The sequence below is a fragment of the Rhopalosiphum maidis genome, chromosome 3 (assembly GCF_003676215.2).
Source record: "Rhopalosiphum maidis isolate BTI-1 chromosome 3, ASM367621v3, whole genome shotgun sequence".
In the NCBI taxonomy this organism is placed as follows: Eukaryota; Metazoa; Arthropoda; class Insecta; order Hemiptera; family Aphididae; genus Rhopalosiphum; species Rhopalosiphum maidis.
This window is the reverse complement of record NC_040879.1, coordinates 54,941,396-55,004,771: the sequence shown is the minus strand read 5'-3', so window position 1 is coordinate 55,004,771 and position 63,376 is coordinate 54,941,396. Positions and strand designations below refer to the sequence as shown.

The 63,376-nt window shown below is 25.2% G+C and overlaps 6 protein-coding genes across 7 annotated transcripts in view; 3 read left to right on the top strand and 3 right to left on the bottom strand.

The window, feature by feature from the left end:
• Positions 1-9,532, top strand: part of LOC113555553 (AT-rich interactive domain-containing protein 4A-like) — a 15,945-nt gene extending 6,413 nt beyond the window's left edge. The window contains 10 exon segments of the mRNA XM_026959976.1: positions 286-515; positions 594-696; positions 1,193-1,369; positions 2,355-2,514; positions 3,833-5,268; positions 5,270-6,372; positions 7,263-7,393; positions 7,462-7,569; positions 7,672-7,746; positions 7,882-9,532. Of these exon segments, the coding sequence (XP_026815777.1) occupies positions 286-515; positions 594-696; positions 1,193-1,369; positions 2,355-2,514; positions 3,833-5,268; positions 5,270-6,372; positions 7,263-7,393; positions 7,462-7,569; positions 7,672-7,746; positions 7,882-8,093 (3,735 nt within the window). The 3' untranslated portion in view covers positions 8,094-9,532.
• Positions 9,533-14,015: 4,483 nt separating this feature from the next.
• LOC113556755 (E3 ubiquitin-protein ligase rnf8-B-like) lies at positions 14,016-17,750 on the bottom strand. Its single transcript, XM_026961884.2, has 5 exons — positions 17,180-17,750; positions 16,571-16,715; positions 16,255-16,495; positions 15,509-15,722; positions 14,016-15,435 (listed from the first exon to the last, which is right to left on the bottom strand). The coding sequence occupies exons 1-5, from the start codon at positions 17,304-17,306 to the stop codon at positions 15,143-15,145; spliced, it is 1,020 nt and encodes a 339-aa protein (XP_026817685.1). The 5' UTR covers positions 17,307-17,750; the 3' UTR covers positions 14,016-15,142.
• A 127-nt stretch (positions 17,751-17,877) lies between these two features.
• Positions 17,878-25,131, top strand: LOC113557070 (acidic fibroblast growth factor intracellular-binding protein). 2 transcript variants are annotated; one of them, XM_026962362.2, is made up of 9 exons: positions 17,878-18,030; positions 21,921-22,021; positions 22,109-22,307; positions 22,586-22,705; positions 22,806-22,913; positions 22,994-23,221; positions 23,289-23,417; positions 23,499-23,624; positions 24,707-25,131. In XM_026962362.2, the coding sequence occupies exons 2-9, from the start codon at positions 21,928-21,930 to the stop codon at positions 24,777-24,779; spliced, it is 1,077 nt and encodes a 358-aa protein (XP_026818163.1). In that variant the 5' UTR covers positions 17,878-18,030; positions 21,921-21,927; the 3' UTR covers positions 24,780-25,131. The 2 variants fall into 2 exon arrangements, with proteins under 2 accessions (XP_026818163.1, XP_026818162.1); XM_026962361.1 differs by lacking the exon at positions 17,878-18,030 and adding an exon at positions 20,387-20,405.
• An 869-nt stretch (positions 25,132-26,000) lies between these two features.
• On the bottom strand, positions 26,001-33,368 carry LOC113556869 (erbin-like). Its single transcript, XM_026962073.1, has 11 exons — positions 33,243-33,368; positions 33,007-33,172; positions 30,894-31,029; positions 30,537-30,826; positions 29,312-29,386; positions 27,993-28,118; positions 27,707-27,926; positions 27,332-27,619; positions 27,094-27,260; positions 26,353-26,472; positions 26,001-26,287 (listed from the first exon to the last, which is right to left on the bottom strand). Coding segments are annotated over exons 1-11 (1,701 nt in total). The 5' UTR covers positions 33,245-33,368; the 3' UTR covers positions 26,001-26,176.
• Positions 33,369-36,454: 3,086 nt separating this feature from the next.
• On the top strand, positions 36,455-37,719 carry LOC113558764. The gene has a single exon (XM_026964291.2). The coding sequence runs from the start codon at positions 36,699-36,701 to the stop codon at positions 37,431-37,433; it is 735 nt and encodes a 244-aa protein (XP_026820092.1). The 5' UTR covers positions 36,455-36,698; the 3' UTR covers positions 37,434-37,719.
• A 2,985-nt stretch (positions 37,720-40,704) lies between these two features.
• Positions 40,705-49,639, bottom strand: LOC113558727 (putative defense protein Hdd11). Its single transcript, XM_026964245.1, has 4 exons — positions 49,482-49,639; positions 47,355-47,740; positions 46,738-46,832; positions 40,705-41,008 (listed from the first exon to the last, which is right to left on the bottom strand). The coding sequence occupies exons 2-4, from the start codon at positions 47,730-47,732 to the stop codon at positions 40,909-40,911; spliced, it is 573 nt and encodes a 190-aa protein (XP_026820046.1). The 5' UTR covers positions 47,733-47,740; positions 49,482-49,639; the 3' UTR covers positions 40,705-40,908.
• Between the last annotated feature and the right edge of the window lie 13,737 nt (positions 49,640-63,376).

Here is a 63,376-nt window from a genome sequence, read left to right as displayed (position 1 = left end):
AGTTAACAATTTTAAATCATTTGAATTTATTTATTTATGATCACTGGCAATTATGTAGCATGTAAATAATAATTGGTGTGGCCATTAACGTCCATAAAAATAATGTATATTTTAATCCTGTTCGGATACTGGTGGTCCCATAATATTCAACATATTAAAATATTTAATTTTATTTTATTTTATTAGTTGCTAGATATTTTTGATATATTTTAGTATTGAGAATTAAAAATAGCTATTTATTATTTATGAAATGTGTTTTAAAAATGTTCCGTTTTATTATTTAAGCTCACGCGATCAAAAACCAAAGAAGATTTACCTACTAAATCAAGGAGAGTATCAGTATTAAGTGATCTTGCTGATAGTGCTTCTGTGGTACAACTTCCCCAGACCGGACTTCTTGCAGAAAATCAAATTAAAATTAAAAAAGAGGATGGATCTGAAAAGAAAAAGACTGTTAGAAAGAAAAAGGAAGATAAAGAGGAGAAAGCAACAAATGATATAATTCCAGCACCTGTGTATGTTTATAAACTATATAATATAAATCTGTGTAAACAATATTATTAAATATTGGTTTTATATATTTGTTGATTTAGTAATGTTGAAATTGTACCATTTGATAAAGACTCGCCTGTGATCGTTGGAGATAACTTAGTTGTGTATTATGGAGATAAACATGCAACAACGTATGATGCAAAAGTAAGTTATTAAAATATATAAAAAAAATATAGTTTAAATATGTTTGATTATAATAATACTGTGTTATGCATAAAATTACATAGGTAATTAAATTAATTAGCTGTTAATTGTTTGTTACTATTTGATAAATCAACGTATAATTTATGAATTAATAAGTTAGTGCTTTTATGTTTTAAACAATTATTACAGAATAGTACTTGAGTATATTATTTTATGGATTGAAATTGTTCTTATTGTAAAAAAAAATTATTCAAAAATAAATTTCTTATATAAATTTTAATAATCTTAAATTTATCTATTTTTGTTAAATTTATCATATTATGTCTCATGCTCATGCCAGCTTTAAACTTTAATATTAATTTTTTTTTATCCTTAGGTTAAATTTTATTATTCATTGTCCCACTATATAAATATTTTGATATGTAATATGTTAAAGTTTGTATTATTTAAAATAATCAAATGACATAATACTATACATACTACTATACATTTTTAGGTTATTAATGTGTGTGATATTGAAGGAGTAATGAAATATTACGTACATTATAAAGGATGGAATTCACGTTATGATGAATGGATAGATGTTATGCGTATTGCTTATAAAACTAAGGATCCGGAACCAGAACCTGGTGTTGATAATGATGCAGACTCTACAAAAAGTAGTCCTCCAGAAGTATGTATAATAGTAGTCAAAGATTCGATATAAAATGGTTGATGTAAAATAATTTTATTTTACTTAAATTTTTTTAGATTTTGTTTTTAAAATTTAAGAATTTTATTAGAATGGTTTTATTTTTAAAATAACAATTAAGTAACTATGAATAAAATGTTTAAATTCATAAACGTATGATTTATTATGTTTTTTTAGAATAATTATATTGAACAACAAAATGGTAGTTAAACTTATAAATTATTTTCCATTAAATAATTTAATGTAAATGATGTTTTATTTAAGTATCTATGCATTTTTCTTGTGCTTTTCTGAGTTATGTATACCATATTTAAATAATTTAAATCTATTAAGTCCAAATACAGAATTGATTAAAAATTCTGTATGAATTTTTTCATAGAATAATACTTTTTATTACAATCAATCAGCATTGTATTATAATTTATAATTAATCATTTATACAATGGATATTATTAAAAAATACTATACAATTTTTATTTATATAAATACAAATGATTGTCATTAAATGCATTTAAAAATATTATTTTATTGATGCATATTACTTATTACAAGACAATCCATATTCTTTGGTTAATTGTTTACCAAACAATTTGCCAATGTTATAATATTTTTGTATATATAAAATAGTATGCACAATTTGCACATATTGCTTATTTGTCAAGTATTCTAAATAATTTTCCAGAGTTTAATAATTAATGTTATTAATATTTCTTAATTTAGTATAATTATAAAAATTAAACCAAGTACGATGGTTTTTTTTTTTACAAAAAAAAATATAATGACTACTTTACTAATATATCTATATGAGTGACATACTAGCTTGAAATGTTAACTCAGTTTTTTGAGTTAACACTGGGCTAGTTCAAACTTGAATGTTTACACTTATTTATTGTTATATTATTTATATTAGTAAGAAAAATAGCATAAAACCTACCTACAATTAACAATATTAATATTTTTTTTTTAGCAAAAAAGTGTGGATCCAAAAAAGGTACCTTCAACAACAAGTAGAACTAGAAGATCAGTTACTCCACTCACATCGCATTCAAACATAAAAAAATCACCTTTTAGTAGTGCTCGACCTACTAGAACATGTACTTTAACAGATCGTCCATTATTTAATATTGGTAAGGAATATTTATAAGAACACATATAGTCCATCTCTTGAAAGAAAAGTAATATACATCTTGATGATCTAGATATTCATGTACATTTCTATACAGCTTCTCGCCTATATCCCACCTTATTCGGCCCTGTACCAGTTTGTAGTTTAGCACTATGTACCTAGTATAGATAAAGGTTATAGTTATTACCAGTTATTTTATATTTAGATCACATGAATAATATTTTTCTATTAAAAATGGTTTGATTTAGTAAATAAAATTTATGTTGTATTATTAAATGATAAAACTTTTATGAAAATTTAATTTTTCATTTCTGTGCAACCTTCTAATGACTAAAAATTGCATCTTGTTTTAATTTGTCCTTTGCTAATAGTTTCCAAGTTGATTTGATCTATATACATTTTGTTATGGTATTGTTGCTATATAATACCTCTTCTGAATTTAGTGATGCATTGCTATAATCTAAAATCTAATGAATTCGTAGCTACCATGATATACCCTAAATAGGTCAATTATCGCCAATTCTTTTTTTTTTATTAATATTCCTTAGACTATTCTCTCTGGTATCTTCTTAAATTTTCAGATGATGTAAATTAGGGATTATTGGTTTTATTGATGATAATTTATCGTTACAGCATAATGTTGATAAATATTTTTTAGTAAGATATATCTCTTGGATTGTTTCTTTACATTACTAAACATATATTCACAATTCACAGCTCCATCCCCGATGGACTAGCTCAATAAATGTTCATTTTTTTCATTTTAAGAAATCTAAATATATTCAGTAAAATTTTATTCATATTATTAATAATAATAAATTCGTAACCTAGTCATAACATTAACTAGAAGTCACACTCCTAAAACTTACCTAAACTTTTTATAATACCAAATTCCAGTCAACTGATATTAATCATAATAATAATTTTATTTATGGAAAATAATTTCCCATTTCAAAATAATAAATTGATAGTGTAAAGTGACAGCTTATGTGAACATAGTGAAAGAATTAATCTATTAATATTAAGTATTAAATTATGTTGAACATTTAAATTATCATATAAACAGAAAAGAAAAAAAACAAGAACGCAAGACCTTATATATTGAGTTATAGATTATATAGATTATGATAAAGTAATTTTAACTATAAATAATAAACTAAATATATAATGAAATAAAATAAAATAATTAATATTATTAACTGGATAAAGTTGTATACAAATTATATTTCTATGTGTGTGTGCGTACGTGTCATATTTAATAAGTAATGTAAATCAGTAATGTAATGTATAATATTTATACTTATTTAATTATTTTATAGATAATTCAGATTCAGAAGGAGAATATACAGTAAGTGTAGGAATATCCAAGCAATATAATAAGAAAAAAGCCATTAAATCTGAACCCGGTATTGTTATAAAAACAGAACCTTTAGACACGGAAAATCAGAAAAAAACTCCGTTATTAAAAACATATCCTAGTAAAGAAGTGCTTATGCAGCGAAGTGCACCTAGAAAACCAAAATCATGTGTGTTCAAAGTCCATAGTAATAAGTCTGAAGAAGTTGAGGTCTGTGAACAAGTCACTCTTAAACCACCGTTTGATTTTAATTTTGTAATGCCACCACCTGGTGATACTATAAAACCAAATGAAGATAATGAAAATGTACAAGTACAAAATGAAAATACAATTGAGGATAATATTAAAATTGAACCAAAAGTTGCTCCGAATCATTATTTATCACCCAAAGAAAAATCTGAGAGAAATGATTTAGAACATATATCTGAATCTTCATAAAGTGCAAATGAAGAAATCAAAATTAAAACTGAGCCATTGACCGTTCCAACAAAATCAGAAATTTCAAGCATAATCTATTATTCATCATCCTCTGAAGATGAAGAACAAATTCAATTAAAAAAAGTAACCGAAATCATCTCTTCCTCATTAGATGATAAATCTGATGAATCTAAAATATCTGGCACCGATTTTGATCTTAACAAAATAAGATCAGAAATGAAGGGACTCGTGCCAAATTCATCTAATAGTAATAATGATATAATTCAAAATAAAGAATCATTTATTTTGGATAAACAAATAGAAATTGAAGAACCTATTGATAAAACTAATGAATCAATTACAGATGACGTTTACGAATTCAAAGAATCTGAAACATGCAATTTTGCTACTATTTCTTCAGTCACTGAAGAAAAATTTTGTAGACCTATTAGACATGATTCACCAAAAATATTTAACTTAGAGAAACCAAGTGAACTACCAAAAGTTATTGAATCTACAGTACAAGAAGAAGTAGTTGAACAAAATCTGTGTACGATACCATTTGTGCCCAACAGCAATAGCGCGTATTCATTTGAAAATAATGTCGAGATAAAAGTTAATGAACATTTGAATGACATAAATGAAATTGAAAATCCAATTTCTAATAATCAACTTGACAATGAATCTAATGAGTCCCAAAATTTAATAATAAGTGATGTTACAGTAGATACTTCTTATGTAAAAGAAATCGAACATTCTCAGGATGAAACATGTCATGAAGTTAATGAACCCGATATCAAAGACGAAGTATTGGATCTATGCATGAAACCACCTGAATCACCGCCTAATAATATTTTTAGTATGCCAGAGCCAAATGAACTAAATGACATGATTGTTGAAGAAGAAGATGATGATGAAGATGACGATGAATCAAAGTTAGTGATAGCTGAAAATGATAAAATTGAAAACGATTATCAAATAGGATACTGATTTGGTAGTTGTTAGTGAAGATCATAATTCTTCTAATGGACAAATTAATGACAATATACAAGCACAATCCTTGCCACCACTGCCACCAAGTATACATCCTAATATTGAATTAGAGTTCAAAAATTCTTACCAAGTAAAAAGAGATATCACTATATCAAAAGATACAGATGATGAAAGTACTACATCCTGTAATGAAAGTATACAGAATGCTCTAATTCAAAGTTTCCAAAAATATTCTCATTTTGAAAACCATTCAAGTCAAAATCAACTTTATATGGATAATATTGATGACAATACAAAATCTGGCTTTGAATTTGATTCAAATTCAAAATCACCAACAATTGAAAATAAAGAAATCATTGAATCTGTAACTAAGGTTCCCATTAATGAACCTTTGGATAATGATAAGCATAAAAAATTTGATTTTGATGTCGAAAATGTTAAATATGAGAAAGAAAAAACTTCAGTGCTACCGGAATTGCAATGTAGAGAAGAAATAGTAGATGAAGATACCCTTAATAATACTTTAGAATACAATCGTAAAGTGGCAGAATATGACATTCATAAGCCTAGTACTAGTAAAGGGTTCTTTGATTCGATACATCAACCAAGTACTAGTAAAGATTGTTTCTATGAAACTGATAATAGTAGTGACACAAAAAATAATTTCTTTGAAGCTAAACAAGCAGTCAAAAGTGTTACTTTTGATACAAACGTCGCTAGCAAAAGTAATTTATTTGATCCTAATATTCCAAGTTGCAGTAGCAAAGATTTCTATGATCATAATATTCCAAGTACTAGCAAAAGCAGTTTTTATGAAAACTCTTTGCCTAGTACTAGTAAAAGTTTTTATAACCCAGAATCTGATGTAAATAGTGTACTATTTTGTGAAGAAACTATACCAGGCAGTCCAACTGGTACGTCGGAAGAACAATATGATCAAGAGGAAAGAAAAAAAGCTCTTCAAGCACTCTATGAAGAAAGAGAAGCTGCTTCAGCCATGTATGCTATGAATCAATCTTTTCGTAGACCAATGATTACTTTGATGGGTGCTACTGAAGAAGAAATGGAAGAATATACTAATATTCTTCAAAAGTAATTTTATTTCATTAATAAATAAAATATAAATAATTATTTATTAGATAAAATTAGATTTAATATTTATTAGTAAATAAAATATCATATAGTTTAAACAGGTCTGTCACAACCTCATATTATATTGGTTTCATATCATAAATGAACAAATAGTAGATTTGATAGTTCCAATTATGTGTTCCAAAATTTGGCTTTAATCTAACAATGAAAGTACAAAAATTATTTGTGTTCTGTCATTGATTTGTCTACCTATATTTATTAGTGATGAGCTTTTTTAAATATTAATAACTACATTTTCAACCTTCTAAAATAAAGCTCACCAAGTTTCACTGATGTATGACATTCAGTTATATTACAGACGTTAGATTTTTACCTTATTAATTTATCACAGACTGCCAATAAGCTTTATAATACAAATAGATAAATAAAATATTAAATAATTTATTTAATTCATTATTATATCATCAATTTTTTATTTAAATCATAGTGCATAATGATACTTGTTCAAAGTTATACACATGAATTAAAGTTTTCAATTGCTTCCAAATTTATAAAAAATTAAACTGTTCCAACACTTGTAGCACATAATCAAAACTATGGCTTTACATACTCGTAACTTCCTAAAAAATTAAAATATTTTAAAAAAACTAATGAAAACACAGTTTATGTTACTCTTCAAATTTAATAATAGGTCAATTCAGTTTAATGTTTAACCTAACACAAAATTGGAATGGCTCAATGAAAATGTTGGTACTATTTTTTAAGTAATTAATTATTTGAGACACATTCAAACAGTTAAAAAATATTAATAAATAATTTTTATTTCATATTTTATTAATTGTAATTAATTGTTATTTCATTAATAACATTTTATTTTTATTATAAATTAGTGATGGAGCAATACTAGATCAAAGACATTTACAGTTTTTGGCTGAGATTTCTAGTAGGAATCTTGGTATAAATATAAACGAACCTTCAGTCAGTGAACCACCTGAAATAGAACCAGAACCAGTAGTTGAGAGTAAGTAGTATAAAAAAGAGAGAGAGATTTTTAAAATTATATAATGTTATTGTTGAATGTACTCACAGAAATTGTAAAACCACTAGAAAAACCACAATCCAAGCGTAGAATTAGCAGTCATGAACAATCTTCAAAACGTAGTAAAACGTCTACTACTACTGCTCCTGTACCTTCAGGTAGTCTATTTTCAAAATATTCATTATAATTTATAGTTAAGTTTATTAAAACGTTTCTGTGTTAATTAACTAATATTTTTTTTTTAAAACAAATGTTTTTAGTAAGTCATATTGAAAAACTACCTGATCTAAAAACACAGATACCTTTAAAAGATGGTAAACCATTGGTTGTATTCAGTGAGTAGAATTACATTTTTCTATTTTATATAATTTATATTAATGAACAAACTTTGAATGATATTCATTAAATATATATATATATATATTAAATAATGATTTCATTACATTAACATTAAACTTAAAACATTTTAGCTCCAGATATGGATTCAGCTCAACGGCAAGCAGTTATTATAGCCAGAATGAACGATCTGCGAAAAGAATATGCTATGGTTAAAGCTCGTTTAACTGTGGTTGATCGAAGAAGGAAAAAAATTAAGAAACGAAAAAGGGAAATGGCTAAAGCTACTACCATTAATCAAAATAAACAGTCACAAGCAGCTGGTGGTGCTAGCACATCTAAATAAAATTTAGTTTAGTTATTCCACCTATTAGAATTTTAATATTGATATAAATGTTTACTATTTAATATATCATTGTAAATGTGATACTGAATAATATTACATACTTCATTATATTTATTTGTTTTTAAACCTTCCACAGAAGGATAACTTATTATTAGTTACTTATTTTTTACTTTATAAAATAAAAGTTTTTTATGATAACATATTAAATTTTAAATTTAAAGGTCCATTGCAACAACTAGATAACTGCACTTTTCAGAATTGTTCTGGGCAACCATAGTACAATTATTTTTCCAAGTTTCATGAATAATCGCTGAACATGTAATGAATCAATACTGAATTAATGGTTCTTCAAATATGATTTAGTGGCACATGGATTGGTGGTTACATTTTATTGAACCATTAAATTAATTAACTGTTGATAAGTTAACTAATTGTAATCACAACTCCTAAAATAACAATTTAATTTTTTGATAGTTGTATCAAAACAGAATATAACCAAGAGATGTTTAAATTTCTTTGCTCAAGGGAAAATATTTAAAAAAAAATTTATTCTGTATCACTGTATTTCTCCATGATATGCTTGATCTATGTATGATTTTCAATAATATGGTTACAACATCACAATATCTAACAGAAGTTGTCAAACAACAGCTCATGCGGTATGTAGACTAATTTTAACTCGCCCGCAGACAAAATGTGTATTTATTAATTATTTACTTTTGAGGGCGAATTAAATTATGAAGTTTTCATCAATTTTAACTGAAAGTTTTCATTTTGCTTTTATTTTAATAAATATGTATATATAATAGATAAATTTATATGTTAAATTTTGATGGACCTCGAAAACTTCCTGAGTTCCTAAATAGCCCTCCAAAAATGTCAATTGGTGATTCTTGATATGGAGTCCCTAATGCATGGAACATAATGTTATATGTCCTATGTATTCCATACAACATCATGCCAGACCTCCGTCATAATGTAAGCAAATTCATCAGCTATCTGTTCTATAGCCAATATATTTTGTCCATGAAATAGTCTCTTGAAAATATTGCAAATTATCTAATTGTTGCAATGGAGTCAATGGACCCTATTTTAATGTTACCTATTTAGTATTTAGTACTAAGTGGTTTGTGCATTAGCACTTAGCATTTAGTAAATACAATTTTTCGTTTTAATACATTTTTCAAGTACGATTTAAGTTCTTTTGCAGTCAAATGTGTTTTTTTTTACTATGCTTATAATTTGTGAGCGTGCAAAGGAAAATCGTGCCTTATGAAGATCTTATTCAGTGTCTAAATACTAAATAGTATTTAAACACTTCCTATTTTGTTATTAAGATTAAGTGTTTCTCTATTATTAAACTAATTAATTATTTTGTATTAAATAAGATGTTTGATTATACTCTAGTTGTAGTATAAATGTATATTTGTATGCCATTATACCCTAATTTATTTGAAAATCATTAAGTTTATTATACTTTATATTATGTTCCATAATTGTATATTTGCTGAACATAATGAAGTTATTTAAACTTTAATGTATTATTTTTATATCAATAGTTCTTAAAATGTTGTTTATGTAACTAATATAATAATTATACAATCATTGTTGAGGTTAATATTTTAAACCTATCCCAATTTTTAAGTTATGTGATTATCAGAATAAAATTAATGAATACTATTGAAATATCTATATGTAGATAAAATATGGAAAATTTTATATCATCATTTTTCCAAATAGGTATACAATTATTTTTTTCGATATTCGATATGCATAATTTTTTAAAGCAGTCAATGAACTTTTTATAAAAGCTAAATTTGTCTTGCTAGGTGATTTTAATCTCCCCTCTTTAAATTTGTCACTTTATTCGTTGCTATTAATATGTAATTCTCCAATTGATTCTAATTTTATTAGTATGTTATCCCAGTTTAATTTTAATCAATTTAATTTATTACGTAATAACAACGTTACTCTAGATTTAGTCTTATCTAATATCCGCCTATCTGTCTTTAATGGGCCTGACCCATTGTTACCTATTGATAATCACCCACCCAGCACTTAATATCACGTTGAAATATGAACAGTTTAATATCTTATCGACTACTTATGTTATAACTTACGATTTTAAAAATTGTAATTATGTCAAAATCGTTAAATACATTGGCGACTCACTTAATATCATTAACCCTATCTACTCCGATGTTAAAGGCGGAGTTGATCGTCTCTATGATCTTGCATAATTCTATAAATATTTTTGTTCCTAAAAGACGTATATATATTAATATTTACCCAATTTGGTATTCAAATTCTTTGAAATCGCTTTTAAAAGAGAAAAAAATCTGTCACCTCTATAAACCTCTCTGTCTATAAACAATTCAATACTATTTCTGACTATATTACTTTTTCATATTTAAGAGCTAAATGTATTTATCTTAACTTCAATATTAACAAATATCTTTAAGTTATTTCTCAAAAAAGGTTTATTCCCATCAATTTGGAAAACTTCTTTTATTTCTCCAATTTAAAAAAAGGTGACCCTTCATTAATTTTGAATTATTGCCCTATCTCTAGTTATCTATTAACCCGAAATTATTTTCACACTTAATTTCCTCAAAATTATCAAACTACTGTTCTTCCTTATTATCAAATCATCAATATAAATTTACTCTCAAGCGATCTTCTTGTAATAATTTAGCTGTGGTAAAAAACATAATCCTTAATTCTTTTGAATTAAATGCACAAACTGATATTATTTATACCGATTTTTCTAAGGCATTTGACCAGGTAAATCATACAATTCTTATTAGAAAATTATAAATATTTGCTTTTTCAGATACTTTACTAAATTGGTTTCAATCATTCCTTTCCGAACGACAACAAATCGTTATTTGTCTAAATTTTACCTCTACATAGTTTAATATACCTTCTGGTGTTCTTCAAGGTGACCACTTGCCAACTCTTCTTTTTAATATATTTATAAATAATCTTCCTAATGTCATCACTAATTCTAATATCTTTCTATTTGCCGATGACGCAAAATTATTAAACCAGAACAAGACGCTTTTAATTTGCAATTAGTTATAAATAACCTTATATTGTGGTGTAATGAGAATAATCTATTTTTAAATATACAAAAATGTAAATTTATGACATTTTACCTAATTAAAAATCCCGTTAACTCTCAATACTCAATTTCTGGCACAAATATAGAGCTTGTTAATCAATTTTAAGATTTGGGTATAATTATTGATCGTAAATTAAATTTTTCTCTACATACTGAAATGATTAAAAATAAAGCTTTTCGTAGTTTGGGGTTTATTAAACGCACTTGTGCTGCATTTTCAGATCCTATTCCTTTAAAAATCCTCTACTTCTCTCTTGTCCGTTCTAATCTAAAGTACTGTCCTCTCACTTGGATAAATAGTACGTCAAAACAAGCTCTTACGCTGGAATCTGTCCAAAATAATTTTTTACATTTTATCTTTTAAATTTAACATAAACAGACCTGTCCACGGCACATATAATAATGTTTTAAATTTTCTGAATATTTCTCTACTCTCTGACCGTCGTACACTTTTACTCTCTAAATTTTTACAAAAACTAATATTAAGTTCAATAGATTGTCCTGAAATGCTCTCTTTAATCCGTTTTAAAATTAATTACTATAACCCTTTTATCCACTTTTTCAATAAAAAATTACAGCTTGAACTCTACTGCTAACCTTCTTATGACTGCAGGTAATACTTTTGTCTTTGATTATATTTGATTAATAATTTCTATATTTGATTTGTAGTCTATATCTACTTAAGCAATATTATTTTATTCATTCTCTAATTTTAAGTAGAAACTATAAATTATGTTTTACGTATTAATGTGTTCTTTCACACACAATGTTAATAATGTTAATATTATTATGTTTTAGGACTCACGTCCGTTTATATTAAATAAATAAATAAATTGGTTATTTATCATAGACACAAGGTACCTGTTGTAAAAAGTACTGTTCAATGTTTGAAAATACTATAGAAGTATACCTTATAATAATTAATTACATACAGATTGTAAAAGGAGCTATTGATAAGTAGTAGGTACTTTATTTTCCAAATGATTTGTCTGAAATTTAAATGTAAATGACCAGTGAAATGGCGAATTGCCCACTATATAAAAAAGAGACTTGATATTATTAACTTTGAAACTGTAATAATTTAATAGATGCTCTAATATTATTTATTAATTATTATTAGTTTGTTATATTTTATTTTTTATTTTGATATAGGTTAGTAGTAAGCATCGGTTAGGTTAGGTAACTTTAATTTATAATTTAACTAGGTATATAGGAAATAATATTTAGGTATCAACATTAAGAATGTTTACACTGAATTTAAGTAGTTGGATAATCATTTTGAACAATTTTGAAATGTTAAACCAATGAAAAGATAACACACACATTTTTATTTAAGTAAATATAGGTATATAAGTATATAATTATAAGTTTAATAACTAATACATTTTCCAGCCATTAAATATATTAAATAAAATAAATATTACAATTTATATAATTAATTAAATGAAACAAACCAAAGATTTTTAACTAGCTAGAAAAATTATCATACAGAAGACATAAAGTATAGAATGACATTGCTTTTAGTTATAAGCTACTCTTTTTTTGATCACACTTACTGCTTGTCTTAATAACTGGCAGGTATAATAGATACATTATTGTTATATTTATGATTAAGCCAACAAATCGGCTAAGATGGCCAATTTGTTAGTCTTTCAAATGCCACTATTCACTTTTACTTATGTCTCCTGTATTTTAATTTGTTAATAACAATTTATTAAGTTTGTGCTATCATTAATTAATAAAAATTAAATCAATAAGTAATTAAAACTTATCTGATAGAAAAAAATAAAAATAAAAATTGGCTAACATATTCCTTAATAATACAATATATTATAATATAATGAAATGAATACATGATAAATAAGTAATAAAACATATCTTATACCATATAATATAAATTAACAATGTACCTATTTCAAAACCAACTGTTATAATTCATTTTTAACTCACTGATTTGATACAATTGCTAAGTATTTTGTATAATTGAAAACTTTCATATAATATCTGAATATTATAATATCAATAAATGGATTATTAAAAAACATCTTGAACTGATAAGTCTTTTATTCTTTATATTTTTAATAGTTTTACAATTCATATCTATTGGTATATAAATCATAACAGTAACTATAAACTCAGAATTCTGAAGTAAGAACTATGAAAAGGTGATTTACACACAAAACAAAAAATTAAATAAAACTTAATCTATACGTAAATTTGTTAATTTAGCTATATTATATTCATAAAATAATAATTAATAGCAAATACAATTTTACACCTAAATTGTTATGCGATTTAGATAAGTAATATATAAGTAAAATTAATTTTTATATATTATTGTTTTATTTTTTTATTTATCAACAATAAACTGCAATAGGTATACAAAAACTTTATGATATCACACAGTTTTTCTGGTTATTAGATTTTAAATATCATGAAATGTATTTTGATAAATGTCCAATGCGAACAGAGCTAATATCATATTATTACGATAAATCACAAAATTATACTAATATTTAAAATTACTCTCTTAAATATATTAAAATCAAAATCTTCTTATTCACTTTTCAGAAACATTTCCATAATACCAGAACTTACACATAACATTATATGCATGTTAAGTAGAATAATAGAAAAAGAAATAAATGGATTTTCTAAAACAAAAACTCCTATATTAATTATAACTGCAAGATTGCTGTCTTACAATTTTAATTAAAGACTTACAGTTTATATTTATTATTATTTTAGTATGTATATAATAAAATAGAAATGAATTAAATTTGTGTAAAAAAAAGAAGTTAAAAACACATTATAAAATTAATATCCAATGTTTTTGATAACTCGATAAAAAAACAAATAGGTACTTGTGAAATCAGCTTAAAACTTAAATTTATTTACTTTAAGTAACTACCTAGTACCTATAGAGTAATTCCAATTTAGTTTTATTCACTTAGACATCAAACTAATGATATTAAATTGTGTTTCCTCAATATAAATGCAATAATCTTTAAAGTGTAACCCAATTAATGTTCTTCAACAGTATAACATATAAATATAAATTAAATGGGATAGTATAAAAACACAATACAAATAGCAATTAGCAATAAGAAAATAATATTAATAACAAATAGATAGAAGGTATCTACTTTATTCTTAAGTTACCTACCTATGAGTAGGTAATATAATCAATAACCATTATATGTAAGAACACTAAGAACTGAGGTGTATTCAAAAAGGAGATATAGAGGTCAGAGATTTCAAATTGTATAAAATTAATTTTTTAGAGAAGTTTAAAATGGCAATGTACGAATTTGCTAAAATCATGTAGTAGACATAAAGTACAACTAAAACAAGCCCCAACTAAAATAAAAAAATGTGTTAATATCACAATTAGACTAGTTTATAGGTATATGATAATATTGCTGTATAACTACCTATTTCGTGTGGGTGTCTAAAGTATGTACCAATTACCAGTACATTTTATTATATATTTATACATGAGATTTAATATACTTTATAGTTTATATATATCTAACTATATAATATAACTGCATATAAACATAAGTGTACTTTAAATTCGGCCTTCAAATTTGGGTGGCTTGAATCTCACATATAATAATTTTTCTGCATATCTACTAAACTTATTTATGAGATGTTAATACAATATACTTTTTAAATTTATACCACTGATCTCTCTCCTACAAAAGTTTTATATGGGTACACCACTAGGTAGATATTATAAAAATGTATATATATATATATAGAAGAGTATATAACTATATATATTTAGTAGTTTTTCGTAATTATATAAGCATTTTATAATACTAAGAAAAATAATAATAAATTTAAAAATTAATGTGATAGGTAATAATGTTCTATGATTAAATAATAATAATAAAAATAAACATTTACGAAGTGGTTGAATTTAGTGACGAATGGAAGAGTTATTGGGCCGAGTTATAGGTCTATTTGAGTGTTGTTCATCGGGAACAACAATATAACTCATTAGAGGGTTTATACCTCCGGTGCTTACAACTGTATCGTGTAAATTCATTCTGAACATTTCTGATTCTTCGATGATAACATCTGCACTGATATCATCATGTTGGTCCATCGTGATGTATTGTAGAGGTGTGTCAGCCTCCATTAGCTCTTCAAAACTTATTAATGTGGCAAGATCTCTAGTTTGTAATCTATGATTCACTCGAGGTTTATCGACTGAAATATAAATATTATTAATTTATTATTAAACATGCTTAAGTTAGGTAGATACCGATAGATAGGTATTTACTTTTTATCTTGCTACGCTCTTTTATTGCTAAACTGCGCTTGTATTTAAATTCCTTTGGTAAATGTTCAACAATCTTCTCAATGAAGCTATCCAAAGTCAAACAATATGATTTTGATCTAATTTGTACACGACAAATTGGACATTTTCTTGATCGGTTTGTCCAAACATGTATACATGTTTCACAAAAAGTGTGTGAGCAGTTAAGCACTGTCGGCTGAAATGAAAAAATAAATAAATTATTATTGATCCAAGGAAAGTCTTAAGATTGAAAAGTGTCATTTAGTGATATTGATAATTGACATAAGTACCTTCATATTATAAATAAAAAATATTGTCTAACTTTAACTGCAGCTCTATACACTACACGCATGTTTAGCATTTATACATATTATTAAATTATATTAGATATCTATCCCAAATATAAAATTTTGAAAATATTTCTTTTTGTTTATAAGTACCTATCAAGTAGTAATTATTATTTGCATTTCTATCTTATAGATATTATTTTATTTTTAGTTTCATAATAACAAAATACCAAATAAATATACCTTACCAAGCTATTACATATTAATGATATGTAAAATAGTGTTGAGAAAGTTAAACTTAAATTAAGTACATTATTGAATGCTGATACAGCTTACACCTTACACTATCTCTTTGGTTATAAATATTGTAAAATTAAATAAAACTTATTATATGATTGCTGATAGATATAATTCCTATAACAGTTGTAGTATAGTAGGTACCTTAATAAAGAGTTCAAAACAAATATTGCACTGTAGATCACTGTCAATGGCACACTGTATAAAATCACTCCACGCTGAATGGTTATTTTCACTGTCTTTAATTTTTTGTTGATGAAGTGTATGTAATTTATTTGCACTCTCTTTTACGCTTTTGCCATCCCCTGATTTCATTGCCACAGACAGTTCGTTAGCCGCCTTTTCCAATTCTACATCAGACTCGTCAGGCTGTTTTAATTTCGGTCTAAAATTAATAACATTTAAAGAATAATTAAAATAATATCAATCAAAAAAATAAGCTAAGATTTTTAGAGCATACTTCATTGATGCTTCAAGAAGAAGCTGAAGCCCTTGTGGTTGTACTTTTTGAGTAGATATGTCTGGTTGTACTTTTTGCGTAGATATGTCGTTAGCACTAGTACTTGGAGTAGTTTGTGGATAACGTTCTTCGTAATAGGTTGCCGCTAAAGAGGGACAAATTAAAAATAATTTATACGCGTTATTAATAAGTTGGTATCAAAATGTATTCAATAAATAAAATTAAAATTTTAATAAAAATAATTATTTCATACACAATTCTTGATAGTATGTTCATAGCAAAGTTGTACTCATCACAAATTTTCCTCTAATCTATATTATGTTATATTATAACATTCATAACAGTACATAATAATCATATATAGGTCTATTAGGATGGTGCGTTTTTCATGATAAATAAATTCATTGGATAAGTATCCAAAGGTATTATACATTTATTGTAGACACTGCTGTTAAGACCCGTTTACACTCAATAGCGTACATACGTCACACACAAACCACACACACACACACACACACACACACACGTATGAGGGGTATTAACCTTTGTTTTTTTTTTTATCATTTCTAATGCTCGATATTAACTAAATAAATATAATATAATATTTACTTGCGGCTGCCGCGAGCGCTTGAAACTCGCGCGTTCGGCAACCCGTCACGTCGTGTGAGTTCCAACACTTGTTGCCGAACCGGCAAGCGCCGCGCAAGTAAAACATGCAGACCACTGCAGAAGACATGATGTCGGTCGATGTAATGTAGTAGTATTGTAGTATTTAGACGATGACTGTACAATACTATATGGTCCGGTAATTCGGAATACGGAAGTGTGACGGAGTCGCCGATGGTCGACTGTGCACGGTAATGCGCCTTGCAATATTATATAATATTTTTTCAGTATGTCGACGAGCGCGCGCGAACATTCAAGCGTACCAGTGCTCTACCGGCGTCGCCTGATGAATGTCCCGGGCCCGGACGAGTGCTGCCGATACACGGGGCACGTCTCCCCGTCTTTCCCGCGCAACCCTTCTACGTTCATCGCACAACCCCCCTCTACCGCCGTTAAAACTCTCAAACCCATTGCCACTACCATCCCTCCGATCGTCGCTGTCGTCAACCCACAGACGCGTCACGGCGGGTTCCGGCGACGGGCGACGGCGCTGTCGGCGGCACACGGGACGGCGTGCGACGGGTCGTCGCGACTGTCATGCCGTTCGGTGGAGGCGGCGTGCCGATCGATCGTCGTTCGCGCCGGACGAAAAGCGCACGCGCGCCGGACATAACGATCGGCACCGGATCCGGAACCACCCCGCGACATACACATCGTTACATAATATCGTACGAATTCGCGTATAGTCCGTAAGAATGTATAATAATTATAATACACACGTATACCTACCTACCCACAGACGCGTTTAAGATAACGTTCAAGTGATCGTCGACGCCGCTGTACTAATACAATAGGTATATATATCGTGTTGGTACATTAGTACCTATTTGCACGAGTGTGTATATTATTGTAAATTGAAAATTTTAACAATCGGCGTATTGCACGCGTTACGCGAGTCTCAGCGATATATTATGTAATGTACATATACACTGGAAGCAACGTCGAAGCACGCGAAACTGTCGTACGACGTTCCGTTTCGTGCGATGCTTTTCGATATTGAAATCCTGCAAGTGCAGCGTACCTAACAATATATAGTACGCACAGCTCGTGTCTACCTGATATTTTCCTCGCGTAAAATTGTTAAAGTAATATGCGATTTGGTACTTAACAATTTATATACGTCCGGTTCACCTAGCTAATACATAAGTTTGCCAACGGGTTCGTCGCTGTGTACTGCGTATTATCGCTTACACGAATAAAATTTGTAATGGTAATCGTGTAATCGTGTAAACGCATATATAGGTACCTATTATTTATAGTTAGTATAGTATTGAACAATATTATAGAGAATTTATGTGTGTGTGTGTGTGTGTGTGTGTGTGTGTGTGTGTGTAACTTTGTAAACTTTTCGTGTAATATAAGAGGAAGGAGTGAAAAATTATGATAGGCACTTGAGTACTTGACCATTATTATTTATGCGTGCATAACAGTATAACATAAATAGCTCAAACATTAGTTAATTATATTATAGGTAGGTACACTTAAATTATTCTGAATCTAAAATCAAAAATAATTAATATCCAACATTTTATGACTACACTAAATAAGGGACATGAATACATCAATACATGATGGATTTCCTTCAAAATAAACATTTGGGTACTATATCTACATGTTACACAATACACAGCATTATTTGATATATTATAGCTTGTATTAATTGTATTACATATAGATACCTATTCTGCAGCATACCGAATTTAGGATGTGAATACACGACGAGCGAATTTTGTGTATAGCTATATACAGTTGTAGGCGGTGGGTGGTGTTGACAAAATAACGTGTAGGTATAGTACATTTTGTTTTCCTCGATCAATAACCAGTATGGCGGTGCTCATACTACACTCGCTTTCAGTTTTGAGTTAAAAACGAAAGTCGAAAAGTGATGTTTTCTTCTCCAAACATTTTATATTCAGCAATAAAATAATAATAATAATAATTAAAATTAAAATTCGTATTCAATATTTGGTTTAATATTTTCTACGGACATAGATAAATTTATCATACCTACTGGCTAATATTAAATTTGATTATCATTGTTTAGTTAAATAGTAGTATATTGTAATTTATACAGATAGTTGATACACGCTAGCCACTATGCCAACGATTATTCTACAGGAATGCAGGAGTGTATCTATTTGTACAAAATGTGTACATATAACCCATACCAAAATTGCAAAATTGATAGAAAAATGCATAATATATATATTATATATATGTATATAATATTACGTATACCTAAACACGTCTAAAGATAAAATATTTTTAAAATACCTCCAAACTAATCAATGCTAACTTATAAAATATCATGGTACTAGGTAATATGAATTAAAAACCTAAGTATTAAATTTATATAGTTAGTTATAAAAAAAATTTGAATGCATACGATATATGACTATAATTTTTGAGCCATGAGAAAGTTATTTTTGAGTAACTACATTTTGAAGTTAAAATGGCGTACATATAAGTACCTAATAAGTAACTATAAGCAATTATAGGTTTAGGTATTTAAGTACATATCCAAGGTATAATACTTCATAACATAGGTATAATATACCATTAAATATGAGTTTTACTCTTAACCGCTTAACCATAAAACGTACAGGTTTAATATGTAAATTAGGCCATACATTTTGAATTCTTACGTTTTATGTTATTTACACAGGATACACAGGACAAGGTTTAGCTGATACCTACCATGATTTAAGGATAATAAGTCATGTGTTGACGTATTTTTATTAAGAGGGTAAAAACTGATTGAATTTTAAGTTGATTAATGTGTTATATTATTATAACGTACCTATATAGATATGCGCAAATCGCAATTATCGAATAAAAAAAAAAATAAGAAGAAGAAGAAAACAAAGCAAAAAAAAAAAAGACAATATATTAGGTAATACTAATTGATAGGTATCAAACTGATGTCAAGGTATTTAAGATATCGAGTAAGACTATAAACAATAAACATGGGTACTTAAAATAATATTGTCACAATAACATAATCATAAATCATTGGAGTTTTATTTTTATCTATAAAAAACGCCAAGACGAAATAGGTATTATAAGGATAATAGTAGTCATACAGTCAGTGTTTCTGTCGTAGGTACCTACTTGATTAAAATGTTTTATTTTTAATGACAACAAAATCTTTCTACAGATTATTATGTGCGTAAGTACTTAGTTCTTATAACTTATTACAACAGACATTAAATACTTAATATGTATAGAGCTATGCAGTAATATTCATTTACAAAATATGGTTTCTCGATTTACCCCATTGGACTGTTTCACTTTTACACAGTATTTATTATATAATATGTACTGAGACACAGACTAAAATATCTGAGTCATGTAACACTTGTATAAATTGTTGTATTGCATTTAAACTGAATAGCCTTAGTTATTGATTTTAGAAAGCTCGTCAATATTCAATATTTAACTATGGTGTTGCTGTACCTGTGCGGCTGCGCAAAAGTTGCCACGAGCAACCATAAAATCTTGTAGGAAACTAAAACAACATTATATTCGTTATACTCGAACAACAGTTTATCAATTATTACCATTATTTTAAATAGGTAATTATTGTTATACTTTGACGGATCGACACAAACAGAAATTATCGATCAAAAGTCGTCAAGAGAGCCTGTAGAGTGCAGATTATAGACTATAGTAATAGTATTAATCTGTAAGTGCATAAAAATTTACAAAATTGTTGTCACGCCATTTTCGTTTATTTATTATACCTACAGCTGGTGGCGTGTTAAATAAAATCACTGAGAAATCATTTTTTTATCAAACGAAGGGTTAAAAAGTTCGATTTTAAGTAAATAATTTTAAATTGATTACATGTTGTTTGCAGAGTCTTTAATTTCCTATAGGTAAGCCCTAGGACCATTAAATTTCATGCTACGTCCCTTCATACAGCTATATATTATACTAATATGTGTATAGATACACCATTGGCTCGCATCGGACAACAGTGTCAAAAAAACAATATAATATCTAATATTTCAATATAAATATAAAATATGTAATAATAAAGCGAATAAGCGAATAAATAATAATAACGAATAAAAGGTAAAATATCACATTCAGACTAGCGGGATAGACGGTTCGATATAGATGGATATCTAGCTGATCGCTGATGTGTATAAATATTATCTTAAAATTTAGTCTTGTAATTTTCATTTGGAAACAATTGTTAACTAAAGTACATCTAGAAAATATAAGTCAAAAATAATTCGGGTATGCTTATATTATAATGTCAACATCATGGCTAATAAGGTGAACAGGTTACCTATTGTCTACTGGACTTGCATCTTGAAAGAGTTGTACTTTTAAAAACATAAAAAACCCGTATACTCAATGAAAGATTATTATCAATACCTTACTGTAGTTTCGTAATTTTCTATTACATATAATTTATAATGACAGGTGATAGGTATTATTTCTGAATTAATATAAATATGCTTTTTTTAAATTATAGCGGCAAAGCGGCTCGCCAATCACCGTTATCATCGAAATATTATCGGATATTACTGATAAGCCATCTCGAAAAATAATAATAATAATAATAATAATATTAATATTGTGATATACTGTAGTTTTGTAAATATCTTGAAAGCGTTTTGCATTAGCAAATATGAAAGAAATTAGTTCTTTAACATGTCGTTAAAAATTACAGGTCCATAATGAACGCACCGAGTCCGGAAGTAGATGTATTTATTAGCAACTACACGATCGTCGATCCAGACGTATATCATCTATGGGTGAATGGATATTCTGGTAAACATTGCCTACTTAATACATATTATAATATTATGTATGACTGATGAAATACTATTGAATTGTTTTTGTCGGCAATTGTTTAAGCATCGGAAGCAGTGTCCATTCTGAAACAGTATGGTATTCTAGAGGAAATGGGCACTACACTCGACTTGGTTGCATCCGACATTCTGGACCATTATAGAACTTATAGTTTGCTGGAAAAAATAATACATTATCCAACAAAGTTAGATCAACAGCTGGCATTTCAAATTGAGCCACAAACAAAACACATATTAGTAGAAAAGTATTTATTATTTTAATTATGTAGCAAATATTAGATAAATAATGTTCTACAAGGAATACTTTTTGTCTCTCGCTATCTCAGACACTTGTATTTTAATTAGTTATTTTTAGTTTCTTTAAGTACATCAGTAATTATCCAGTTGAGTTCTTCATAATATAATAATTAAAACAACTATGCTCAAATGTTAATATAATATATAAATATAGTTTTTTTCTAAAAATTAAGATATAAAATCAATAACTGGAACCTTTAAATTAATTTATTATGATTTTATTTAGATATTATGAAATAGATGATATAGTTATTCGAGAATTTCTTGGAAAAAAATTATCATCTAAACATCGTAAAGATTTAGACGAAGTTAGCGAAAAAACAAGCATTGCAATAAAATCTTGCCGGTTTGTATTATTAATTATTTATCAAAAATATAAATGTATAAAAACTATAAATATCTATTAAAAAAAAACCAACAATATGTATAAGAAATTATAATTGTAGACGTCAATTTGATAATGTCAAAAGAGTATTCAAGGCTGTTGAAGAACTTCAAGGTTCTGTTATCCAAAACATTTCCAGCATATTTCTACTGTCAGAAGATTTGGCAAAGTATGTAAAAAAATAAAAACCAATGTCTTACTTAACATTTTGTAAATGAGAAATCAATAACCATGCTAATATTTTATCAGGAAGTATGGAGTAATTGTTTTCATAGCTTGTATGCGTTTTGAAACGTCGAAACGTAAATTACAAATGTTAACATTTCCTGACTTTTATGAACCAACTCTTTGTATTATGAACAAGTGGACTTATCCTAAAAGTAGTCCAGAATTTGGAGACACCGACTTGGATCGAGAATTTCTGCTCGAATTAAGAGAAGTTAGAGTATTATTGGACAAAGAAAAGGATCACAAACAGTAAATATTATTTACTAAAAACAATGTGTTATATATTTAAGCTATTAACCTTTTTTTTTTTTTTTAGTATTGTATGTCAAAAATTAAAGCCAGAGTTTCTAGAAAAAACATATAATAGTTTGGAAGTTAATTTTCGTTTGTTGAGTAGAGCAATAATAGGAATAGCCTATAATCTTCATCACAATAGAGACTTAAGGTAACTTTCAGTTGTAAACTTTTTGACCTTAAATATTTATTAATAGTTATTACATACTATTTTTTTAATTTTACTTTATAGAGGATTCTTCCTTGAAGTAGTAGAACGAATTATTGATCCATGGAGATTACTTGGTTGGAACAAAACAGATGTAATGAATTTCCTTAAAGTATACATTAACTGTGCCATAGAATTAGATATATTTCAGTAAGTAATATATTGTAAATTATACTTCATTATTTTGTCTATAAAGGAACTGAAAAAGGAATTGCAACTAAAATACAAAATATAGCTTTAATATATGTGATTGTTAGCAAGGGATATGTTTTTCAATATTTTAATATTTTTTATACAAAATATATTATATTGAATCTTATATTTGTTAAGATGTCAGCATATTAATAGTTTTATTTTGGTAATTGGAATAAGAACAGGAACAAAAAATTACCGAAAATATTTCAATAAATAGTGAAAAATATTAAAATTAAAATTATGCATTAATAAATAATAAAAGTTAATAAATTAATCTTTACACAATTTCCTAATATTTTGATGATAAAGTGAAAGCTTTAAATGTTCTTCATTGTTGATTAATGTCTTGTTTAACTTATCAACTATTCGAAACATTTTATACTTGCATGTTTTATGGTGGAGTACCAATTAAAGTAGGTAATAATTTTATTGTATTTTCTATTCTCGATTTTTGTGTATAATGTATCTAGTAAAACTTTTAAAAATATCTCCAAACATAATTATATTTATTAGTTTATAAAAAATAACAAAATTCAATTTTGTTTTTTACAGAATTATACCTACATATCAAAACAAAAATTATTTGTAATTTAATATTAATTATGTTGTAAATGTTTTGAAAATACTTTTCCTTTAAGAGGTGATTTGAAAGAAAGAGGAAAGAGGATTTTGTATTATGCAATTCTTTATTTCTGACTAACATGTAGCTTAGCAACTTTGATTAAAGTAAAATCAGACTTATGTTATAAACTTTAATATTAGAGAAAATTGATCCATTATCAAACTTGAAGATAAGAATATTCATCAAAGGTTTTCAATCTTTTGACCCACACATTTCCATAAAAATACTTATTATTTTCACACAGTTTAAACCTGTTTGTTGGTATCTTTTTTTAATTTTATTATTCAATATGTTTATTTAAATACTACTATTGACAGATTTATCTGATACTATATGGGATATTTGAATACGGTTATTTTTACCTATGCATTAAATCATGTTTAGATATAGTATTAATAAAATTAAACATTTATAGAGATGCAGAAGTAAAGAAAGCTTGGGAACGGTATATGGATGTAATAACAACCAGTGTCAAACAACTCTACTAAAATGATAAAGTGATACATTTTAAGAAAATTAAAAAATTGTTTGTTTTATAGTATAGACTGCTGAGGTAGTGATTTTTAATATTATGCCAGTTTTTTTGTAACACTGTGTCCTTATAAACAGTTGTAACTATATTTTTTTATATAATGTTTTAGAAAAAGTTAACTATTTTTATAAGCATGTATGCCTCAACACACCAAAATATTTGTTTTCTGTTTATTGTATTACAATTATTTTTAGAAGTGAGTGTTTTATTTAACTTTTGTTTTTTGAAAGCTTTTATATAAAATTTAGTAGTTATACTTTTATTGTATAGATTCACTATAACTATTAACCTGTGTGCTAGTCTTCAGTCAAATACATTTATAAATATGTATTATATTGTTTTTATATAGTAAATTTTAAAACTTGTAAAAAACTAGTTTCAAGACTTATACTTTTAATCAATATATTATTATGTTTAAATCAAAAGTACTAAGGAATAATGATTAACAATATATTTGATTTTAGGTAGGAAGTTATTAATTATTTTATCTATATCTGAACATAATAACATTATACTTAATTAATGTATATAAAATATATTTCTGTGTGATTTCAATAAATACATAGTCAATTTAAAACATTATAATATTGAGTTAAAAATTAATTAACGTCACATACATTGTTAAAGTATAATTAAAAATCACAATAAAAAATGAAAATAAAAGAAGTTTACATTGGTAAGTTTTAACATACATTTTGAAAATTGTTGGTTTACAATAGGGTTGTATAATAAATATTAAAATTAAAATCTAAGAGTTAAGTATTAATTTGTACTTTGTTAACAGCTAGATACAAAAATCTCACTAAATGTCATATTCATCAATAGAACTTCAAAATGAGATAAATAGTACAAATTATTGTGTTAGTATTTACTGAGAAAACACTATAACTAAATTTGATTCTATAGTGGTACTGGTACATTTTTAATTTCTAATCTTTAAGTTATAGCTTTATAACTAAAGCCCTAAAAATTAAATACATGAAACCATTCATACAAATTTAAACATCACAAAGGTAAATTTTTTACAGTTAAATTAATTATTTTAAATTACACTTACTTTTAATATTAATGGTTTCAAATAAAACTGTATTTTTGATTTATACAAATTAGGCTGTTAAAATTATCTTTAATTGGGTTAGTACATTTTCAAATTATAAGTACAATAAAATAAAAGCAAATATAAATCTCAATTTAAAAATAGGTTTTGTTAAAAATCATATAACAAACATGAGTTATAAAAAAAAAATACTTTACAATTAACACATTCTTGATTAGGAAGTTTTAGTAAAGTTTTAAGAAAAATAATTATGTCTATTTCAAACATATTTATTCATTTAATTACCTACTTTTACCTCAGCTAAGATTTTCATTATTAAAAAATGATACTTGTTTTGAGTAAGCTGCTGCAATATGGTAAGGTGGCGGAACTCTTTGTGTGTTTACTTTTGGATCATATATCTTTTCCTACAATGAAAAACATTGGGTATTTAATTTTGTCTTAACTATTTAAGTATCATATTTGTACATACTGGTTCAATCACACAATTTTTCATTTGATAAAGTTGTTCCATTTTTTCCGCTTCTTGATCTATTATTGTACAATTATCAATTTCAGTTGAAAGTTGTCTATCAAATTCACTTGATAGTTCCTAAAAATGAATATATTATTTTTAATTAATTTTTTCTCATTTCTTAAGAGGATGTGATACCTGCATGTGTTGTTTTCAACTTACTAATGCATAGCATAACAAATTATAAGTTCAGTAGTTTTAATTTTATGTTAAATAGCTTAAATATTAGAGTGAACTTGATTTAAATTAATTGTTATCTAACTTAAGGGTAAAAAATATCAAATAATCACAATTATATGAGTATTCTCATTGGCTTTTACAATATTTTTATTTTTACGACTGTTATAATTATATAACGTGTAAGTATTTAAAACGTTTATATTTAAAAATAGAAAAACAAATGAGATTAACACTGGTAGTTTTTACCTTTAAGTTTGATAATATGTCCATTTACTCATTTTTTTTTTTTTAAATAAATAACACTCAATTGGAAAATGAAAATTTGGAATATTGGCCATTTGTAAGATGATGAAGACAATACATGCAATGACCTTTTAAATTAAAAATATATAATTAAATGCCAAAAAGAAAAGCTGATGAATACTGTTAGTGCTTTGCAGCTACTTTAATTCTACTGTTATATTTGTTGTTGTTAAGGTCAAAACATTTTTAGAAACAGATAACTTAAAATAATATTACATTATTTTTCTTTTTCCTTTCCAATAACATTTTTGCAAATGCTCTCATTTTTTTAGGATGTGGTGTAGGAACTCTCATTAAATTTCCTGGTTCTTCTAAACCAGAATCTTCAGTAAACCTGATTCTTGTATTTGTTTTAAGAGGTTTATGACTCTGATCTTTAATTTCTATAAACAAATATTATATGTATACAATTTTATTTATATGTAAAAATAATAATTAAAAAATATAAATGTACCCATATAACACTCTTCTCTTTGTGGTAATAAATAACAAGTTAAAATATGTTTTCCAGTCTCATCTTCAAAGTCATTTTGTAAAGGTGTCAGTGGTTTGCTTTGATTTTCTGAAAGCCAAAGTGCATTTAGATTTTTTAACTTAAGAACTGAAAGGGGCAGATTTGTTATCTTGTTTTGTGTCAGCATTAAAACAACTAAATTTTGTAAGCTTCCAATGCCGTCAGGCAAACTTGATAAATTATTAGATCGTAGGCTAAGTTCTCTTAAGCTTCTACAACTACAAATTTCTAAAACCAGAAAAAGCAAACATGTTATTATGTTTCTATTATGAAAATATGTAATATTTTAACAATAAGTATAGTAAAAATAATAACCTGTTGGTAAACTGGTTAATCGATTGGCATCCAAACGTAAAGTAATTAATCTTCTCATTAAACCAACAGTAGGTGATAAAGTTTCTAAACAATTGTAAGAAGCATCAAGTTCTTCTAGACATTGTAGACCTTCAAAAATACCATTCATTTGTTTCAGACAATTATGATCTACCTTTAATGTGACTAAATCATGTAAATGCTTCATTGAATTTGGTAAACTCTGAAATAAAATTACAATAAAATATTAGAAAATAGTATCTAATTTACACAATAGACGTCAATTTACTTTTAAATTGTTAAATGATAAATGGAGGTCTTTTAATTTTGAACAATATTGAATATCTTGATCAATTTTAGATATTCTATTATAACTAGCATCAAAATACCATAGTTCATGTAAATTGCTAACTTCCTAAAAAAAAAAGAAAGTAAATATTAAAAATTAATTGTTAAATAGTTTTATGGTGATGTATATGGTGTAACCAGTAAATTTAAATTTATACATATTATAAATTTTCTTGGTAGTTGCTTATTACAGTAAGTCCTCATTTAATGTCGAGGTTAGGTTTCTGGAAAACACAATGTTAAACGAAAAAACGTTATAAAAGTGTATGTAAAAAGTGTAAGTGAAACACTTTTTTATAATGGGTTTCTGCCAATAAACAATAATGTATGTATTATATATAATTTTCCGATTTATTTTTGACCTTAGGTGAAACTGGGCATTTTGTAGCCATTTTAATTAAAAAATTAATAAATACTATGCAACAGTAGAGTAATACGTAATAATACAAACAGCATATAATATACAGCATAAGTATCATTGAACAACTGACTAGCAATAAAATGAAAAACAATTAAGAAGTACACATTTATAGATGTGTATTTAAAATAAATAAAAATAGCATCTATGTATGATAGATATGTCAATAAAAAAGATAACTGTATTATCTGAAAAAGGTTGACGAAATTAAATTACTTAAAATAACTTAAATTAATAAAAACTAATATATTATTTTCAAAACATTAATTAGCTTTGCGGATAGTAGGTTGAAAACCACTGATTTTAGTGATTCCAACAGCCTTTCTATTGATAACCATATAATATATATCATTTAATAAATTCAACATTTTTTTGTAAATGTTTAACACTTATACATATCTCTTATTATATTCAATATTTTACATACAAGCCATTTATCCAAATATTAATCATTATCATTTAATCAATCATTTCTCATTATAGCATATTATTATATTTTCTTTTATAATATATTTAACTTTAATAAACTTGGACAATCATATTTTTACCACCCATTTTTCTCTTTTTTTTAAGGTGGTTTTGGTAATATCGCAACATAAGTTCCAAAAAATTGTTTAATTTCCATATTTAATTTGAGGTAGACAGTTTGACACAAATATAATTTATCATGATAACTAATAAAATATATAGAACTCAATTTATCAAATGTCGATAAATTTTATTAGTTACAAATTAACAATTTACAAACAGTAAATACATAAATATACACACACTGCAGTAGAACGTATGCAATACTATGTAGACCACATACAACAAGAATTTCAAATAATTGTTATACTTACAGAAGGAATGTCCACAATATCATTGGAGTCAATCCACAACTCATGTAATCCATAAAGATCACTTATTGCAGTAGGCTAAAAAAAATAACTTTATTAACAAGCGAGTTTAAATTTTAAAAATACAGTAAAACTTCTCTTAACTGGCACTTTTAAATAGAGGAAATTTTTTCAAGTATAAGGTGACATTTTTACTGTATTTATCTATAGGAAAACCATTAAATACAGGACACTTTAAATAACAGAATTTTGTATGGCTAGATTTAGATAATTTTTATTTTAATTGTTTAAGTATATTTTATTAAAATGTACATTTTACACATTATAATACTATTATAATTCATATTATCCATTGTAGGCAATGGTCGTCTCATTTGGTGTATCCATTAAAATATTATCAAAATATTTGTATTGTTTATGTTTTGTGAAGTTGTTTTATTCAAATTTAATTATGTTAGTTATTTGAAAATGAATGTGTGTAATACAAATATACATAGTAGTATGCTATGATCAAAATGACCAGTAAAAGAAGACTATAAACATTGAAAAAAAAAATTGAAATTTTTGAAGTTCAAGAGTTCAACAAAATATGAATGTTTGTGTATTTGCAAGCAAGTTTAGTGTTAGCAAAACGCAAATCATGGATATAATTACAAATATACATATTATTATGTATTCCATTTATGTTTAGAAACGACCAGTTTTTATTTGAGGTATACATACTGTTTCCCTTATTTAATAAACCACCAGTAATATAAACACATAACAATACCACACCCATGTGCAGAAGTCAGCCACCTTCTAAACCTGGGAGTCGTAATTGCCTTGGCTGGGGGTCGTGGTGGTCAAAAATAATAAAACACTGATTTACAAAATGAATCATTCGTTCAAAATTTTGCTTTCTCAACAGGTATGATTCAAATTTATACTTACTATAGATAGGGAGGAGGGTTGCTAAGTGAATGAGCATATTTTATACCTTTTTTGTGGGTCGCGAGACTAAAAAGGTTGAGAAACGCTTTTCTAAACGATAATGGAGTATATATATATATATGCATACATACATGCATACATACATACATATCCACATAATATATGTAGAACTTTTTAATATCTATTGATTTGTACAATTTTTATTCATCCTCTTATCCTTTAAATAGCAGACAACATTTTGGAACTTAGAGTGTTTGATATTTGAAGGTTTCGTTGTATTTTTAATTATACTTACAAAATCGATGAAGTCATTTTGTCCGATGTCAAGTCTATATAATTGCATCAAACGTGAAACAGCCTTGGGTATTTGAGATATTTTATTATCTCTTAATTCTAATACTCTTAGATTAATTAGTCTACCAATGTTTGCTGGTATAAATTCCAATTGTGTGTCATTTAAACAGAGTTCTTCTAAAGACAATACTTGTGTCAAAGGTATTGGGAATATTGAAATAGGGTTGGCGCTTAAGTTTAAAATAGAAAGTTTTTTACAATTCTTTATGTTTTCGTCAATTGTTGATAAATCTAAAAATATCAAATTACAAAAATATTTATAAAAAAAGGCTTAAAATAATTTAATACATTTTCTTACAATTTCTGCTAACATCTAACTCGACAAGATTAACCAATGATCCAATTGCTTTTGGAAGATGTTCTAATCTATTGTCACTTATATGTAATACTTTTAGCTGACAGCAATGAAACAAAGGTGAAGGTAAATCTTTAATCTAAAAATAATAATAATAATTAACTATAAAATAAAAATCATTTTTAATAATTTAAAAATTTAAACAGATACGAAAATAAGTTAATTATTTTTATATTACAATGAAATTAATTTATTTCTTAATTGCTTTTCATTTTGTTTTAAGTTTAAATAAATAATAAAAATATTGCAATTACTATGAATAATTTTATAATTTTGACTTTAATTTTTAATGTTAACTAACTAATACAAAAAAACGGGATACAGATTAAATGAACCTTTAAAAATTAACGTAAATCTAATATTTTCAAGATTGATATTCTTCTTTATGTATTTACATCAAACATCATTTGTAAATATGTACAATGTGATTTTGATAACTATCCAGAATTAAGAAAGCAAATCTAATTACAAATCATACAAGTAATTATTGTTATTGTGTTAGTAAATATTTGTTCTTTTTAAATATATTTGAAAATATTTTTAAATGCCATATTTTTATAAATTAGAATAGTAATATAAACTGTAACCAATGGTAATAATTTAAATGAAAAAAAAAAAAAAAATTTGATTTTTATGACAAATTGAAATTTATAGTATCATTTTCTCCCTTTAGAGCAACCTATAGAGGTTAAAATAAATACCATAAGAATCTTAAGAAATCTATTGATATAATTTTAAATGAAAATGGTCAAGTACATTCTAAATTTATACAATCACAACAGATGGATAGAAGAAAAAAAGAATAGTAATTAGATTAGGTTTAAGAAATAAAAAAGTAAATACATATTTTTTTTCAACACAAAGTTAGCAGTGTTATCTTAAATACCAAAACATTATATTTTATAAAGATATACATTATATGTAAGTTGTATTATACTTCATAATATTTCAGAAAACAGTCAATTATACATTAATAATATTAACTATTTAACTGTATATGTATGTATATATCGATAATTCATACATACAGTATGTAAATTAATTGAAAAGTCAGTAGCTGTAATTCAAAAAATAATGCAGATATTACAGTTTAAAAATATAGCATAATATTATGATAAAATTGTATGGTTTTCACACTTTGATGAATAATTTGTGAATTCAATAGATTATAAAGGATACATAACTCGTTGATATTTTAAGTAAGATTTATTTTTATAATAAATAAATACTATTTTTACATGCTTAGGAAAAGAAAATTTAATTTTACCTAATGTTAAATTAAGTTATTAACGCATCTGCATTATGCACTGATAGAATTTTAACATAATAGGTAACAGTAATGATACATACCATTATATTAACAACCTTACAAGAGTATAATTAATATTATTATCAGTATTATTATTTAGGTACTTTTTAACATTTTTAGGTCAATTATAATTTAAATACAACATATTTAAACGTCTTTCAGATAAGATTATACTTGATTAAGACTACAATGGAGGTTAGGTAAAATTCAATTGATTTCAAAATGATTTTTTCATCTATATTATTATATTATCATTTATTTAAAAAACAAACTAAAAACAGCTATTTTCGAATTTTCAAAAAAAGAATTTTTTGAAAATTTAAAAATAATTAAAATGGTTATTAACTTTTTTTATTTTATACTATTGGAAATGGTAGGCTATTAGTCAGATATTACATTGCAAAAAATCTGCATTATATTTTGAATTACAGTTACTGATTTTCCAAGTATATATATTGTATATATTTAAAACTTAACTGTGTATTTAGGTAGGTTATACTTACTTATATTAGGTACCTAATAGCTAATTCTTACAACATAATAAATAATTCATATTTTATAAATATACCTTCTTATTATGCCTTAATATTGTACTCACTATATAACTGTTGTCTATCAGTTTGTAGCAATGAAAAAAATTAAAAAAATTTTTTTAAAAAAGGTTAAATCTTTTAGTACCTCACAGAAATTGGGTAGGCAGATTTATATTTATTATTAAAACTAACAAAATGTTGTATTTTTTCTTACATGATTGGAAGATAACAATAACTTTTCTAAGGTTCTTTCATATAGAAATATATGTAATGGTACATCAACTAGATCCGTGTTGTTCATATCAATAAAATCAATATATTCTTCATATTGGTGGTTAGTATTTTTTCGACCAAAGCATGATAAAAGAGACATGATTTTCCTGAACATAAAAATATTATTGTCTTTAACGTTATTGTTAATCAATATTATACACGATGTTTTATACTTACATTCATCGGTTAAACATGATCACGAAACAGAATTGGAGAAATCAAAAAAAAAAACTCGATGAACACAACTTGGTGGGAATCTGTTTCAAAAATGTGAAGGTTTGATAACCGAAAATGATATGAACGCAAACAAAAAAAAAAAAGAGGAAACTGGTTTACGAACGTTCTAGTCTGGTTCCACAATTATATTACCACATGCCTCCATAAAAATATACATTCGCATACATAGTAGCTGCATTGGAGGAGGCTCCAGATGTTCCAGCTGTGATAACAATTAAACTTGGATATTAGTGCTGTATTGGCTATATTATTTATTAAATAATTCGTTTTGTGGTTATTCATATTTTGCATTCTTTCGTCGGTTTAAGGTACTACTATTCACTAGGCATCACTTATCTGATTTTAGATTCCGAGAAGAGTGATGAATGTATTTGTTATACAATAAATAATAGTGTGAGTATGAAAGATACTTTGTTTATTTGTTTATCTTAATTCACGGTGCTTACCTACGTAATCTCCTTTATGAACATAAAAAAAAATTATCAATACCTGACCTTAACTTTGAGGGTGGTCTTTGGTAGAAAATAGAATTTAGTCATCTTTTAAAAATAATCGGGAATAATTAAAATCTTTAAATTAAAAATTAAAAATATTTATCAATGTATCTGCGCAATAACAGTTTGAAAATATCGATTGTATTATTCTGTTTTTTGAACTCAAAAATTATTAATCGTAGATAGGTATCAACTTGAAATATCCGCCAAATAGGTTATTTGTTTAACCTAGTCGAAAAACTCGAAAACTTAATTCAAGGTTCAACACAAGGAGTTCAATGTTCATATAGCAATTAAAAAATATCAAAAATATATGGGTATTGGGTAGGTAGTCATAATTTTTTTTTATTAACGTTTTGAGTTTTGACAGAACGTTGTATCCACCTGTATTGTCTTATTGTTACTAATACATAACATATAATAGGTACTTAGCTTACGTTCAGCAGAAACAATTTTGTATTTTTAACTTAATTATTTAACTGAATTGATTTATTATCATATTTACAGGCAAGAACATATTAAAATAATTAGTGTTTTTTCGTCTGTTTTTTTTTTTTACCATATTTTAATTTACAAGGAAATTATGAGTATGTTAGTCATGTAACCATTAATTATAATTATAAGTATTAGTATATATTATATATTTATAAGTTTATAACCAATGATATAACATTTATTAGTTTATCATACCTATATTTAGTTGTAAATTGTATAAAAGAGTAATAACTTACCTTAAATTTTCATTGGAAGATAAATATGTGTGTGAGTGTGTGACTGTATTTATTATTTCCAAGTTTAAAACCTATCTATTCAGGGCCGGATTTAGAGGAGGACAATCGGGGCCTCCAAAATAGTGACTTCGGAAAAAAAATCTTTCAAATTACAGATGCACTGTCACCCCGCCATCCCGTCGTAAAATGGCCAATAGGATAAAAATAAATTTAACAGATTGCCGATGGTTAATTCCGTGTGTCATTTTCAAAAATGAAGATTATAAAAAATAGGCTTCTAACCACGATGGGACAAAACCGTCTATTAAAACTTTTTCTCCATGAGCATTGAAACTGATTTACTTTGGGAACTGGATTTCAGGGAACTTATCAACGATTTTTCGGCAAAAACAGCTCGGAAGTTAACACTTAAATATAATTTCTTGTTTCCAATTTTAATTATATATATGTTTGTTAAATACTAATAAAAGAAAAAGAATCTACTTTGAAAAAAAATTGTTCATTTTATTTGGAAAATAATTTGGGGCCAAGGGGCCCCCAGTCCTTTAATACCCCGAGGCCTCCACTCTTCTAAATCCGGCCCTGTATGTCTATTGGTAGGTAGGTACCTATTTATTTCAGACATTAGCTACATATATAGTTGAGTGAAACACTAAAACTAGGACATAAAGATTTTGAAAAAAATATAACTGCTAGCTAAGTATGTATTTTAGTATTTATATGACAGATAATTTTAATTTTGAAAGAATTTAAACTTAAAAATAGGTATTTATTAGTTAATAATATAATATAATAATCAACTAGATATACAAAATCAATGGCACCTATTTATAATATATTATTATAAAGTGAATTTAACTAAAATCTATAATTTTAAAAATGATTTAAATAACTACAAGCTAACAAGCCGCTAAAAGTTAAATAGTAGGTATTATAACAATATAACTTTATAAATTATTTTATTGTATGATAGTGATTTTATCAAAATATTTATAGACACCGCCGATACTGGAGATGAATAAGCCAATAATTTATAAATCTATTAAAATTTGGTAGATATATGATCGGGGAATAGTAAAGTGCATTTTAATATTTTAATAAATTAATAAATTAACTGTTATACATTATTACAAAGATATCGATTTGAAGAAATAATAATGATTTTTTTTTAATTAAAGGAAATTGTAATTTGTTGATTCGTATTCCTTACTTGCATTAAATTTATTAGCAATGAAAACATTTATACTTAATTTTTGGATATTTTTAGGACGTATATATTATTTGTACTTATATTTTAAACTTAAACCTGTAATTTAAGGTGCACTTTAGTTGTAGTTTTGGACCTAATTAAACTTAATATGCATAATTTTAAATTGTACTTAAATAGCACATATATATATAATGTATATATACGAGGTAATAATATATAATTATATTCCTTTTTCAAGAAATTTAGTTATAGGGATGTCTAATTTTTATATAGAAATTCATTACAAATATAAATCGATTAGGTATATTTATCTCTATATACTAATACTTAGGTATTGTAATAGTGTACTTATATACAGATAATGATGGACTTGGATAATATAAAAACTTGATTTTTTCGGTTCCTCAACTCTTAAGTATTGTTAATTGGTAAATTATTGTCGTCGAAAATTATCTGTATATTAAGTGTATTTATATTTGTTTTTTTTTCCCAATAGCTAAGTAATTAGTAGATGCTACCTACACTGCAGTTTGGTGTTCGAATTTGTGTTGAACAGATGTAATGATTACAAGTTTATTAGGAACCTACCTAACATCAAACATCATGTTTAACATATATTTTAATATTAGTTTATCATAATTTAATAATAGTTATACAACGTGTATTATATACCTAATTATTTTTTTTATATCCATGCTATTATTTATCCATAATTCATAATTGCGTATTTTGTTCGATTATTATTTTTGACCTAAAAACTCTTTAATGTGTAATATTTACAAATGGTCTGGAACATCAAATGTGCTAGAGCTATAAAAAGTGACCAGGAACATTTATCAACAAACAACTTCTTTTGGTGGTGCAATTAATTATTAAAAACAAGAATTCTTGTCACTCATCTCGCAGCGTATTACTATATATAATCTCGTCGACCAACGACACGTCTTGCAATCCAGCCACGATGGATGAGTCCACGAACTCCTTAAAGAAGAATTTCAATTTATATAAATACATAGTAAACCAGAATTTTTCAAAACTAAAATCGCGTTTAGTAAAATGCGAATCACTTGTCAAAGAAAACAAAAAATTGAAGGATAAAGTATTATGCTTAGAACTTAAATTATTTTATGCTGAACAAAAACTTATTGAACACGATAAGCTCAAGAATGATATGTTGTCTCTCGAATCAAAATTATTTGAAACCAATCACAAACTTATTGACAACGATATTGTTATCGATGGTATTCCGAACACCGACAATGAAAATATTTTGGAAATTGTCATTAATTTAACAATTTTCTTGGATGTGCCTCTAAACGAATCAACAATTAATGATTGCTATCGAATTAAATCGATACATGATAATAACAAAACGGGAAAAATAGTAGTGAAATTTATACGAAAAATTGATAAAATTAAAATATTAAACGCTGTCAAAGATAGAAAAATGTTTTTCGCAAAAGATATTGGATTTACTGAAAATAATGTTATTTATATTCAAGAAAATATTTCTGCAGATTTAAATGTTTTATTTAAAAAAATACGAGATTTCAAAAAGTCATATAATTTTAGATATTCTTGGACTTCTAACGGACATGTTTTTCTACGACAAAATTCAACATCAGATGTTTTTCGAGTTTCTTCAGAATCGGATTTAATAAAAATGGAAAAGGAGTTCAATAAACTTGGACCATGAATCAATATGCGATTAAGGATGATAAAAACGATATTATTTCAGCAAGTTTAAATTATATCTTTATCTTATTATATATTACGCCGATAATTTAGGTATCAGGGAAGTTTATGTTTATTATATATGTTAAAAATAATTCCTAAACATACATAAGGTTCCCATTAAATACAATTTTAAATGTTGGTCAAGTAGGTTGTTAATTGTTTAAATAAGTAGGTACAACTGTTTAATAAATATTTTTAAAAAATTTTATAGAGGGTACCTTTCCTTTGCATTAAGTTAAAGTTAAATAATGGACACTTATTTATAAGTTAGCTCAATATTATTAAACCGAAAATATGGTTTTATTTTAAATTGAGTCAAATAAATGTAAGTAGACCGCACAGGCCCGAAATACATAAACTATAGTTTAGAATTAATTTATAATTTAGAAGAAATTAAATGAAATTAGGTATACCAATTAGTATATAATGTATACTGTTTTTATTTATTCGTTAAATTTATATATACTTCATAGTTAATTGACGTAGGTACCTATATACCCATATAATATATTTACAATAGTAACTAATTTAATTAATAGTTTGATATATATTATAATTTATGATAAATACCCATATTACGTCATTATCTATACACTATACATTATATATATTAAAATATATTATAAATTATATCTATAGGTTGATATTTTATCGTTGAATATGTCTTATTAATACACAATTTATTAACAGTTTTAAAAATATTTTTCTACATTATTCAAAAAATATTAATACATTTCTTATTGTTTTTTTATCTTTGTATATTTTTTAATGCTAATAATTTGTTTAAATGACAACATATATTTTTAATTTCATATTTTAAAGCAGAATATTTTTTTGCAGTATTTCGACTTATAAAAATTGAAATTTGGACCAGTAGTTTATAAATTATTTAAAGCTTAGGTAGGCGATATAAAACAGTATGTCTACTATCCGATCTTCATTCAATATTTAAATGTATCTAAATGTTCAGATTTTAGAAATAAATGTATAAAATCATTGAATCTTCAAAATTCGTGCGAACTGTTAAGACTAGGTATATTTTATGTTTATATATATGTAAAGAGAGAGATAGATCGGTAATTAATAATTGCAATTAAATAAGTGATAAAATTATAATTTATAAATATTATAATGCACCCAAACATTGTATATTAATATGCATTGAAAAAAAAATATAATATACAATTAGTATACTTATAAGTTATAAGTTATAACTATTCAAATATATTTTTATCATGTAATTAAGGTATACTAAAATATATAGTATTATATATTATTTATTATTATTTTCTAGTAATACAAATATTGTACTTAAATAAAATAACATGTGTTTTATATTTATGTACATAGTACATCTATGTTGTATTATTTATTAATAATTGTAAGCTTAATACAAATTTTCTTTCATCTAACGACAGTGATTGTTTCAATAAAAAAAGTACCTACGTATTGGTAATATCAAATTCACGAAACAAAAATTACCTTGAAAATATGAAAAATAAAAAGTGAGTTATATGAAACTGTAGTGATTACGTAAGTAAACCGTAATTAATTATCATTGTTATGAAAATAATTTGAATAATTTTTACCACGCTTGAGAATATTTCTTAACGATAAAGATGCGTACGAGGTGAAACGAGAATTAACCGCATATATGGTAAAATGTGAGAAAATATAAATATAGCCACACAAATTATGTAGGCAACATGAAATGAAGTGCATTGTATATTATTTTGGATCCTCAATAACAATGTGTAAAATAATTTAAATAATTATGTTACCTTCATCACCAACAATTCGCTTATAAGTTAAGCTTATAATGGTCCTGAGAAACATTTTATATATATACCTATTTACAATTAATTCGTAGCCGCATGAACTATTAAGTACAAAATATTTTTATATCCACTATATTATAATTAGACTAAAACATGGTAAAATACTAACATACATTAATTATAATAATAATGAATATTTTAAAAGTCTTCCTAGGCACCTATAAACATAAACCCATCTACGATCTACACATCTACTAAGTCTTGAGACCCATGTATTTAAAGTTTAGACAAGCGGAGTAGTGGATAAACATTTTGCGGGGTAACCCCGTACCACTCAACTCCGCGCATCTGAACTTTAAATACTTATAAGTTATAACTCATAAACTACACGCTCTACATTCGATTTTTATGTATCAAAAATACTCGGAAAATTATTCTGTTTTGGGATATAAAATTAAAACTCTATGTTGTCATTCAAAAAAGTAAAAAACTTATAATAATATAAGGATAAAAATATTTAAAAATATATTTTTTTAATAAAAACGTTGTGTTTTTAACAACTTGTAACTATGTAAAAAAATGTTTTCAAAAACATGAATACTTTTCGAAATAATGAGTGTACAATGATAAAAGAATCACCCTGTACACATAACACTTAGTTATATATAACTATATACATTAATATATACTTTATGTATATATAACAGTACAAAGTGTCCGCGTTATGCAGTTTAAACAATGGCCCGTACAAAGTGACCGCTTACCACTATATACTATACACTTCACAGTTGGACGTCAAAATCAATAAAAATATTAATATATTATTCATATATATTATAATATATTATGAAACATATTATTCATATGTTTATAAACATAATAATTGTAGGATAAATTGTCGTCGGGTATTTTTATAGATACTAAGATACTAGATATTTTTTTAATCAAATCGCTCGTGGCTCGTAGTTCAACTTCTAATACCACCGAATCAAATTACGCAGTTAGATGTCAATACAATTTTCAAACATTGCATTTTCTAAAAACGTGTAGGTGTCGGATGGTTTAAAATAACAAATCGCTCGTTAAAGGAATCCGACGAACACTTTTATTAATGTACAATAAGAACAACAGTCCGTTGTGCAAAAACGACTCCGTCAAAGCTGACAGATCGCGATGGCTGTTGTCGCTCGCCGGCCGGTCTGGTCGTCGTGTTCTCGCAGACGTGAAATTCATGTACGGTCATCGAGGGGAGGGGCGACGATCTTAGAGGCTTATCCCTCCTAAAAATCGAAGTAATATGGCATGTTTATATATGGAAAGGGATGTGGAGGCGATTCCCCTGTGGGTTAGTGGATTACTATTTACTATAGCCTCACCCCTAAAAATAATAATTTAGGATAAGGAAACATACATAATTTTTCATGTACCTATCGCAACATGTAAACATTGAAATCAATATAGTTTATAATTTATTTATTAAAATATCTTAAAACTAATATTATAAATACAATGTATGATCCATTGTATGACAATTTTCATCACTATATTCACTACTCGTAAAAAAAATACAATGAACTGGTACTAACTTAAAAAATTATACATTTTATGATTATTTATAACTTAGGTGGTGGTTTTATTTTGTATTTTCTTATAAAATTAGTTTCTCTTAGTAGAACCTGGATTTGATTGACTCACAGCAATATTTTCAGATTCCTTTCCAACCCAGTATTGTCCACCATTCTTGGCGACTGTGTACCTAGAAAATGATATAAATCATAAATTATAATTATTGTATACAATAATAAGAACAAATTGTATTTCAAAAATATATTCATAAAAATTGTATCTAATAATATATAATTGGTTATTACATATTTATATATTATACAGACATACAGTTAATAATAACTCATTGTTGAAAATTCAAATTTAAACTTAAAGTAAAAGACAATATTTGTTGTTTTTAGCTTTTTTATATTTTTTTATATTATTAAATAAAAAATTATTTAAATTTGAAAAAGATAAAAATAACTGATTTTTTTATAACAGTAATACATTTTTATTTTTAATGATAAAAAAGAATAAATTTAAATAAAATAATTAGCATGCATACATTTTGTTTACCTATTAATTATTATGACTATGTGAAGCGTTTCTTTTTTGCGTAAAACTGTTTTTCTATACGATATTATAAATATGTGCTATAAGTAATATAAAATGAGACCAGTAGAACACTTTTAATTATTTTTAATTTAAGCTGCATTGAATTTATATTTAAATATATTTTTAAACATTATTTAAGAATTCATTAAAATTTTCCATACCAAATTCTTTAAAAAGCGAGTATGTAGTGTTTTTAGTAGTAATCCAGTAATTCATACTATGTTGAAAATTTTAAATTTTGTATGTAGAAAATTTGATATTCTATAATTTTTAAAGTCTCTTTGTATTTTAGTATTTAATGAGTAATTCTAATAATAATCAACGGTGAAACTCAAAAGTGAAAATCCAGAGCTATTGAATTGGCTCCCGAACTCAAGTAATTGATATTTTTACATATTTAATTGGCTCCTAAGATTTATCTATTAAGTTGGCTCCTAAACACTTATTTTATAAATCCATACATATCCATTAGTTATCAAAATTGTTCGAAAATAAATTCAACACTATACATTAAAATAATTTAAAATACAAATATTACATTTTATAGCCATTTTCGTTGTTACAAATTCTCAAATAAGCTTTGCATCCTTTTTTAGTACATTTAAACTGTTTAAATACATTTTGAAAAAAAATATGATTGCTAAATTTAAACTTATTTACTATTAAAATGTATTCTCCTTTTTCACTACTCATTTTTTTAACTAAATTCATTTTATATCTAACTATGTAGGTATGAATTGCGACAATTTGCAAAGAGCTGCGATGGATTGCGACCAACTTCGAGTAGGTACTGCGTTCAATGAAATCAGTGAAATATTAGTGAAATCTCTTATAATATAATATAATAAATATATAATGTAGTTAAATTGTATAAATACGACAATGATTGTGAGTTGTAAAAACTTAATTAATAACTAAATGATTTTGATAAAATACACTTTGTTTTTATAAAATTTATTTACGCTTATGATTAGTTTAAGAGGTAATTTTTTGCGCTTTTGAGTTGCGATGGGTCATATTTTGTGCTTATAGGCTATAGCTATAATCTGTATAATCTATATTAAGGTTGTTTCAAAAATGTCATATTAAACATATTAATCATATTATTATTATGATGAGCGATATTCGATAATAAAAGTGTTGACTACTTTAATAATTAATTTAATCAGTAACTACTTAATTAAGAAAAAAAAAAACATTTACATAATACGAGTAATAATAATAATATGAAAAAAATTTTGTTTTAATTATTATTATTTATTATTGTTACATTGTTGGTATACAAACTTTATCTATATATTTGTAAAGTAGGTATAATACTAACTAGTGGTAAAATATTTGATAGCAATATGTTAATTAAATATTATTAACACGGAAAAATTATTTTACATTATCGCATTCGTCAATAGACAATTACTATAATAAATATTTAATAGTTTAGAATTTTGAATTTAAATCTCGGAGAACACAGAATTTAGCTTTAGCTTCATTTATAATAGGCAGTGCTCGATTTGGGGGACGCAGGGGGACGGAGTACCCCAACTAATTTTTCAGAAGTTTTAGCGTACCCTTTTATTCTTAAGGTGAATGTAGGGGACACTGCATCATTCTGAATTGTTATCAAAGTGCACGTGATAACACATAATAATTTTTCTTACCATAGATTTAATTATTATTATTATTTAACTAATTATCTTTAATCATTACTACAAATTGTGCCACAAAATATTTATTCCACATTATATTTGTTCTAACTACTATATTGCATCCTAGAATATACGTCTTATGATAAATTATAGAACTATTTAAATAAATAGTTAAAATGAATTGTTTTTTATTTAGTTAGTTTTGAGTTTGTTATTATATTAGTTATAACTAAAATATACGATATAATATTTACAGTATTTTTTTTTAGATTGATTATTTAAAATATTTTTCATATGATTTAAAGAGGGGTATAGGGGGTGTGGGGGCGTAGCTCCCACGGCTTAGTAACGTTTAACAAGTGATGGAGACGCTCTTTTTTTAAAAGTTAACAGAGTCCCCCTACTTTAATTTTGTCAAGTCGAGCACTGATAATAGGTACTCGTTAAATAGATGATTTAATCATAAACGCAATTTTAATTCAAATTGACAAATTTCATACACAATATTTAGATATTGAGGTTAAATCAGGTAAACAATAAATGGCAAATTTATTTTTATTACGGAAATGTGACAAATTCGGAAAACGTGGCGTGTCTACTGAGCAAATTAGTAAAATATAAACCAATACTATGAATCACAACTCCAGTAAAAAAATGTAAGAATTAAAATTTTTAAGATTAGACAATAGTATAGCATCAGTCTATACTTTATAATATTATCATACTAACACAATGCCATAGGTCGAACAGTCAAAATTATAATAGGTATCACTTAAATAGAAAATGGCCTTGATAAACGAATTGATACAGAATCCTATATCATATTATATTATTAAAATTAGATAAATATAAGGTACCTCTTAGGTAATATATTTTATATTATACATTCCAGGTATCGATCTAACTATAAATTATTTTAATAATATATAATTGATTTTATCTACAGCATTTAGTTGTTGACTGAAAGGTGTTTCGAACGGGGAAGTAGCCAATAGTAGTAGGTGATAAAGGTATATATAGGTAGGTACTTGCTTACACGTATTTTCAACTTCCTTGCATTACATTCACTACTAAATCGGTTCTTAAATTGTACTTTAGGTGTATTAGTAACCTTGAAATATAGTTGTATACAACAAATTAGCATATTATGTAGACTGTTAGTGTAATACCTTAGTAATTTATATGCATTTAAGTTGAATTGGAAAATCCCGTAAATTTTTACAAAATACGTTTTACAGTTTTCTCCTTTAAGGTATATTATATATAATATACTTTTAACTAGAATTAACTTTTAAATTTAATAAATACTTAAATACTTGTGCAGCATTAATACATATTATAATTATATTTCTAAAAAAATCTCTAAACCAGTCAAGTGAGATTCGTATTTTTAAATTAAGTTGAGAAATAAACCGGTCTTAACCTTCCACATATCAGTGCTGAGTTTTAAATTGTGTTTCTAATTATTTATTTCAATTACATTTTAAATAGTAAGTATGATATGTTTATCCATGTTATGCCATGTTTGTTACAAATAAAAATAAACTATTATATAATAGACGAATTTATGGCATATATAACCAGGGGACCTGCGAGAGGGAGCCGGATTGGCCCATGTCCCTTCACAGCTTTTTAGTGTCAATGCTTGTAAAGCACATATTTTTTATACATTTTTTTCTTCAATAAAGAAAATCGTTGTGTACGATTTTTTTTATTTAAAAGCCATACAACACGTCATTGAAGTGTGTCCTAATTCTAAGTTCAACGGGGGCATAGCAAAATTGCATAAAACCGGAGATGAAGCAGTAACATAGATAAATACCCTGGAGATACGTTTGTGAAGTCACTTCTATATAATAACCTAAGTAACCCATCATTTAGTGACTGTCATTCCTTTTAAGGCATTAGATATAATTGTTGTTATTTTGATATTGCAAGGTTTACATTTTGTATAGTCATATTTATTTATTTATTTATCGTTAAAATACTTATACTTATTTATATTTATATTTAACACACTTCAACATATTTTACATACATAGTTATTCATATTTATATTTATACCTGCTATCTATTTATTCATTTACCTATTTATGTATTTAATATTTTATATCTGTTGCTTGGTATTGTAAGTTAGGATATTATAGCCGATACTATATGCAAAATAAAAATAAAATAAAATAAATCAAAATTAATTGGACATAATTTGATATACTATTAACGTGTAACGTGTTCCAGCATTTAGAAATCAGGATTAAGTTTGTATTTACGAAGTTTACAAAAACTTAAAATAGGTATTTGTTTATGTTATGTAGCTATTTAGGTTAGTACCCGTTGTTTTACTCAGTATAAATGTCATTTAAAATAAATAATAAAGATTTATGAAATTTATTATAGATATTATTAATTAAAACTGTCTCTTTAATTTGACTACCAAACACTATTTATCTGTTCCTAATAAAAATATTATTTTATTTTAATAATTTAACTATTTGTCGAGCACTATTGTGATAAATAAACATATAATATATAATAATACATAATAAAGTATTATAATCTAATATATATACATATAATCATAAATTATTTTTTTATATGAAATAAAACATAGGTATGTATGTACATCCTGGTATAATGTCATAATGGTATATATATCATTAATTAAAATGTAGTCAATGTATTTACGTATATGTCATATGTGACTTGTGCACACTCCTCTGTGCATGTATAATTAGCTTGTTGATTAATTTAATTTAATTTATATAAACTAATAAAATTATTTAATTTCAAGCCTCAAGTGTATTTAGTAAGCCAAAAATAAAAATAACTAACTTAAATTAAATTAATGTAAGCATATTCTAAACATCTAATAAGTTAAAAAAAAAAATGATAAAATATCTAGACAGCCTTGAAGATTGCAACACGACACTTAAATGGATAAAATCGTTAACAATTGTTTTCATTCACTAAGTTCAATGTACAGATTTGTTTCGTTTCCTTATTGTGGCGTTTGTAAATAATTGTCGTATCATTAATTATTAGATCAGCCATATCTTATCTGAGTAATTTTTTATTTTTCTTACGATTTTTTAAGAATATTATACTCATTATTTTTTATTATTAATTATATTATGTCAATTCTTAATAAACATTGAAATAATGTCACTTATATGCACATTCACATGACTTCGTTGACATAAGTTAAAATTAATAGCTTTTCAAGAATTCACTTTCGTAATTTATTTTACTCAATTAGTTGTTTGATCACTTCAATGGCTATGTGTAATTAATTAAAAACGTTTTAACTCTTAAAACGATTACTGTGAGGGACACGTTCTAGCTATTACATAACTTTGTATGCAAATGATATTAAAATGTATGTCAACGATACTTTTTGAAGAAATATTTCATACCTGCATTAAAGCAAATATGTTTGACATTTGTCACATTATAATAATGTATCGTGCCTATGACTAGTTTACTATTCAGAAATACCGGTTTAATTCTATATACATACAGTATGTCATATATTTCTTTTCGAAAACCCGTTAAACTACAACTACTTTTAATAAATATATTATGTCATTATTGATTATCAAAAAACATTAGCCATTGCTTATTTGGTAACAATTAAACTTGAACTATACTATAATATCATTTAATGTATAATACTTACTTAAATTTGAAACTCTGCAAGTTAATTGTTTTTGGTGCGTTCCATGTGAGAACTACTCTTGATTTTTCGACTGCGTTTGCGTGAGTTGCAGTATTCTATGAAAAATTTATAAAAACAATTTGCTATAGACGTTTCATTGAATGAGTAGGTATAATGGCTATGGCTGTATTAATTATATAACGTCATGACGTGTACTTAATAGCTGTATCAATCAACTGGTTTATTATTTTAAATTATATTGTTATATACCAATATACCTTATATATAAACAAATGAAAAATATAGTATTAACATCTGTTCATAGGTAGTACGTCATAATCTAATCTGGTAATATTTGAATACATAATCCATCAACATAAATGGTAATCCAGATGATATAATTATCCTATCATTAAGATAAGTTTGAATTATAAAATAACGATACGTTCGAAAATTATTGGAAAACCATATTTTTTAGCTTATATAAACATATAGTTACTACAATATGATTGGTTTCATCGAGCTTTTTTGGGCTAAATTAGCAAAAACTGCAGCATGAATATACAAAAAAATATACACCTATACCTATAATATTTCTAATGTCGTTTTTCATAATTTATATTATGTTGTGCACTCACGTTGGATGGTCCGTTGGGGCAACTGAGAAGCTTCCATTTGCCCTTGAACTCGTTATTGTTCTTGGACGCGGGCAGAGGAGTGAACGAACCTATGGGCTTGTCGTCACCGTCTCTAGCCTGGACTATGAAGCCTTTGAATTTAGAAAAATCTTTGGAGGCGAGAGTCAGCGTTATCGATTCACCACCTTTTACGGACTTGCGGTTGGGTGTTAAAGTGTAGGGTGAGTCTGTGGTTTGGGCGGGGGCTCCGTGCTGGGGCATCAAGTCGCTGCATACTTCTAAAGGTGCGCCTTCGGAATAAGCTAAGGCAGTCTTCGGATAACCAAATGCGGCTACCGACACCAACAGCAGAGCTAATTTTGCGTTTACTACCATCATCTTGAATTCTGATTATGAAATGAACAAAAACACCGGGTACTAATTATTGTTTAACTATCTACAAAGCTATAATTAAATTTAATTAAATAGTTTTGATAGGTATAAAATGTGTATTCTTAAGATACTAATAATAATAATACGTGCAGATAGACAGCATGCATAATACCTGCTGACTTCCGCATATTATAAATAATATTATATATACATCTGTTGTATAGATATGTACAAAATTCTTAATAAATTATGTATGTGTCATGAGCATATGGTCAAATCAGTCATTTTACTAGATGCCTTGGCGAATAGTCAAAGAATTTAAATTTTATGCAATTATACTATCTGCCTAAACATTTAGTTAAATACCTGTTGTTTCAAGTCAGGCAAATAATAAAAATGATATTACATTTTATTATTATTAATTATTCATTCCTATTCTATATAAAAATATAATGTATTATTTATTAATATGTAAAATATATAGATGTATGAAATATTTTTAATTTTGTGTCTTTCAGATCTATTGTTTTAGAACTTAAATTATAAATAAATATAGGTATTAATTACTAATTAGGTGTGATAGTACGAGTAAAAAAATGAATAAAAAAGTTATATTATAATTACAAAGTTCTATTAATTTTTAGTTATTACTTGTTGTTACATGTTATTGTTTGGTGACATTTGCTGGAACATTTTACATTATTTTTAAAATAATAACGCCGACTGATTAAATTTTTTAAATAATACAAAATATGTCGTTTAATTAAATGTGTAGGCGGATAGTAAAATTTCATAAAAATTAAATTTTTTGACTATTTGCCTAGACATTATTTATTGACGATTTTGACCTAAAACATAGTATATTTCAGACAGTATTTAGATGGATAAAACATTTATAGTCTATATTTGTTTATTATTTTACTTTAATTTATTTTAATAGTATCGTAATATTATGTCCACAGTTTATTACTGTTTTTAATATTACACATAATTTTGGCAGAATTATGGAGACGCTAAAAAAATATTAAAAATTACTGTATGAAATTGTGTGCTATATAACGTTTTTTTTTAAATTTTAAGAAAACATTTTGTTTATTTTTTGATATTTTATAATAAATAAATAATGCTAATATCGTGTAATTTAGTATTTAAAAAAAATAGTACTAATGTAAAACTGTAAAAAATAACAATTATTTGTGAAATTGTTCGAAATACATCGAATATGACCATATACATTATTTAATTTCTTAGGTACATTTGTTGATAGAAAATAGTTGAATAATCTTAAAATATGAACAATATAATATATAATGTATAATATTTTTTTAAAACATTTATATTGGAATTTGTAAATCTAAAATCTGTAATTTTTTAGTAAAATAAGTTAAAAAGATCGATTTATGAAATTAATAGCTGTGTGGTTTGAGTGGAAAGACCGTCTAGTGACGGTACTCAGACAAGAATATAAATATAAATTATATATATTTTATAGTTATTAAATATTATATAATTATTTAAATTTAAATATCTCACATAAATCCATACATATAGCTAAATCTGATTTTTTTTTAAATTACTGACAATTACAACGTAACAAATATACAAAAATCATATACATATATCATATCATCTATGTCATAGAAATAAACAATATAATAATTTATTACATTATAAAAATTTAATTTCTATAGTATTAATGTAAATAATTGAATATAACTATTTAAATTAAATTAATTATTTAATATATTGTATTACCTATTTGTTGAATATATCGAATTACGAGTCAAATGTGGAAGTATGAGCAGAGCACACGATGTCAAGTTGATTACTGCAGTAGTCGATGATACCTTTGTCCAGTACAACATATAAAGACTATTACTGCACAAAGAATACACGATACAATTGCGGAAAGAAAGGGAACTTAACCTTCGTGGAGATTGTCTAATAATAATATACTCATTATTGATTTATACCTGTCTTGTACGTAATATTCAAACGAATGTCTAGAATAACTCGTTATTTTTTGCTGTTTCCCACCTAAGGTCTTCGTGCAGACACTAAATTGTTATTCGTCTTCATATTACGTTTTAACCTCCTTTGTTAGTCATTATATCAGATTCGGATGAATAACGGCTGTACTTTAAAAAAAATCATTTGCAATGGCATATGTGACCTACTATTGTAGGTACATTTTTATACATTTTATAATTATTACCTACCGTTTTTATTTTGTAAACAAATTAAAATAATTTAGTAATTACTTGGTAGGTCATAGGACGCAGCTAGATACATATGAAAAGCTTATGATCGTTGTAGAAAATCTTACTTTATTCTAGAGGTCGTCTCACATGTAATTACTAATTACACATTTATATACATGACATATCACACATGTAACAATACATTTCGATAATATAGATGTACATAGATGTACATATTATATGGCTATTGGGCAAATTCAACTATAAATTTAAATATTTAATGATTATTTTAATTATAATCATACTATTAATAATTTTATTTTATTCATAGTATATTTGTATATGATACTTAATAATTACTATTTTTTGATACAATTCATTATCATAGTACTCGTATCATATAGGTACTAGGTACATGTAAATAATATTATAATGGGTTCGAGAAAATTACTGATATAAGATATTACAATATTTTTTTTTATATAAGTTTTTATGAAGCCCATTTAAAAATTAAATACAGATTGATCTATGATCCATTTAATTTTTTCATCGAAAATTAATATCAAAAATTTGTTAAACATTTAAACACGCTTATTTAAAAAAAAAAATGATAATTTTTGAATGAATTTAACAATTAAGAACATTTTTTTGATTGCAATAATTACTATTACACATTCATATTTATCGTGTTTTACACATTCGTCTTTTTGGTGATTAGAACAAGCGGTCGGTACCTAATGGAGTTTATGTACTCTTATTTAGTATTTACTAGCAAATTAAAGTCAATGGTATTAGGTACTTATACGTAAGTTTACATTGTATAATAGTTGCATTATTTTAATCAATATCAATGTATTATATTTAGTTATTAGAATAATTGTTGCGTTGGTATTTGGAAGGATTTCTATTAATTACTAAGTAGATATACATAAGTAATTATTAATTTATATAATTGTCTACGTTTTTCCATTTTCAATAACTACATTTATTTTAAATAATGTTTATATGCAAATATAATACATAATAATAAATATATTATATGTATGGTAGCAAGCTGTATGGGTCAATAACTTTGTAATAAAAAAAACAATAACCTAATAAGTACTTACATTAACATATTACATACACAAGTTTCATAACTCGCATGTACCTATACCTAACATATACGCAGACCTATGTCCTATTTAATAAGAATATTCATAAATGATGATAATAATCCATATGTAGGTATATTTTACTATTGCCCATGAATTTTTCAAATTATTTATAATATTTTAAAAATAATCAAATTATAAATAATATTATTCTTAATAACTATAATAATAATATTATTATTATTATCAATTATGATATAAGTAATAACCTCACAAAGTACCTCATATTCAAGTGTTTTATTTATTTATTTTTTAACTCAGACCTAAAACACTAACCTATAAAATACTAATAAAAAAAAAGTCGTATTGTTAAATTTTAAATTTTAGTTTCCGAACAGAGTGATAATAATGACTTATTTATACGTTTTTATTTTGTTAGTCAATAACGTTTTTGTATAAAAAAAATGCTTCAATTTTAAATTTTGAGATTGATTTCTGGTATAGATAGTTGAATCTAGACTTTGAGAAATCAAAAATGAAAAATTCACAGTACTTTTCAAAAAATCGAAAAAATGTTTAGAAGTATAATGAAGTATTATGAAAGATAAAAATATTTACACAAACATCAATTTTTGACAAAATTTCTTTTTTTCTTTTTTGTAATTTAAAAAATATCAAATCATAATCATAAGAGCATACATTTTCTAATCATAATGTAATTTTTAAAATATCTTGGCTGGTTTTTTTTTTAGCTATTTAGGTTTAAATACTTGAAATTGTTTACTTTTTCAAAAATATTGATCAATGTCTTTTCTAATTTTTATCTTAAAAATTAATTACAAGTTCATAAGTTAGTCTTATAGCAACTTAAAAGTATGGAACAGACACAATTAATTTTTTTTAGAAATTGTAAGTTCAAGTTATATTTATGTTATTATATTACCAACAATAATATATTATTAATTATGATAACCTATTATAGGTTATAATTATTATAAATATTATACATTTGAAATAAACGTACTAGTATAATACTACTATAAAAAAAATAAATTTCTAATAGTTTTGGTATTAAATTATGAGTATTCTTTAGAAATGGAAACTGACATGCAGGCTTTGATTCTCAGAATTATTTTTTTTATGCAATTATTTACCATAAAATTCAAATTAAAAATATCCATTACAATTTACAGTAAAAAGTGCATGATTTGTGTTAATTTTGATTGTTTCCATTAAACATGTATTGGTATTGTAAATTATTAAGCTAATAGGTTCGATTCATGGCAAATAGTTAAATATGTAAAAACAATCTCAGATATATTTCTTTATAGATATCTATATTTTTCCCATGATTATTTTTAATTGTTGTACCTATTAATTAAAAATTGTATATTTAGTATATTAATTTATATCGAATTAAATTTAACGCATTTTCTGACAGTAAGTTGTAAACATAAATCTTAAATAATGTAATCATTATTTTATTTCTTAATAGGTCATGTACACAAATCCACTATTGTGACCCAAAACATTATTAACAGAAACTGGATTTTTAAATGTCTTACGCGAGAATATATGAAATGAATTACAGAAATGATATATACTATACTATACTTTATCATATTTTAACAAATAATGATTTAACAAACCACTAACACATAAAAATTATTGCCCAACGCGTAAATACAATTATAGTATTATTTAACAATGTGTTAACTGTTTTTACTTTCAGTATAGGAAGCAATTATATTAATATCCTATTATCTACCAATTTATACACGAAAAAAATCGTTATGCTCTTATTATAATATTATTACAGTATATATTGCAATAATTAAGACAAATATTGTTTAAATATCACAATTTACTAAATGTAAGCAACAATAATTTTACTTAATATAATCTGCATAATGCTCGTCGTAGTTAGACGGTATTATAAATTATAATGTCATAATTTTCTTTGTATTTAAGTAGATTTTAATGTATACAAATGATATATTATTTAAATGAATGACATTTATATCCTATTAATTTTTATTTCCCAGGAAAAAAACTTTCTTTATTAATTTATATTAAATAGTTATTTAGAGTTTGACACTCAAAATAATAATATAGTATAAAACTATAAAACAATGTTTTTAAATTATATTTACACGACTATATGTCAATATGTTATATTATATACCTTAAGTAGGTAAAGGTACCTAACATACCTATATAGTATGTGTATAGTATAAACTACCTATATTTATACAAATTTATAAATAATATTATGTACATGACAAATATATTCTATTAAATAAATATAGATAAAATTAACTAATTAAGACTTATTAAAATATAAGTTATTTTTATTCATATCAAAATTAATATATGTTCTACACTTTAAACATAAACACTGATAATGTTTTTTTTGTTGAGTTATAGCATAAATATTGCCCACCTTTAACTTAACTTTTATAAATATTAGTTTACAAAAAACTAATATCCATATTAATTTGCAAAAATTTATCATAAAAATACAATTAAAAAAAGTAAATGGTAGACATTTTATAAAAATAATACATTATTCTTGTTAATAAAAAACTTGGTAATTAAAACGGTTAAACTAACCTGTAATTATTAACTTTGAAGTTTCATCAACTACCTATTACACTACTATATTATAGTAGTTTAATTATTTGATTTTCTATAAATATTTTAAATACATATATTTCTATATAAATATATATTAAGATCACTTAAACAGATTACTTATATATAACTTCAATTTATCGTGACTCGGCTGTAATATATAAATTTCGAGTAGATTCTGGTACCTATACAGGTAATCAATGCTTCGCTGTGATATATATAGTAATACGTACCTACTACTAATATAATATATTCAGTTATTTATCATATTTCATACTATAAATCGTGTTTTAAAATTAATTATTTGTATGTATACAAACAGTATGTGTATTATAATATTATTAATTATTATTATTATTTACATTAATCATACATTTAACACGGAAAATAAAATATAGTAACTTGGAATCTTTTTGCAGAATTAATAAAATGTATGTTAAATATCAACATAAATATGTTGTAGCATATCTGATACTATATACAGTGAAGGATTTTAACCCTATTTACAATGATTTCTGGATAGAGTATTTTTTCTCAATTTATAAATACACGAACATATTATTACATACGCTTATTTACCGATTTATACTTATATGTACGTTTAAAATATGTACAAGCTTATAAGTAACTCTACTACACAGTATACACAAATATAATATTATTTTATTTAATAAGTTTTATTACATAATATTGTAAATAAGACTATTAATAAAAATAAATTCCGATTTTTTATAATATGTTAATTTAAAATTTAAAATTACAAGTAAGGCATCAATACCAAAATATTAAAATAATTACATTAGTATTTTTTAAATGTTCAAATCAGTATTATAAAAATGTTATAATATACTTACTATATAATACTTTATATCTATACTTATTTATTATATAAAAACATTGAGGATTTCATAATACCTAATATGTGAATTACCTCTACTTATAAACATGTTATGCAAATTAATCAGTATAACCTATAATTTTACAATTCGATAATATATAATAATTGGCTTAACTTAATCTTTATATTCTGCGTATGAAGGTACACTAATAAAAAATTTGCTAAATAAAAATAGTAATAGAAAAACTCAGTGATCGATATAAAAGTGTACTTAACACTTAAGGATAAGAACACCATTGTATTTTCGTAACCACGAAAAAACGTAAAAACCGCTTAATTTTTTCGAACGTCACAGATCACAAATTTGAAAGGTAGGTATAGTCGTATAGAATTATTCTCAATTCTAAAGGTATTAAAATAACTAATGTTAAATGTAATTATTTATTTTTCTAACTATATCAATTCTGATATAATTAAATATAGGAAAAATAGCTCAAACTAAATATTTGTTCATATTGAAATTAAACAAAAATGTAAATTGTTGGAGTTACAAGTACTTATATAATATAATATATTCGTATTTGTTTTTATTATTATTTGAATTTAATAAAAATGTTTTGCTTTATTACTGTTTAATATTAAATTAAATGTCCCAATTTATATGTAAACAAATATTTTAAAAATTGTGACAATAACAAAAATAATAAATTGCACATTAAGAATATATCTACCCAAAAACTTTTAACGTAATATAATCAAAATATAAGTAATTATGTTGTAAAAATCTATTGATAAAAATTATTCATTATTAAAACTTCAAACTTAATAGATCGGAATTTTTTAATACTAATAAAAAATGTATAGATGCATATTTTCATGTATACAAATTCAGGAAATTTCAGTGTAATCAATTCTGAACTCTATACATATAAGTATATAATATCATATTATTATATTAAACAAAATAAACCTCCTCTTGATTGAAGTATCATCACTTTGATTGATGAAAATAAATAATGGCTATTAATTTATAATAATAAAAATATAATATAACTCATTCGTAATAAGGTCTTCCGTAATTTGTGTAATATTATCATTGAAAAACTGCGTGGAATTGGTTAATTATTTTTATTTTAATGGATATATGATTATTTAACAATTAATTATTTAAATGATAAAATATATATACACAAAATGAAATAATTATAAATAATATAAATGTTGACAATTTGTAGTGATTAAAAGCGGTTTTCAATAAAATAAAATAATCATATAAAAAGCTAAAAAGGAATAACTTATGTAGTTATATGTTAGGCGTGTAGGTTTCTACATAACTTGAGAATATTATACTTACGTTTTTAAATTTTTAAATTGTGTTAGCTATTAACTATATTATGACGCAATATAGGTGCTAACATTTTAGCGTCCCACAATTATTATTATTTTTATTATTATTTATTATAGTTTCAAGGATATTTTATAATTCATTTAAAATTTTAAATCAAGTTAATTTTTTAAACAAATTAAACTTATTAGTTATTAATGGTAAACAATAACCTATATCTATTAAAATATACAATTTTATCACGTATACATAATTGTATATAAATAATTATATTGGTAAATAATAATAATAAAAATATAATATTACACTAATAAGTAATAATACATATTATTATTAGTTTATTACTTATATGAGTATCTATATATACATATTTTTAGTTATTATGATGAAGTAAAACGTTCTAATCTTCAGTTCTAATTAATTCATAATATATAAACTTGTATTGTATTTCTGTATTTGTATGTTTAGTATTACTACACGTAACCTTCATTTGTTAACTTCACGATTACAGTTCACAGGACACAGGTACAATATTTATTTCAGTTGCCTTTATGGCTATTATATGATTTATATGGCTATAATAATATGAGTAATATGACATAACATTATTACAATTTACTGCAATATTATACATTAATACGAGATTATAGACGAGAATTCATATTCAATTAACTATCATATTTTCATCCTAAAGATTATACAAATTAATACGATAATATAGGTAACATATCTATAGATGTTATTGCAGAAGCAGAGGAAAGTATTTAATAAATAATTATAGTTATATATCAACATTTGAAATATCACTAGCAGTCCTATAATTGATAACCAAACATTTTTTTGGAGTTCATATGTTATAACCTGGTTATAGATCCATTTAATTTTCGATCGAATACTGACTTTGTTCTAGTGATCTAGTCAATCATATTACAATTATGCAGATATGGAGTTGTTGACGGATACATTTGACTATTCTCTTTGTCCTAATCACGAGTGAACCGTCTGAACTACCACATAATAGTATATATAATAATTATAATACAATTATATGACAAATATTACATATTAGTATACTGCATATTATAAATTAACGTATACAAAACTTTTGATATTGGTTTCTGAAATACTTTTTGTTGAATGTTGGTCAGTTAAGGGGCGAGCTGGGTTTTAAAAGATCCTGGTGGTTAATCAGTAATTATAGGGTCTAGAATTGAACCTATATTGATATTATATACTTGAGATTATTTACCTTTTTAAATAATAGTCATTTAAATATTATAAATTCATAATTTTTTTACACCTTTACACTTTATACAATTATATAAAAAAACAGTCTATGTATACTCATTTATAACACAAACTTAATTTAAAAATCAAATTACAAAATTAATATTTTTCTTAGCTCCATATAGAAAATGTATGAATACAAGTCATATACCTACAAGTCCCATTCATCATCACATTACGCAACGAGCTATTAGTTATTATTACGTTTGAAGACGTATTTTAAGTTTGAGTGTACTGTTCGAAAACGGATCGTATGTGTTGTGCCGCGACTGCTCCTATGAGGACGGCGGTTGTCGGCCGCGACTTGTGAGGTGTTGGAATATAGGGATTCAATAATATGATAAATTTAAAGCGCCATGCGCACGAAAATATATTATATAATAAACGGATTGATACATCACATAATATATACAATAAGTGGAAAAAATGCAATAAAATTGCATTTTATTTTTTTACAAATTAAGTATAATGAATATATAAAATTAAATTATTTACAAAGGTAAATTATTTGTTAATAATTATTATACGAGTGTTATGTATAGACTATAGGTACCCTTGTACTGATACTCTTACAGTACCGTACTGTTATAATGTATAGGATTTTCAAGAAGAAAACATAAGTGTAATTATTTAAATTATAATTATTGTAATATATTGCTAAAATTGGCTAATACTAATATTGTTTAATTTTACATTATATTTTTATACTCTCCAACATGTCTTCTGGCAGCAACCGTAATTGTTAACTTTTAAGCTTATTATACATAACTTGTATAGATTGTTTAATTCAAATAAAGTACAAAAAAAATTATTTTTATACATTATGCCAATACCATATTATACATTTACTTTGGTTAGATATTTAGTAAAGGATTCGAGAATAGTAGATTATTCTGTAAAGTGCAGATACCAACTAAATTGTATGTACGCAAGTTGAAGTATTATGTGGAATACGATTACGCGAACATATCTCGTGAAAATATGAAATTACTATTATATATATATTATATCTATTGTTAGATTGTATTTGCTTGCACATAATATTCAATTTATAGAAATTTTAGAATTATGGCAACATGTTACATGATTATACAATTCTTGTACTCTCAATAGTCAATCATACCTATCATTCTTATAATCTTATAAGTTATAAGTAAATTAATGGTATTTTACTATATTTTATATATAATTGTTATTGATATAACACGATTGAGGGCCCGCGAGGTGATTGCCCCTTCGCCTCCCTGGCTAGTCCCTCGCTGGGCGCTGGACCAGTTCTAAAAGTTCATCCAAATATTTACATCTATAAGTATACCACTACACACGAGTGAACAAACTCACGAAAGCTTTGATGTGATATATCAGATTAATGTTTTTAAGCTAATATACCTACCACCTACCTAAACAATATTTTAGGGGCCCAAATTTTTTTTGTTACTCCACTGCTTGTATCTAATATCTATTTATGATTAAAGATACTAGATACAAGATTTGTTAATACAATAATTAAGTAGAAGTCAAATGAATTATTTCCTTTTGCAACCCACATGTCAAATTACATTGAGACTCCGTGGACACATTATTTAATATAAAATAACAATAGGTACCAATTTACAATTATCACGTAGAGAGCATGTAAATATAAAGTATTCGAAATAAGTATGTTTTATGTTATCCACCTGTTGATTTGTATAATATGTCCATGACTAACGCAATTATGCTTCTCCATTAGTATATAAGCTTCCCTCGAACAGATTGTATAGTTGCTATTACATTACAGTCGATTAATTCTTTCCGATGTTCGGTCGAACCGTCTATAAAATATAGTTGTGCATGGAATATGTACTAAAAATATTATAATTTGGACTTATATAAACATATAGTAATAATTTTCATGGTGTAAGTCAAGTATAGAATCATTAATTTATGAAAACATTGCTTGACGCTTTATATTTTAAATTGCGATGGAGGTAGGAAATAATGGTAGTGCCTTATTTAACGAAGGATAAAGTCAATAGGACCATTTTTAGAGCTGATCGTTGATCCAGTGGATTCGTTAAAAATTTTGAAATAGAAATAATTGAATTTAGGATATAACAAAAAGATAATTTTTTCTCTCGTTAAGTCGTAATGATTATCTTACCTAACATTTTAGATATCCTTATTATTCCAGCGTTGTTGATTATAAAATGTATATCCACAATATGTTCGTCAATCCATTTAAAAGTATTCAATATGTTTGTTTTGTTACGCCACTCTGAAAAATCAACCACTGAAGTTTTTTTCTTTCACCATTTTTTTAAAATCCTAACAATTTTAAAGCATAATTATTGTTATTTATTTTGCACGTAAGCAATTACTAAACAGTATATTATGTAATATTATAATATATAGTATTAAAAGGATGCTGAAATATTTGATTTATGATATGTTTACTGTTTATTATGTAAAATGGTGGTAACCCACTCTGCTTTACTGAAGGTGTCGAATGTACATTGTCATTTGTCAATGAGTAAATCGTTGTGATACATAATATGTGTTAAATTTGATTAAATCATTGCATACAAAAAACGATTCAGAATGAATACCGTCAGTTAGCCTATATTAAGTATATTTATGATATATTGCTATTACAGAAATTTATATTTTTATTTGTAACTAATATGGTGGGCTGATTAATTTTTGACGAAAACATAACATTTAAAAATGTTATTGTATGATTTTTATGAAAAAAAATATAATACTTATACATCAAAAGTTTCAAGTTTCCACAAATAATAATTTTTAATTACAACTAAATATCTAAAATTGTTATTTTTTTTTAAATATTTATAGGTAATTTCATCCAAATTTGAATTTCAAAATGTCTATAAAAAAAAAAAAAAATGATTTTATACATTTTTACGATTTTTGGATTTCAGTATGAACTACTTATAAAGTGTCACAAACTCATAACTTCATAAAAAACTTAAAACCTCAAACTTTTATCAAACGAACAATTTTTGAACGAAATGTATAGAAAAAAATCTAACAACAAAAAAATGAAAATTTTAAATCACAAAATATGGCTCAGTTTCGAAATTTTTTGAAAATTATGTCATGTATAAAAAATAATCTAAAATATAAAAAAAATATAATACATTTAAAAAAAAAAAAGGTGGGCGAGTGGGTATCGCTCTGCTGTATAGTATAGATAGAGAGTAGGTCACTATTATGTGTTAAATTTGAATGCAAGGACAGGTATCATTGTACATGAAAAACGATTCTGAACGGAAATGATTTGTCAGTCTAGGATAATTAGTAGAATATATTATATTATTACCTATATTTAAACTGTAATATATCATTATTTTACGCAATTTCGTAAAAAAATAAATTCCATAACCTCATAAATTTTTTTCTGTATTGACGCTAAAATTTTTTTTTATAGTTATTTGAAGAAAAATTATGGAGAATCCTTGTATTGGGTTTTTTAACTTGAGATATAAATTACAAAAATGTTATGAATTTTCAAGTTCAAATTTCCTTGCAAATTTTCGCAATTTTGACATATTTCGTAAACATTTGAACTTAAGGTTTTATTTATTATTTAATTATGACTTACATAATTAAATATCATTATTAAATGTATCTATGTAACACTTCTTTAACGTATCTAATGGTATAGCTGCAATCTGTAGGTACTTAACATAGTCGATAATTACCATTTGTCATTTGCACCTAACATAATTAAAAAAATTTAAAGGATAAAAAATTAAAATAAATACAAAATAATTGTCATTTGTAAATAATTTAAATAATTTATTATTAATAATCTTTTTTTAATTTTATAATACAAATGATAAACAATTATTTTAAATTTTTATCCTCAGTTTTTTTTTAATGACAATGTTATTGACAATGTTAAATGCAAATTGCAGCAATGTAGCTATATACTTATAGATATGCTAAAGAAGTGTTTTATAGATAAATGTAATGACTAATGATTATATTTATGTTAATCATAATAAAATAACTATTTGGTATTTAGCTGGTACGGAGGTTTTTTTCCCGACGAATGTTGTTTGAGAATTTTTTTTTCATAAAAAATAATGATACATAAAAACGACGATATTGAACTACGATACCATTTCTGTTACGAGTGTAAATGGAAATAAAAGAAAATATTACCTAGATTTCAATAAATTTTAAAAATGCTCTGAAACTTTATGGGTATTATTCTTGTGTAGGGATCCTTTGCATTACCTATCACTGATTCATCAAAACGTACTTAAGTAGGTACACAAAGCGGACAATCACCTTTGTAGCTTTGTCTAAGTTGTATGTTGAGGTCGGAGATTCCTAAGTTGTTCGTGTAAAAGTGTTTGTCAAACCGAAATATGTGTTTGATTTAAAATTAATAAATATAAGTAAATAATAAATACACTATACCTATTTATTATAAAAAATAATTATAATATTATTTCCGTTAAATGTTGTATTTCAGTAAGTATACAAAGTGAACGAAAAGTGAAAAAAATTGCACGATTTTAAATTGGAATGACGAGCGACTATTTCACGAACACGAAGTGGCTACGATATATACATATATATTATATATATAGTTACAGCAGTCACAGTGGTTATCAAAACATTATTAACACATCATCGGTGAAACTGATAAAATCCGGCAAATTGACAGTTAAGTGAGTCAATTTTTTAGTGTTTCTATTCATACTACATATTTTGATGTTTCTAAATTTATTAAGGGGCATTATTATTAATTTGATGGGCATCAAATATAGCAAAATTTTACTCATTACTATTAAATATGAGCAAGGTGTCAGATCACTTATTGTTGGAAGCAAAGGACAAAGAAAAAGTAGTATATTATTAAAATAATAAAATATTGACGTCCATTTTTAAACGTAAAATATTTATATTCTCATCAGATGCATAATAAGAATAGATTCTTCCTCTAGTGCAGTGGTTAAATTAAAAAAATGTGATTATATTATGTTTGAATTTATGAACATATACCATATGATGCATAAAATGTATTAATTTGATAGTTACAAAAATTTAAAGCTACAATCACGGGCCACTAAATTATGTTTAAAAAGGATAATTAATTCACTCATTAAATGTTTAGTGATGTTCATGCAAACTGACAATAGTATACTTTGAATGAATTGGTACACTTACAATTTTAAAAATTTATTAAGTATAGAGCCGTGCCGTGGGGGGGCTAGGGCGCATGATTTAAAGGGGCACCAAAAAAATTGAAATGCATAAAAATAAATAAAATAGGAGCGAATATTTTTAATTTTGCCCTTGGTGCCTAATCTTAACATCACGGCTTTGATTAAGTATGTTTAATTTGAAAAACTTCACTTAAACTAATATTTGAAACATAAATTGGTTAACTTTGTTAAAAATATAAACAAAATATTCAATGTAGTTTACAATACTACGTCTAATACAAAGTTTAATAGGTATATAAATTCAAATAACATTTTTAAACCAAATCACTTAGTTATAGGAACTACATTATTATTTTATTTATTGTATCGTATTTTTCTTTATAAGTTTAACCAACATTTTAGTCAAGCGTTAAAGTCACTTTGATGAAAAAATGAATGATTTTTCAGACACAAATTTGATTTTTCTTTAATCATTAATTGGTTATTAGTTATTTTATTATATAACAAATAATAATTAATTGTGTTAAATAATTGTTGCTATGTTATTAATTGAAAACAATATTGTAATTAATTAAATTAAAAATTATTGAAAATAAAAATAACATAAAACTTTAAATTTAACAAACTTCAAAACAAGTTAGTAATTAAAAATATTCGCAAGCTACAATGAACAATATACTTATATTTAAACACAAAAAAAAATACAATCATTTTGTTTATTTATATACATGTTTTATGTACTTTAACAGATTGGAAGTATAATAATTGGTATATTTTTCAAAGTACAATAATAACATATAGTTTTAAGCAAAACAAAACACAATATTGCAACATTTAGGTAAAACAAATAATTAATAATACTGACTAATGATTAAAAAATGTAAGCACAAAAAAAAGTAATTTCTGCCTTAAATAGTGTTTTGATAATTAGTCATTAAAAATTAAAAATAAATAATCATTACTAAGGTTGTAAGTTATAACATTTAAAAATATTTTGATTATTAATATGGCATATTTAGTGACATAATGAATAAGAGACAAAAATTAATAAAATAACAATAAACTTAT

Coding starts and splice junctions, on each gene's coding strand:
- LOC113556755 (XM_026961884.2), bottom strand. CDS start 17,306: ATGTCTTCTGCAGTGGTCTGCATGTTTTACTTGCGCGGCGCTTGCCGG. Junction 16,496..16,570: donor CTTCTTGAAGCATCAATGAA/GTATGCTCTAAA, acceptor TATTAATTTTAG/ACCGAAATTAAAACAGCCTG. Junction 15,723..16,254: donor GTTTTGAACTCTTTATTAAG/GTACCTACTATA, acceptor TTTTCATTTCAG/CCGACAGTGCTTAACTGCTC.
- LOC113557070 (XM_026962362.2), top strand. CDS start 21,928: ATGAACGCACCGAGTCCGGAAGTAGATGTATTTATTAGCAACTACACG. Junction 22,308..22,585: donor AAACACATATTAGTAGAAAA/GTATTTATTATT, acceptor GATTTTATTTAG/ATATTATGAAATAGATGATA. Junction 23,418..23,498: donor CATCACAATAGAGACTTAAG/GTAACTTTCAGT, acceptor TTTACTTTATAG/AGGATTCTTCCTTGAAGTAG.
- LOC113556869 (XM_026962073.1), bottom strand. Junction 31,030..33,006: donor TATTGTTATCTTCCAATCAT/GTAAGAAAAAAT, acceptor TATTATTTTTAG/ATTAAAGATTTACCTTCACC. Junction 26,473..27,093: donor AAAGGAAAAAGAAAAATAAT/GTAATATTATTT, acceptor ATTCATTTTTAG/GAACTATCAAGTGAATTTGA.
- LOC113558764 (XM_026964291.2), top strand. CDS start 36,699: ATGGATGAGTCCACGAACTCCTTAAAGAAGAATTTCAATTTATATAAA.
- LOC113558727 (XM_026964245.1), bottom strand. CDS start 47,732: ATGATGGTAGTAAACGCAAAATTAGCTCTGCTGTTGGTGTCGGTAGCC. Junction 46,833..47,354: donor GCCCCAACGGACCATCCAAC/GTGAGTGCACAA, acceptor AATTTTTCATAG/AATACTGCAACTCACGCAAA. Junction 41,009..46,737: donor TTGCAGAGTTTCAAATTTAA/GTAAGTATTATA, acceptor ATCATTTTCTAG/GTACACAGTCGCCAAGAATG.